Source organism: Stegostoma tigrinum, chromosome 31 (assembly GCF_030684315.1).
Source record: "Stegostoma tigrinum isolate sSteTig4 chromosome 31, sSteTig4.hap1, whole genome shotgun sequence".
In the NCBI taxonomy this organism is placed as follows: domain Eukaryota; kingdom Metazoa; phylum Chordata; class Chondrichthyes; order Orectolobiformes; family Stegostomatidae; genus Stegostoma; species Stegostoma tigrinum.
This window is the reverse complement of record NC_081384.1, coordinates 17,934,551-18,006,639: the sequence shown is the minus strand read 5'-3', so window position 1 is coordinate 18,006,639 and position 72,089 is coordinate 17,934,551. Positions and strand designations below refer to the sequence as shown.

Genomic DNA, 72,089 nt, shown 5'->3' with positions numbered 1-72,089 from the left:
ATTTTGACCTGTAACCAGAGGCCTGTAAAGGTCAAATCCACATTATTGTTCATGCATCGTTTACAATATATTGAAGTCTGTGTTCAATTGTATCAAAATGTTAACAGCTTCAGTTTCAACTCTACCAGAAGGTTTACAACCTTTGCTTAGAGTATGAAAACAAAACGTCAGCAAATATACTTTTAATAAAGTGTTTACCAAAGGCATAGACTGACCCCAACCAGGCAGTTTTAAAATACATCAGAGATAATGGGAACTGCAGATGTTGGAGAATCCGAGATAACAAAGCGTGGATGAACACAGCAGGCCAAGCAGCATCTTAGGAACTCAAAAGCTAATGTTTCGGGCCTAGACCCTGAATACATTTTGTGCCAAGACACAATCCTTTGAATAATTCATTGTTTTTGAGAGTAATTCAGATATGAAACCATTCAAAACTAATTACATTTCATGGTGTGAATTCAATTCCAGACAGTTTTCTGCAAACACTTAACTTCATCACAAGTGCAGTTAATGTCAATGTCATAGAGTGAGAGTTGCACAGCATGGAAACAGACTCTTCAGTCCAATTTATCCATGTTGACCAGATATCCCATATTAATCTAGTAAGGTTACCCCTCAGCCTTCGGCACTCCAGGGAAAACGGCCGCAGTTTATTCAGCCTTTCCAGATAGCTCCATCCCCCCAATCCTGATAAAGTGGGCGAAAAAATGATCATGAGAATTGCAGCAAAGAGTTCATTCTCATTATTTTCATACAAATGACCCCAACCAGGCAGTTATAAAATACATCAGAGATAATGGGAACTGGCATATCCATCCAGATCAAAGGCCACTGCAGAACATGCACAGTGTCTTGGAGACTTTGCAATTTTCATGAATTCCAATTCTCAAATGAGTTGTATTACAATCAACTTAAATACAATTATTGTTCCTACCATTGTCCTATTTTGATTTAGTACTAGATCATAGATCATAGAAACCCTACAGTGTAGAAACAGGTCCCCTAGGTCAACAAGTCCACACTGATTCTCAGACCTTCCCACCCAGACCCATCCCCCTATAACCTACCTAATGAACACTATGGGCAATTTGCCATGGCCAATCCACCTAGCCTGCACATCTTTGGACTGTGGAAGGAAACCGGGGCACCCGGAGGAAACCCATGCAGACACAGGGAGAATGTGCAAACTCCATACAGACGGTTGCCGGAGGGTGGAATCGAACCCGGGTCCCTGGCGCTTGAGGCAGCAGTCCTAACCACTGAGTGTTTAAATAAAAGCCATTAGGCCCATTTACTTGCTATTAATGCAAAGTTCCATCTATTTATATTGACGTTGTTAAAATCATGATGATTTAGATGCAATAATCTAATGGTCTTTAGCCACACACCAGTTTGGTTGGGGCTTATTTTTATTCAAGAATGTCTCATGCTAGTTACAGATTCAAAGGGAGAAAGAATATGCAAATAATTAACAAAGGAGGCTTAAAACTAAATCAATGCATAAAATAGAGTTGCCCCTTAGGTCCCTTATCACTCTTTCTCCTCTCACCTTACACCCATGCCCTCTAGTATTTCACTTCCCCACCCCCTCACAACATCCTTGTAAATCTTTTCTTAACCCTTTCAAGTTTCACAATATCCTTCCTATAGCAGGGTGACCAGAATTGCACACAGAATTCCAAGCATGGCCAGACCAATGCCCTGTACAGCCGCAACATGACCTCCCAACTCCTATGCTGAATGCACTGACCAATGAAAGCAAGCATTATCAAATGCCTTCTTCGCCACCCTGTCTATCTATGACTCCACTTTCAAAGATCTATGAACCTGCACTCCAAGGACTCTTTGTTGAGCAACACTCCCCAGGACCTTACCAGTAAGAGTATAAATCCAGCCCTAATTTGTCTTTCCAAAATGCAACACTTCACATTTATCGAAATTAAATTCCAACTGCCAACCCTCAGCCCATAGGCTCATCTGATCAAGATCCCATCGTACTCTGAGGTAACCTTTTTTGCTGTCCACTACACCTCCAATTTTGGCGTCAACTGCAAAATTACTAACCATACCTCCTATGTTCCCATCCAAATCATTAGTATAAATGACAAAAAGCAGTGGACCCAGCACCGATCCTTGTGGCACACCAATATTGACAGACCTCCTGTCTGAAAAGCAACCCTCCACCACCACCTCTGGCTTCTACCTTCCAGCCAATCAGTCTGCCATGAGGAACCTTGTTGTAAGCCTAACTAAAGTCCATATAAATCACATCCACTGCTCTGCCCTCATCAATCGTCACCATTCCTTCTTCAAAAAAGTCAATTAAGTTAGTGAGACATGACTTTCTATGCAAAAAGCCATGTTGACTATCCTTAATCAGTCCTTGCCTCTCCAAATACATATAAATCCTGTCCCTCAGGATTCCCTCCAACAACTTGCCCTTGACCGATGTCAGGCTCACAGCTCTATAGTTCCCTGGGTTTTCCTTACCACTTTCCTTAAACAGTCGCACCATGTTACCCAACTTCCAGACTTCCGGCACCTCACCCGTGGCTATCAATGTCTCAGCAAGGGGCCTGGCAATCACTTCCCTAGCTTCTTGCATGGCAAATTAATGTAGTTTGTGAAAAAGAAAATGCCATTTTACTCACAAATTGATTACTTCAGCCAGTGAGGAGATGGGATCACACAGTTGTCATTCGGTCTAGTGGCAACAACTCACATGCATATTCACTGTGCTTCTTATTTCTCAGTCTTTTTCAAGATTTTCTTTTAATTTGGAAAAGGAGAGAAAGATTATTACAATATCCTTTTGCTATTTTGCTAATAGCTCCGACATAGTCAGTTGGGAAGTGTTTTGTCAGCCTACACATCATGAACAGATTATGTTCTGCATTGAGTCATTCATGACCCTTACAACATGAATGATGTGACCACTTAGCATGTTACAGCATTCTCATCTCATGGGTTTTTGAACTCGTGATTGCAATTCCTCACATAGTAAGTTACTGTTCAACCAATTGGCAACTCCTCTTTGAATGGTGGGCAAGTTGGAGGCAGGGTATTTCATGGCCACTCTGTGTGGGTAACTATCATGAAATAGTGACAGAGGTAAGCAGCAGGTTAAAATTGAGCAGCTTTCACTACCTTCTCAACTGGGCATGGTACATGCCATAGACAGATCAATAAGTGTATAGAAATTTAAGGTTTTGCTTCAGTATGATACATCATGGCATTAAAGCCCAGTCCATGCTGAAAGTACACAACGGATTTCTCTCTTAAGCGTGCTTTTTAAAAAACAGTTCTCTCCATTCAAGAATAAGTGAGACTGTAAGATTCTATTTGTCAGTAAAATAAACTCAACATTGTCAAAATTACTATTGTTACATCACAAATCAGGGAGTAGTTTCTATCATTAAGATATAAACCATGTCATTTTCGGTCGTAAACAGTCAATTTTTCAAGTTACCATACTGCTTGCATCCTGGCCAACTTTATCCCTTAACCAACATCAATTAAACATGTGAGCTGGTCATTATCTCAATGCAGTTTATGTGCAAAATGGCTATCATATTTCCATACAATGCAGGATTAATATTACTTCAAAGTGCCTAACTCGTGGATAATGCATTGAGTCGTCCTTAAATCATGAAACATGCTTTCTCAATATAAGTTCTTTAGTTTCACATCTTACAACCGAATACAAAATTAAATCCAGTCAGGTCAAATTCTCTGGTTTATTATATCTTTAAGAGACAAGCCATTACCAAAATAAGAAATCCTCTCAATGGTAAATTATTGACTGGAAAAAATATTTTGTGTTGAGCATCACAATGATGCCATGACAACATGTTTCAGCATATAAAATTGTTTTTAGCGACTTTTGTTTATGTTAGTTCTTTTGTTTAAATTAGTTTTTTCATTATTCAAGAACATAATTATACAATGAAATCAAATGAAAAGTGACTGAGGTTGTAAAAGATTGGTTTCAATTAAACTGACATGAGTGACTTAACCAGAAATAATCCATTAAAGTGGGATGACCTGCATTAATTATGCTATTTTACATCAATAGTTTATGCTTCCTTAATCCCACAAATTATTTGGAGGTATCTTTTACAATTATAAACAATGACTAATTTACCAATGAATCTTTTATTCCATTAAAAAAAACAAGTAAAATGTTCTTTTCTTTAATGGAATTGTTTAGGAAGGTTATGGGTGGGGTTCGATGGTAGTTTAATGAAAAGCCTGCTTTTTTGTGCACTGTTCTCTCCCACATGTCTGATGTTAGCACCCTAAATTCTTGATTTTTATCCTTTTTTTGTGGTATGTGCATTGCTAGAAACACCATGTAGACAAAACTAACGAAGGAACCAGAGATAATGGGGCCTGCAGATGCTGGAGAATCTGAGATAACAAAGTGTGAAGCTGGATGAACACAGCAGGCCAAGCAGCATCTCAGGAGCACAAAAGCTGACATTTCGGGCCTAGACCGTTCATCAGAGAGGGGGATGGGGAAAGGGTTCTGGAATAAATAGGGAGAGAGGGGGAGGCGGACCGAAGATGGACAGAGGAGAAGATAGGTGAGAGGAGAGCATAGGTGGAGAGGTAGGGAGGGGATAGGACAGTCCGGGGAGGACGGACAGGTCAAGGGGGCGGGATGAGGTTAGTAGGTGGGAAATGGAGATGCGGCTTGAGTTGGGAGGAGGGGATAGGTGAGATAAGAACAGGTTAGGGAGGTGGGGATGAGCTGGTTTTGGGATGCAGTGGGGGGAGGGAGATTTTGAAGCTGGTGAAATCCACATTGATACCATTGGGCTGCAGTGTTCCCAAGCACCATATGAGGTGCTTTTCCTGCAGCCTACAGGTGGCATCATTATGGCACTGCAGGAGGCCCAGGATGGACATGTCGTCTAAGGAATGGGAGGGGGAGTTGAAATGGTTCGCGACTGGGAGGTGTGGTTGTTTATCGTGAACCGAGAGTAGGTGTTCTGCAAAGCGGCCCCCAAGCCTCCGCTTGGTTTCCCCTATGTAGAGGAAGCCACAACGTAGACAGCAGATGCAGTATACCACATTGGTGGATGTGCAGGTGAACATCTGCTTGATGTGGAAAGTTATCTTGGGGCTTGGGATGGGGGTGAGGGAGGAGGTGTGGGGCAAGTGTAGCACTTCCTGCGGTTGCAGGGGAAAGTGCCAGGTGTGGTGGGGTTGGAGGGCAGTGTGGAGTGGACAAGGGAGTCGCGGAGAGAGTGGTCTTTCTGGAAGGCAGACAAGGGTGGGATGGAAAAATGTCTTTAGTGGTAGGGTCAGATTGTAGCTGGCGGAAGTGTCGGAGGATGATGCATTGGATCCAGAGGTTGGTGGGGTGGTATTTGAGGACTAGGGGGTTCTCTTTTGGCGGTTACTGTGGGGACGGGGTGTGAGGGATGTGTTGCAGGAAATGCGGGAGACACGGTCGAGAGCGATCTCAAACACTGTGGGGATAAGTTGTGGTCCTTGAAGAATGAGGACATCTGGGATGTACGGGAATGGAATGCCTCATCCTGGGAGCAGATGCGGCGGAGGTGGAGGAATTGGGAATAGGGGATGGTATTTTTGCGGGAAGGTGGGTGGGAGGAGGTGTATTCTAGGTAGCTGTGGGAGTTGATGGGCTTGAAATGGACATCGGTTTCTAGGTGGTTGCCTGAAATGGAGACAGAGTGGTCCAGGAAGGTGAGGGATGTGTTGGAGATGACCCAGGTGAACTTGAGGTTGGGGTGGTAGGTGTTGGTGAAGTGGATGAACTGTTTGAGCTCCTCTTGGGAGCATGAGGCGGCGCCGATACAGTCATCAATGTAATGGAGGAAGAGGTGGGGTTTGGGGCCTGTGTAGGTGCGGAAGAGGGGCTGTTCCACGGAACCTACAAAGAGGCAGGCATAGCTTGGGCCCATGCGGGTACCCATGGCCACCCCCTTTGTCTGTAGGAAGTGGGAGGAAGCGAAAGAGAAGTTGTTGAGGATGAGGACGGGTTCGGCCAGGTGGATAGGGTTGTCGGTGGAGGGGGTCTGGTCGGGTCTGCCCGTTGTGGCTTCGTCTACATTGGGGAAACCAAGCGGAGGTTTGGGGACTTCAAACTAGGTTTGAGCTTCCAGTTACAACGCCTCACACACCACCCTCCCCTCAGCTGCTGTCGCCCACCCCGATGCTCCAACTGCCCCGCCCACGGCCTACGCCGACGGAACCCCGCCCTGGGCCTACGCCGACGGAACCTCGCCCACAGCCGACGACCTCATCGCTCCGCCCACAACCTCCACAGCCAGCAACCCCAGAGGAGACAGCCACACTGAGCCCTGCCGCATTTTCACCATCCCCCCAGACCTCCCACTAACTGAGGACGAACGGTCAGTCCTAAGCAAGGGGCTCACCTTTGTCCCCCTACAACCACACATCAATGAATACCAGTCACGATTGGACATAGAGCAGTTTTTCCGCCGTCTTCGCCTCCATGCCTACTTCTTCAACTGGGAGCCTAGCCCTCCCTCCACTGACCCCTTCACCCGCTTCCAACACAAGTCCTCCTCCTGGACACCACCCCCAGGCCTCGTACCCTCCCTCGACCTCTTCATCTCCAACTGCCGTCGAGACATTAACCGCCTCAACCTCTCCACCCCTCTCACCCACTCCAACCTCTCCCCAACAGAATGGGCAGCCCTCCGCTCCCTCCGCTCCAACCCCAACCTCACCATCAAACCCGCAGACAAGGGTGGCGCAGTGGTAGTATGGCGCACTGACCTCTACATCGCCATTCATGACCTCATCACCTCAGGGGACCTCCCACCCACAGCCTCCAACCTCATTGTTCCCCAACCCCACACGGCCCGTTTCTATCTCCTTCCCAAAATCCACAAACCTGCCTGCCCTGTTCAACCCATCGTCTCAGCCTGCTCCTGCCCCACCGAACTCATCTTCACCTATCTGGACTCCATTTTCTCCCCTTTGGTCCAGGAACTCCCCACCTACGTCCGTGACACCACCCACGCCCTCCACCTCCTCCAGGACTTCCAATTCCCTGGCCCCCAACACCTCATCTTCACCATGGACGTCCAGTCCCTATACACCTGCATTCCACATGCAGATGGCCTCAAGGCCCTCCGCTTCTTCCTGTCCCGCAGGCCCGACCAGTCCCCCTCCACCGACACCCTCATCTGCCTAGCCGAACTCGTCCTCACCCTCAACAACTTCTCTTTTGACTCCTCCCACTTCCTACAGACTAAGGGGGTGGCCGTGGGCACTCACATGGGCCCCAGCTATGCCTGCCTCTTTGTAGGTTACGTGGAACAGTCCCTCTTCCGCACCTACACAGGCCCCAAACCCCACCTTTTCCTCCGGTACATTGATGACTGTATCGGCGCTGCCTCTTGCTCCCCAGAGGAGCTCGAACAGTTCATCCACTTCACCAACACCTTCCACCCCAACCTTCAGTTCACCTGGGCCATCTCCAGCACGTCCCTCACCTTCCTGGACCTCTCAGACTCCATCTCAGGCAACCAGCTTGTAACTGATGTCCATTTCAAGCGCACCGACTCCCACAGCTACCTAGAATACACCTCCTCCCACCCACCCTCCTCCAAAAATTCCATCCCCTATTCCCAATTCCTCCGCCTCCGCCGCATCTGCTCCCACGATAAGACATTCCACTACCGCACATCCCAGATTTCCAAGTTCTTCAAGGACCACAACTTTCCCCCCACAGTGATCGAGAACGCCCTTGACCGCGTCTCCCGCATTTCCCGCAACACATCCCTCACACCCCGCCCCCGGCACAACCGCCCAAAGAGGATCCCCCTCGTTCTCACACACCACCCTACCAACCTCCGGATACAACGCATCATCCTCTGACACTTCCACCATCTACAATCCAACCCCACCACCCAAGACATATTTCCATCCCCACCCCTGTCTGTTTCCGGAGAGACCACTCTCTCTGTGACTCGCTTGTTCGCTCCACACTGCCCTCCAACCCCACCACACCCGGCACCTTCCCCTGCAACCGCAGGAAGTGCTACACTTGCCCCCACACCTCCTCCCTCACCCCTATCCCAGGCCCCAAGATGACATTCCACATTAAGCAGAGGTTCACCTGCACATCTGCCAATGTGGTATACTGCATCCACTGTACCCGGTGTGGCTTCCTCTACATTGGGGAAACCAAGCGGAGGCTTGGAGACCGCTTTGCAGAACACCTCCGCTCAGTTCGCAACAAACAACTGCACCTCCCAGTCGCAAACCATTTCCACTCCCCCTCCCATTCTTTAGATGACATGTCCATCATGGGCCTCCTGCAGTGCCACAATGATGCCGCCCGTAGGTTGCAGGAACAGCAACTCATATTCCACTTGGGAACCCTGCAGCCTAATGGTATCAATGTGGACTTCACCAGTTTCAAAATCTCCCCTTCCCCAACTGCATCCCTAAACCAGCCCAGTTCATCCCCTCCCCCCACTGCACCACACAACCAGCCCAGCTCTTCTCCTCCACCCACTGCATCCCAAAACCAGTCCAACCTGTCTCCGCCTCCCTAACCTGTTCTTCCTCTCACCCATCCCTTCCTCCCACCCCAAGCCGCACCCCCATCTACCTACTAACCTCATCCCACCTCCTTGACCTGTCCGTCTTCCCTGGGCTGACCTATCCCCTCCCTACCTCCCCACCTATACTCTCTCCACCTATCTTGTTTACTCTCCATCTTCGGTCCGCCTCCCCCTCTCTCCCTATTTATTCCAGAACCCTCAACCCATCCCCCTCTCTGATGAAGGGTCTAGGCCCGAAATGTCAGCTTTTGTGCTCCTGAGATGCTGCTTGGCCTGCTGTGTTCATCCAGCCTCACATTTTATTATCTTGGAATTCTCCAGCATCTGCAGTTCCCATTATCTCGAATCCCAGGTTAAATTCATGTTTCTGAATCACCCCGAGGCTGCTACAGTTGACTTTATGACACAAGGGTGTAGTCCAACAGGTTTATTTGAAAACTCTAGCTTTCGATTTCTGCTCCTTCCTCAGGTGTAGTATATTGACTATATACCGAGGAGGTATACTGACTTAGAATTCATAAGCAGAAAGGTAACAAATCTAAAAATAGCTCTCCGACTGCATCCTGTTGAATCTTTAATTAGTTAAAAAGGAGACACAAATTTCTATTAATTAAAATGCAAATCTCAGAATTTCTTTCACGTCTTTGCCTTCAGATAATTAAAGGCTTTATCAATGTGTACAAGAGGTGACATCTCAGGTCAGGCAAGGCACTTTAGGTGTCAGGCCTTTTTTAGAATCTTTCTGAGTGGTAACCTGGAGTCAGGCTGTTTTTTTTGAACAAAATAGAACATATCTGCAAATACACAAACATCTTGGATGAAATCATGCACCCCATACATGTATATGTATGTACTTGTGTGTGTGTGTGTGTGTGTGTGTGTGTGTGTGTGTGTGTTGTGTGTGTGTGTGTGTGTGTGTGTGTGTGTGTGTTTGTGTGTGTGTGTGTGCGTGTGTGTGTGTGTGTGTGTGTGTGTGTGAGAAAGAGAATGAAGCGTGAGCAAAGAAGTGTACCGAAAACTGAACAACCAGGTACACTACAGACAACTAAGATAATAAAATGTGAGATAATAAAATGTGAGATAATAAAATGTGAGGCTGGATGAACACAGCAGGCCAAGCAGCATCTCAGGAGCACAAAAGCTGACGTTTCGGGCCTAGACCCTTCATCAGAGAGGGGGATGGGGGGAGGGAACTGGAATAAATAGGGAGAGAGGGGGAGGCGGACCGAAGATGGAGAGTAAAGAAGATAGGTGGAGAAGGTGTGGGTGGGGAGGTAGGGAGGGGATAGGTCAGTCCAGGGAAGACGGACAGGTCAAGGAGGTGGGATGAGGTTAGTAGGTAGCGGGGGGTGTGGCTTGGGGTGGGAGGAAGGGATGGGTGAGAGGAAGAACCGGTTAGGGAGGCAGAGACAGGTTGGACTGGTTTTGGGATGCAGTGGGGGGGGGGGGAAGAGCTGGGCTGGTTGTGTGGTGCAGTGGGGGGAGGGGATGAACTGGGCTGGTTGCCACCCGAAGGTTGCAGGAACAGCAACTCATATTCCGCCTGGGAACCCTGCAGCCATATGGTATCAATGTGGACTTCACCAGTTTCAAAATCTCCCCTTCCCCCACTGCATCCCTAAACCAGCCCAGTTCATCCCCTCCCCCCACTGCACCACACAACCAGCCCAGCTCTTCCCCCACCCCCCCACTGCATCCCAAAACCAGTCCAACCTGTCTCTGCCTCCCTAACCGGTTCTTCCTCTCACCCATCCCTTCCTCCCACCCCAAGCCGCACCCCCCGCTACCTACTAACCTCATCCCACCTCCTTGACCTGTCCGTCTTCCCTGGACTGACCTATCCCCTCCCTACCTCCCCACCCACACCTTCTCCACCTATCTTCTTTACTCTCCATCTTCGGTCCGCCTCCCCCTCTCTCCCTATTTATTCCAGTTCCCTCCCCCCATCCCCCTCTCTGATGAAGGGTCTAGGCCCGAAACGTCAGCTTTTGTGCTCCTGAGATGCTGCTTGGCCTGCTGTGTTCATCCAGCCTCACATTTTATTATCTTGGAATCTCCAGCATCTGCAGTTCCCATTATCTCTAATAAAATGTGAGGCTGGATGAACACAGCAGGCCAAGCAGCATCTCAGGAGCACAAAAGCTGACGTTTCGGGCCTAGACCCTTCATCAGAGAAGGGGATGGGGAGAGGGAACTGGAATAAATAGGGAGAGAGGGGGAGGCGGACCGAAGATGGAGAGTAAAGAAGATAGGTGGAGAGAGTGTAGGTGGGGAGGTAGGGAGGGGATAGGTCAGTCCAGGGAAGACGGACAGGTCAAGGAGGTGGGATGAGGTTAGTAGGTAGATGGGGGTGTGGCTTGTGGTGGGAGGAAGGGATGGGTGAGAGGAAGAACCGGTTAGGGAGGCAGAGACAGGTTGGACTGGTTTTGGGATGCAGTGGGTGGGGGGGAAGAGCTGGGCTGGTTGTGTGGTGCAGTGGGGGGAGGGGACGAACTGGGCTGGTTTAGGGATGCAGTAGGAGAAGGGGAGATTTTGAAACTGGTGAAGTCCACATTGATACCATATGGCTGCAGGGTTCCCAGGCGGAATATGAGTTGCAGTTCCTGCAATCTTCGGGTCACACTGAGCCCTGCCGCATCTTCACCATCCCCCCAGACCTCCCACTGACTGAGGACGAACGGTCAGTCCTTAGCAAGGGGCTCACCTTTGTCCCCCTACAACCACACATCAACGAATACCAGTCACGGTTGGACATAGTATCAGAGATAATGGGAACTGCAGATGCTGGAGATTCCAAGATAATAAAATGTGAGGCTGGACGAACACAGCAGGCCAAGCAGCATCTCAGGAGCACAAAAGCTGACGTTTCGGGCCTAGACCCTTCATCAGAGGGCATAGGGTCTAGGCCCGAAACGTCAGCTTTTGTGCTCCTGAGATGCTGCTTGGCCTGCTGTGTTCGTCCAGCCTCACATTTTATTATCTACGGTTGGACATAGAGCAGTTTTTCCGCCGTCTTCGCCTCCATGCCCACTTCTTTAACCGGGAACCCAACCCTCCTTCCACTGACCCCTTCACCCGCTTCCAACACAAGTCCTCCTCCTGGACACCACCCCCAGGCCTCCTACCCTCCCTCGACCTCTTCATCTCCAACTGCCATCGAGACATTAACCGCCTCAACCTCTCCACCCCTCTCACCCACTCCAACCTCTCCCCCGCAGAACGGGCAGCCCTCCGCTCCCTCCGCTCCAACCCCAACCTCACCATCAAACCCGCAGACAAGGGTGGCGAAGTGGTAGTATGGCGCACTGACCTCTACATCGCCGAGGCCAGACGCCAACTCTCCGACACCACCTCCTACCGCCTCCTCGATCATGACCCCACACCCGAGCACCAAACCATCATCTCCAACACCATTCACGACCTCATCACCACAGGGGACCTCCCACCCACAGCCTCCAACCTCATTGTTCCCCAACCCCGCACGGCCCGTTTCTATCTTCTTCCCAAAATCCACAAACCTGCCTGCCCTGGTCGACCCATCGTCTCAGCCTGCTCCCGCCCCACCGAACTCATCTCCACCTATCTGGACTCCATTTTCTCCCCTTTGGTCCAGGAACTCCCCACCTACGTCCGTGACACCACCCACGCCCTCCACCTCCTCCAGGACTTCCAATTCCCTGGCCCCCAACACCTCATCTTCACCATGGACGTCCAGTCCCTATACACCTGCATTCCGCATGGAGATGGCCTCAAGGCCCTCCGCTTCTTCCTGTCCCGCAGGCCCGACCAGTCCCCCTCCACCGACACTCTCATCCGCCTAGCTGAACTCGTCCTCACACTCAACAAATTCTCTTTTGACTCCTCCCACTTCCTACAGACTAAGTGGGTGGCCATGGGCACCCGCATGGGCCCCAGCTATGCCTGCCTCTTTGTAGGTTACGTGGAACAGTCCCTCTTCCGCACCTACACAGGCCCCAAACCCCACCTCTTCCTCCGGTACATTGATGACTGTATCGGCGCCGCCGCTTGCTCCCCAGAGGAGCTCAAACAGTTCATCCACTTCACCAACACCTTCCACCCCAACCTTCAGTTCACCTGGGCCATCTCCAGCACATCCCTCACCTTCCTGGGCCTCTCAGTCTCCATCTCAGGCAACCAGCTTGTAACTGATGTCCATTTCAAGCCCACCGACTCCCACAGCTACCTGGAATACACCTCCTCCCACCCACCCTCCTGCAAAAATTCCATCCCCTATTCCCAATTCCTCCGCCTCCGCCGCATCTGCTCCCACGATAAGACATTCCACTCCCGCACATCCCAGATGTCCAAGTTCTTCAAGGACCGCAACTTTCCCCCCACAGTGATCGAGAACGCCCTTGACCGCGTCTCCCGTACTTCCCGCAACACATCCCTCACACCCCGCCCCCGCCACAACCGCCCCAAGAGGATTCCCCTCGTTCTCACACACCACCCTACCAACCTCCGGATACAACGCATTATCCTCCGACACTTCCGCCATTTACAATCCGACCCCACCACCCAAGACATTTTTCCATCCCCTCCCCTGTCAGCTTTCCGGAGAGACCACTCTCTCCGTGACTCCCTTGTTCGCTCCACACTGCCCTCCAACCCCACCACACCCGGCACCTTCCCCTGCAACCGCAGGAAATGCTACACTTGTCCCCACACCTCCTCCCTCACCCCCATCCCAGGCCCCAAGGTGACATTCCACATTAAGCAGAGGTTCACCTGCACATCTGCCAATGTGGTATACTGCATCCACTGTACCCGGTGCGGCTTCCTCTACATTGGGGAAACCAAGCGGAGGCTTGGGGACCGCTTTGCAGAACACCTCCGCTCAGTCCGCAACAAACAACTGCACCTCCCAGTCGCAAACCATTTCCACTCCCCCTCCCATTCTCTAGATGACATGTCCATCATGGGCCTCCTGCAGTGCCACAATGATGCCACCCGAAGGTTGCAGGAACAGCAACTCATATTCCGCCTGGGAACCCTGCAGCCATATGGTATCAATGTGGACTTCACCAGTTTCAAAATCTCCCCTTCTCCTACTGCATCCCTAAACCAGCCCAGTTCGTCCCCTCCCCCCACTGCACCACACAACCAGCCCAGCTCTTCCCCCCCACCCACTGCATCCCAAAACCAGTCCAACCTGTCTCTGCCTCCCTAACTGGTTCTTCCTCTCACCCATCCCTTCCTCCCACCCCAAGCCGCACCCCCAGCTACCTACTAACCTCATCCCACCTCCTTGACCTGTCCGTCTTCCCTGGACTGACCTATCCCCTCCCTACCTCCCCACCTACACTCTCTCCACCTATCTTGTTTACTCTCCATCTTCGGTCCGCCTCCCCCTCTCTCCCTATTTATTCCAGTTCCCTCTCCCCATCCCCCTCTCTGATGAAGCGTCTAGGCCTGAAACGTCAGCTTTTGTGCTCCTGAGATGCTGCTTGGCCTGCTGTGTTCATCCAGCCTCACATTTTATTATCTTGGAATTCTCCAGCATCTGCAGTTCCCATTATCTCTGACACTACAGACAACTATCTGCCAGAGAACACACCCATGAACTCAACAGACTGATCAAGATTTTTGATCCAGTCCTTCAGTGTACCCTACGCACTCTCATCCCGTGAACTTCTCACGTAGGGGACTTCCAATGCCTTCCGAACATTCACAAAGCCAACACACCAAAATGTCCCATTGTACCAGGCAATGCGACCCAGCGTGAGAACCTCTCTGGCTATGTCCAGGGCCAAGTCTTCAGAGGTTGCCATGGCAGGATTGTGTGGTGAAACTCATTGTACAGGGAACTCCCAGCTTCTGACGCGACATTACAGAAACTCAGCACCCATGGACCAATCGACCCAGGAACACTCCTCGTCACAATGGATGTTTTGGCACTACACCAGCATGACCCACGATGATGGCTGCAACCGCATCAGTACTCAATACCACCAATTGCCAGCTTCCAGACGCCATCCTACCACTTATCCACTTCACCCTAAACCACAATGTCTTCACCTTCCACAACTGGATCTGCTCAGGTGAGCGGGAATGCAACAGATACCTGAAGGTTTTGAAGCACGCCCTCATAAGAATGGGGTGTGACGCTCAACTCATCGATCACCAGTTACAACGTGCCACAGTGAGAAACCATAATGACCCCTCAGAAGACCGACATGGATACCACTGATAGGCTACCCTAAATCACCTAATACTTCCCCGGAAAGGAGAATCTATGCCATGTTCTTCGCAGCCTTCAAGACATTATCAATGACGATAAATACCTTGCCAAGCTCTGCCCTATGCCTCCACTTCAAACAACTGCCAACTCTTAAACAGACCATTGTTCACAGCAAACGACCCAGCCTTCAGGGCAACATCATCCACTACACCACACAATCCTGCCATGGCAACCTCTGAAGACTTGTCATGCATGGGAACACCACCTACCATGTGCACAGCAGATACTCATGACTCGGCCAACGCTGTCTATCCTATACGCTGTGGGCAAGGATGCTCCAAGGCATGGTATTTTGGCGAAACTATGCAGACGCTATGACAATGGACAAATAGACATGGCACAACAATTGCCAGACAGAGGCATTCCCTCCCAGTCGGGGAATACTTCAACAGTCAAGGGCATTCAGCCTCCGATCTTTGGGTAGGCGTCCTCCAAAGACTTTGAGATTCACAACAATGCAAAATCGCTGAGCAGAGACTGATAGCAAAATTCCATATTCAGTAGGATGACCTCAACTGTGATCTTGGGTTCATGTCATGCTACAGGTGACACCACCACGCTATATACTCTCACATACATGCACACCTGCTCACAAAACCACACATAGAAGCACACACACACACACACAATCTCTTTCTCACGCCCACACTCTCACACACTCAAACACACACACAGTCACACACACACACACAGACACGCGTGCGCGCGTGCACATACATGTAAATCTATGGGGTGCTCAATTTCATCCAAGCTGTTTATGTATTTGCAGATACATTCTATTTTGTACAACAAAAAAATCAGCCTGATTCCAGGTTAAAACACAGACAGATGCTAAATAAGGCCTCACACCTAAAATTTGTCCGACCTGAGATGTCAGTTCTTGTACATACTGATAAATCCTTTAGTTATTTCAGGGCAATGACTTGAAATAGATTCTGGGATTTGTGTTTTAATTACTAGAAACCTATGTCTCCTTTTTAATCATTTTTATTGATTTAACAGGAGGCAGTCAGCGAGCCATTTTTGTTGTTGTTACCTTTCTGCTTATAAATTCTGTGTCAGTATACTTTCTCTTTTACACTTCATCTGAGAAAGTAGCAGAGCTCCAAATCCTTGTGTTTTCAAATGAACCTGTTGGACTACAACCTTGTGTCACTTGATTTTTGACCTTGACCACCCTGGGCCAACACTGGCACCTCCACATCACAGTTGACCTCAACATCCTTGAAATAGGGGGTGGTAAACTAATGACTCTTTCTGTTCCTGGTCTAAAGTCTAAAAGAGAACAAGAATTTGGTTTTGTTGTAATAATAGTACTGGTGATGTGGTTAAAAAAATTACCATCTTGAAACGCTAACTCAGTTTCCCTTTCTACTGATATTGATCAACCGACTGAGTATTTTCAACTCTGTGTTTTTTGTTTCAGCTTATCAACATTCACAGTATTTCATTTTTCCTTGGTTGAACTTGTGAGCCTTCTGTGACAATTAGTAACTGGTCATGCACTGTTAAGATAAAGGCAAAGCCATTGTAATCCTATCAGACCATAGGGCTGTTCTCTCATTAGAGAGAGATGAGAAGTGGTGTTTTAACCTGAGGGTAGCCATGCCTCAGGCAAGGGTTTAGGCTGAGAAAGTGGGGCCTTCATAGTAAACTCAGTCGGTGCAAGAATTGAACCTGTACTGTTGGTGTTACTCTGCAATATCACAGCTATTCAGGCAACTGAAATAACCAACACCCAAGGCCCTATGTAAATACTGAGATACATCAGGCAGCTAATATCAGAGGGACAAGAAGACAACTTTGGACAAGGAAAGGTTGGAGTAAAAATGGTGTAAAGAAATCCAAGTAGTTGAGAACTATGATGCAACTACAGTTCACAGAAACAAATTTGACCTTGAAATCATATTAATGTTTCAATGGCAACCAGGTGGAAGAGACAATATGTGCCTGTGCTGAATCACTGTACACGTAGCATAAACTTTGTTCGGCTAATTTGTTACTTCCAATTCAAATAGAAAAATGAAGAATCAATATATTTTGAAATTTTTACCAAAAAGCCTAACTGCTCAAAGTACATAATTAAGTGACATACACACCTTTTAACCACCAGCGGAGGGCCAGTATCAATAACAAAGTTATTGTAGTTAGGTCTTTTGTAGTCAACAAGTAGCTTAACTGTGAAATTAAGATGGCTGTCTCAAGCTCACTGAACAACTGCTGTACTTGCACTATGTTTTAATTGTTCTGGCTGTAAGATCGATGCTTACAGCGAGTGCCTCATGTTATAGGTCACATGGTTACATGGCTTCTGAGGGAGAGTCATCTAGACTTGAAACATTAGCTTACTTTCTCTCTACTATTGCAGCATGTTGGTATAGCATTGAGCATTGTACTTTTATCTGAAAAGTCCCCTTTTTATGTAAAAGAAAGACCAAACACGACATGCTTTATCATTTAATATGAGAATTATCCAGGTCACCCACTATGTATACAATTGTTCTCATGCATTAAGAGTTTGTTCATCAGTCTCTGCCTGTGCATTAAATATGTAGCCATGAAGTCATACTGGTCTCTTAATGATATGTTATCATTGGCCATTCATCTGGGTGATGTTCTTTCTTCAGGTAGTGTCATTTTCATGTCACTAAGTTGTTGCCATGGTAACCACTGTTGTTCCATTTTTGTTGTTGGGGTCAGTCTGAATCTTCTTGATTGGCTACTCGCAGTGAAAGGCCAGCTTCCCCAATTCTATGTATGTGCCTGCAGTTGTGATGTTGAGAATGCCGTAACACCTAAAGTGCGCTTTTGGGCATTCTACAATCTCACCAGTAGTCATTGAAGTCAGCTGTCTCCCTCCCAATCATCAGAGTAGAAGTTTACAGTGAGAAGATAATCAGAGTAAAGAGGTCTACAGCAAACTTCATCCATGTTTTGTCTGGGATGTTGTGAGTCATCGGTGGCTCTCTCATTTGCTTAACTAAGATTCATTACAAACATGGCTGATGTGGTCCTTGAGTAAGTTATTTACGTTTGACTGGTAAGTATGTCTCTTGGCTTCCTGACTCAACTCAAGTTCTTGTTGACTCATAGTTATGCTTTATCATCTCTTCTTTCAACTCCCCTTGGAAAATGACATTTTTTTGTATAATATGCCACCTTGGGCTGCCAATTCTTCTCTGTATGGCCTAATACACCCTTATAACAGGCATGTTCTTGATAGTTTCAAACTGATCTTTCAGCACTAGCTTCTGCAACAGTTTCGGGGTGGTCGGAGTTGGGGAAGGGTTGCACCTTGTTTGGCAGGTCCCTTGATTTGAGCAAGGAACATGCCTGTTAGACACAATATCTCTGCTGAACATGTTAAGCTGCTGCTTGCATGGAATATGGTCTCAGCACCATGTCAGTGACATATATCCATTCCCCTTACTTGGGTGTCTGGTCCAAATGATATTTCTGTGACCATACTAATGATCTTTGCAGTTGCTTTGCAGCAGATAAAAACAGTAAAAGCATTTAGTGTCTTGTTAGTGGATTTAACTGTCAATTTGTCTGTAGATAGATGTTGATACAAATGTTCACAAGCAAAGACAATGGACAGACACACTTTCTCACTCTAAGCACAGTGTCTCCCCATTTGTGTTAATGCCTCAGATGCAAATATAACCAGTTATCTTTGCTGTATTACAGTTGTTCCAAGTCTATCCTCACTGGCATCAGATGACAGGGTAACTTCTGAAGAAGGGTCACGGGAGTCAGAAAGTTATCTTGGCTTTCTCTCCACCAATGCTGCCAGACCTGCCGAGTTTTTCCAGTAATTTCAGTTTTTGTTTCAGGTCGGCAGTTCTTTGTTTTATCTTGGTTGAATAAATATGGTTATGAATTATTACAGCTCACCATCACTTTTTCAAAGGCAGCTAGTACAAGCAAAAAATGCTGGCCAGACAGCATCACCCATGAGTGGATAAAAAGTATTTACATTGAGATTGTTTACATTAAAATGGTGATAGCAAGTGTACCAAAAATATACCATGCACAGAAGTGAGTGGTGCATTTTCTGAGATGACATTGGGTAAAGCAGGAAACGAGAATCCCCCTGCTCCCCTGTTGTCATAGGGTATGTAACAGTTTTCGGAACAGAAGGGTCCCTGGACCTGAAGTGTTAATTCTCATTTCTCTCCACAGATGCTGAGTTTTTCCAGTAATTTCTGTTTTTGATACTTATTAGAACAGGTCAATTTCACCTCCTATTCAAAGCAGCATTGCCAGCAAATGGGACTCGACAAAAAGGCTCCTTGGTGGACTCATGTTTTAGCATGGAAATAGATAATTACAGTTCTGTAGCCGTGATCTCAGGATGCCCCAAAGCACTACATGACCAATTAAGTACTCAAACTACTGTTCCTGTTAGAACATTCAAAACCCAGCAGCCAATTCATACACAGCAAAATTCCACAGAGTGATAATGTGAGAATGACCAAATAATGTATCTTGTTAAAAAAATTGAGCGATAAATATTGGCCACAACACTCAGGATAGCACCACTTCCCAATCCTTTACATCCAACTCAGAGTGCAGTCAGGGCCTCAAACCTGGAAGCCAGCATCTTTCAATGGAGTTAATAAAATGTGAGGCTGGATGAACACAGCAGGCCAAGCAGCATCTCAGGAGCACAAAAGCTGATGTTTCGGGCCTAGACCCTTCATCAGAGAGGGGGATGGAGAGAGGGAACTGGAATAAATAGGGAGAGAGGGGGAGGCGGATGGAGAGTAAAGAAGATAGGTGGAGAGAGTATAGGTGGGGAGGTAGGGAGGGGATAGGTCAGTCCAGGGAAGACGGACAGGTCAAGGAGGTGGGATGAGGTTAGTAGGTAGCTGGGGGTGCGGCTTGGGGTGGGAGGAAGGGATGGGTGAGAGGAAGAACCGGTTAGGGAGGCAGAGACAGGTTGGACTGGTTTTGGGATGCAGTGGGTGGAGGGGAAGGGCTGGGCTGGTTGTGTGGTGCAGTGGGGGGTGGGGACGAACTGGGCTGGTTCGTTGGTTTATTATCTTGGAATTCTCCAGCATCTGCAGTTCCCATTATCTCTTCCAATGGAGTGTCAGTTTCAATTACTGCGCTCAAGGCTCTGGAGTGGGATTTCAACCTTCTGGCCTAAAGGTGGTACTACCCACTGACTCACAACTGATACCAAACACAAAAATGATGATTTGGCTCAGGGACAACACGACAACATAAACAATCAATGCCAACATCCTACGAAAATTCTCCTACTAAACTAAGACTTCTTTTGGGCACGAAGCTCAGGAAACCACAAGGAATATTCTCTGCCACTAAAAAAAACAAACTGAGTCACTGCAGTGTGGCGCTGGAGGCACACAGCAGGTCGGGCAGCATCAGACGGGCAGGAGAGTTGACATTTCAGGCTTAGACCTCTCATCAAATTGGGCCTGATACATCGACTCTCCTGCTTCTCTGATGCTGTCTGACCTGCTGTGCTCCTCCAACTCCACGGTGTATTGACTGACTCCAGAATCTACAGCTCATGCTATCTCCAAGTTGTTCATTTAGTCCACTGGCAACATTCATAGCTCCACAGCAGCACCAAGTGGCAGGGGCTAGTATTGCGCAGAAAAGGTTCTAACTTCCCGGAAACATGTTAACAAATTTTTCTGTAAGATCATTTGAGGACAACCATATTAATAACTTTAGGAAATTAATCTTGCAGACAGCAATCTGAATCTGAATGTTTTTAAAGTCAGGTGATGGTTATAAATGCTGCAGATTAGGTCAAATAGTTTTGAGTATACTTCACATGGCCCAGGTCAGTCACCACAACACCTTTAACCCGACTGGTCGACAATAGCAGCCCGAGTAGAGGGGTTCGGGGCTGTCTTAAACGGAATATTAGGGAAGGTTCCAGGATTTTAAACAGAATTGCCACAGTTCATTGACCAATGCAATGAATGGATTAATGGATGGCAATGCAGCTCGAGTGCTAAGAAACATTGTCAATACTCAGGAGAAAAATTGTAGTTTCAATTTTTCAAGCAAGGAGATACTGAAAAGCCAACATGTTTCTTTCAGCTGAGGTGGTGAATGATATTATAATGCTTAGTTATGATCTGCCTTATTACCTTTAGATGCTTGTGCTCTAGTACAAATCTTACTAGAGACCAACTGGTCTGTCAGGAGATTTTCCAAAATAGACATGAAGAAGCAGCAAAATTGATGTAGATTTTGCTGGTCTCACATCATAACAGAGACAGTGTTGATGAGACTAATTCTTGCTTTAAAATTATAAAATTCAAGTTATACATAGTTAAACCACTCATTGATTTACAGGGTCTACGTCAACTGTGGCATCAATCTTGGGTACAGGATGCTCTAGTGGATCCTTGAATTTGATAGACAGCAGAGATAAATACTTGAATCCTCTTATGCCATTTGCTTATCTTGTATCTTAAGACAGATTAATCTATAACACAGGAAATGTGCTTCCTGGAGTTACACAGTGCACAAAAATTTGTTTAGTCATAAATCGTACAGATCACCAGACTCTAAATTTTCTGCAGAAGCTATCTTGTTTGTTTGTGGATTAGTGGGTTGTTTCAAGTGTTTGTACCGTCAGTAATAGGATTTATTTCCACAACATACGGCTTTCCAAATAAATATGACCTTGCACCTGGAGTGAGCTAAAGAAGCAGGCATTTTAAGGTCAAGTTGATGCCACTTTTTTACCTTTAATTCATAGCCGCAATGGATTGTAACCTCCATTTTGTGGGTACACACTCAAAATGTCACATAAATAGTTTGGTCTCCTTATTACATGACAATTTGACAGTTGGGCAAATGCTGTTTGGCATAAGGGGAGAAAAAAGACATGCAAAAAGAAATGTGAGAACAATGATAATTTGTAAAAATAGTTGTAAGTAATTTATTAGTAAATCTTTTCCCCCTTAGAACCCTCTAAGTCTGAAAGTTAGCTACAACCGAGTCTTGTGCTCATTCAGGTGCACGTATCCAAGTCCTTTAGGACATTTTAGGGCATTATCAAAGCTCAGAGTTTACCCCTGCCAAAAGCCTAAACCAACTAGGACTTTTACAGATGCAAGCTAAACCAATAAAACAAGCAGTTCTGGAACAATCACTGCGCTAATGTTTGTAAAAACTCTGCAGGGACACACTATAGGCAGATGTTCCTCCCTTCTCTCAACTGTTTTGCCCTAATTGCCTCAACACAAAACCTGATAAATCTACGTAAAATATGCAAAGATAAACCATTGACCAAAGAAAGAATTTATCTCACTTGCTGGTATAACCAACTGCAGCCTTTTGAAGAGGTAAACATTAAAGTTTCACAGTTTACAGACATTGACAAGATTGGTGGGAATGTTCATCAGAAATCATGAGAAGGCCAATTTAATAACTGGGAATGAGGAAATAGCTGAGACATTAAACAGTTATTTCACAGTGGAAGACACAAATAAAACTAATGGCAAGAAGATTATAGCAGGTGAGGACCTAGAAACTATCATTATCACTAGGGAGGCAGTGCTGGGCAAGCTAATGGGGCTAAAGGTAGACAAGTCTCCTGGCCCTGATGAAATGCATCCCAGGGTATTAAAAGAGGCGATGGGGGAAATAGCAAATGCACTAGTCATTTTTTACCAAAATTCACTGGACTCTGGTGTGGTTCCCGGAGATTGGAAAACCGCCAATGTGATGCCAATGTTTAAAAAAGGAAGTAGACAAAAAGCAGGTAACTACAGGCCAGTTAGCTTAACTTCGGTCGTGGGGAAAATGTTTGAATCTATCAGTAAGAAAGAAATAGCAAGACATCTGGATATAAATTGTCCCACTGGGAACATCCAGCATGGGTTCATGAAGGGTAGGTCATATTTAACTAATTTGGTGGAATTCTTTGAGGACATTACTTGCATCGTGGGCAATGGGGAACCTATGGACGTGGTGTATCTGGATTTCCAGAAAGCATCTGACAAGGTGCCACACCAAAGGCTGCTAGGTAACATAGTCGCATGGTACTACAGATAATGTAGCGGCATGGATAGAGGATTGGTTGACCTGTAGAAAGCAAAGAGTAGGGGTAAATGGGTGTTTTTCTGTTGGCGGTCAGTGGCTAATCGTTTGCGTCAGGGATCAGTGTTGGGACTGCAATCGTTTATAATTTACACAGATGATTTGGAGTTGGGAACAAAGTGTGGTGTGTCAAAATTTGCAGATGACACTAAGGTGAGTGGTAGGGTAAAGTTTGCAGAAGACACAAAGTCTGCAGAGGGATATAGGTAGTCTAAGTGAGTGGGCAAAGACAGATGGAGTACAATTTTGATAAGTGTGAGGTCATCCATTTTGGTAGGAATAATAGCAAAATGGACTATGTTTTATATGGTAAAAAGATTGCAGCACACTGCTGTGCAAAGGGACTTGGGTGACGTTGTGCATGAATCGCTAAAGGTAGGATTGCAGGTACAGCAGGTAATTAAAAAGGAAAATGGAATTTTGTCTGCCATTGCTCGAGGGATGGAGTTTAAAAACAGGGAGGCTATGCTGCAGCTGTGTAGGGTCCTGGTGAGGCCACACCTGGAGTAGTGTGTGCAGTTTTGGTCTCCTTACTTGAGAAGAGATATACTAGCACTGCAGGGGGTGCAGAGGAGATTCACTCAGTTGATAGGGTTGGATTATGAGGAGAGACTGAGTAGACTGGGATTATACTCGTTGGAATTCAGAAGAATGAGGGGAGATCTCATAGAAACATAAAAGATTATAAAGGGGATAAAGGTGGAGGCAGGGAGGTTGTTTCAGCTAGCAGGTGAAACTAGGACTAAAGGGCATTGCCTCAAAATAAAGGGAAGCAGATGCAGGACTGAGGTCAGGAGGAACTTCTTCACCCAAAGGGTTGTGAATCTGTGGAATCCCCTGACCAGTGAAGCGGTTGAAGCTACCTCGCTGAATGTTTTTAAGGCAAGGCTAGATAAATTTTTGAACAGTAAAGGAATTAAGGGTTATGGTGAGTGGGCAGGCAAGGGGAGCTAAGTCTCAAAAAGATCAGCCAAGATCTTATTAAATGGTGGGGCAGGCTCGAGGGGCCAGAAGGCCTACTCCTGCTCCTAGTTCTTATATCAGGTTTGTGTTTTATTTATTATGCCAAGTATGTATTAATAATGTTGAGACTGTACAGGATATTGGTGACGCCTCTTCTGGATACTGCGCACATTTCTGGTCACCCTGTTAAAGGAAAGATATTAAACTGGAGAGGTTCCAGAAAATATTTACAGGATATTACAGGGAATGGATTATAAAAATAGGCAAGATAGACCAGGATAACAAGGTGTAGAGCTGGAAGATCACAGCAGGCCAAGCAACAAAGCTGACGTTTTGGGTCTGGACCCTTCTACTGGAGCGTAGGAGGTTAAGGGGTGATCTTATTAAGGTTTTATAAAGATCATGAGAGGCATAGATAAGGTGAAGAGCAAAGGTCTATTTGTCTCCTAAGTTGGGACTTCAAAACCAGGGGGCATATTTTTAAAGGTCAGACAAGATAGATTTAAAAGGATGCGAGGGGCAACGTTTTTTTTAAAAAGAGTGGTTTCTAAGTAGAATGAACTACTAGACAAAATAGTGGATGCAGGTACAGTTACAACATTTAAAAGACATTTGGATAAATATATGAATAAAGATTTGAACAAATATGGACCAATTGCAGGCAGCAAGGACTAGTTTAGTTTGGGAATATGGTTTAGTTGGACCAAAGGGTCTGTTTTCATGCTGCATGGCTATGACTTTATAAATTAATTTAATGCCTTAAATTGCAATTGTGCAATTACTGCTATCTGATCACTGTATTAAATCACATCATCTTGTTGGCTACCACGTAGAAAGCATACAATATATAAAACGTGGAGTCGTGTGACACCTGTTGATAAGATTGCATCTTTTGTTACATTAAACAATGCTGTAATTTTTTTAAGCAGTTGACAATAATCCACTGTTCTAAGAACATTTATTTTCTAAACACAATTTATAAATTTGAGTAAGTTTTCACTGTGTCGATGTATGTTTCATACTTTCCAAATGACATCCAATGACTATCTAGGTAATGGAAAAAGTTATGCAGTTACAAACAGGTGGGTGGACTACCGAGTGCTGTGTAGTAATTACTGCTTAAGGGATATCCATTTCTATTATGCATGTACGCACAGCAATTTTAAAAAAATGGTTCTTTCATTAAGCAGAAATTCAGAATAGAACAAAATCAAGTACTAGGTTGGCAGGAACATTTTATTGATGTCAGAAATGGTGCACCACACACTAGCTTGACCATTAATAAAGTTCACATGAAATATTTCATGATCTATACAAAAGAAAAAAGGTAGAAGTCATAATCCATTACATAATTTGGATCAAGTGTGAAGCAAATAAGGATTACACTGCTCAATTATAACAGAAGGGTTCTTACATAATACAAATATATTTCACATAATGAGTGAAAGTAAACAGTTTCCTTACAAACTTGTAAAAAAATGCACAATTAAACACTTTCTACAAAAACTGCTATTGTGAGGTAAATGTGGTATGTTAATATATAAGGCTAACGGTTTAAATAGAGAGATAACAGATTTTCCTAATTCACAGAATATTGCATTTGTTTTTGGTGCTTTAATAATAGCTGCGAGTGTTGATTAAAGTCTCCACTGCATGACACTGACACTTTCTAATTACAGCATTACTGCAGAATCCTTTTCTGCCCCCTTCACTCATGTTCATTATGCAATCTCAAATTTAAGTTCTACACAGGTTGAGAACTAGTAATGTGCAAAACAAAAAAAAGAAAAAAAACAGTAGACTCCCTTTAACTGTGTTACATAGGAAAGATCATGAATTCTTTTGGAAATTTAAACTACAAACTTAGACATATACTTTGCCTTTTCATAAGCTGGTAATTAGCAGGTTTGATACAAGATATCTAAAAATCCTTGTGTTGGTGTATCAAACGAACTGATGTCAGCCTGTTTACACCTCATGAAATAGCAGGATAAGTAGTCATCAAATTTGATAATTGAGGTTTGTACAGACATGAAAAAATGACCTCTAAACATTCACATATCTGAATTCTGGTGAAAATATTTAAATATTATAAATGTATAATATTTACAAGGCTTACACTGTAATGGCTTTTCATGACAAACATGGAATATCTGCAGCTCTACAACAGAACAGAATAGCTCTCGAAGTTTTCGTATGTTAAGTTGCTTCAAGGTCTACCAAAGTCCTGTTAATGCAGTCGCAGGAGTTGCAAGTCGAGAAAAATGTTCAATTGGAAGGAAGTTCTTTTACATTTGTGAAATAAAATTTGCATAGATCACCACCTGGATTAATTGTCACCACCTGGATTAATTATCTACAATATTCTGTACTGCTGATTTCATATTGCCCAGGGTGAGAAGTACTACTGAATTAGCCTTAGAGTGTCAAGATTGAGATGGGGTCAGGATTGCCAACCCTCCAGGACTGCCCAGGAGTCTCCAGGAGTCTCCTGCTGTGAGAAACCTGGAAGAAAAAAAATCATAGGAGCATTTTTCATTTTATTAGTCATGAAAATACTGAAGATGGGAAAATAGCTTTCAGAATGGGCAGAATGGCTGAATACTAGTGATCACAAGATGGAACCTCCAGGAATATGTCCAACCAGAGTCAGCAACCATATACGATGCCAAATAAGGCTTTTCTGATTTCAGTCTGTAGTTGGTACGAATGTGGACGCGGGACTAAGAGTAACTCCAGGGTTCTTTAATAAGTTGTGTTCTAACACCTTTACTTAGAAATCACTGTTCACATCTCTTTCTTGTGAGTAGTGTGTACATGTGGAAGGGGCAGGGAAAAAAGGAATGCTTCTCTCTTCCAACCCACCAAATGAAATGGTACAACCTTTATACAAATTGCAGTTTGTTTCTTTATTGCAAAATTAAAATCTACTAAACTTTCTAGACATAAATGCAGCTAGATAAGGAAAATATTATGCACTACAGACTACTTCTGAATATTTAATGATGGAATCTCTTGTTAATCTATTCCGTACTACAAACATTACCCATATTTGAAGATTTTCCATGTGACACTGTGATACAAAGTTACACTTTTGGATTTCCTACTAGAATTTAAATCTGAACTACAAGGGCAGTTTTACCTAGAGATAAAAACCTGAAGAAAATTTCTACAGCTAAAGTTCTAAAAAGAGTCACCTGCTCCATATGATGGGTCACAAAATACGAGAAAGATGGTAATCCACATTAAAGTCAGGAGAGAATACAGCCCTTGCTAAATACCCTTTACTTAATTCAGGGCTCAATGATCAGTAACAAATCCTGTATTTCTGGGACTGATGAAAAATTATTTAAAAACATCTTCTGGCAGCCCTTCCAAGAGGTTCATTTGTCTGTAACTTATTTCATGAATTATATTGATCATGCAACACAGGAAGCTAATTTGGATCGGTGCTTCATGCAACACCATCATCTGCTCCTCCAAATTGGTACATATGGATGGACATTTGACAAAAAAGACACCGTTTCCTGACATTGAAAGTACACAGCCTGATTTCACAATGATTCATTCATTAATAACTTGCGGTGTAAGGTCTTAGAAAAGTATCCAGTTCACTTCCCCATATAACTCAATTACACAGAAATCCATTCATGCAGGGTATATTCTATGACCTTGCAGCACACAGAATAATGTTACTTGAAGCTACATTGTGCTACAATTCTTCTAATCAGAAATAACCTTCTTGGGAAGAAATTTTAAAAAAAAGTAAAAATATTTATAAATTAAGAAGTTCACATTGTACTCAGCATATTGAGCGAGGTTAGTTAATTAATTGTGATCACATTGCGGTCGTTTCTAGGCAATCAGGCCAGGATTTTAAAAACAAGCATAAAATAGAATATTATATCAGAACTATAGATTTAAATCTGTCTTTATGGATTCCTCTTTCCAAACTGTGCCTTTCACACTTGGGAGTAGTTTGCGAAAGATAGCATTACTGAATCAGTGTTACTGAGTTACATTTTAAAAACATCTGCTGAACTTGGCTAGATTACAAAATCACAAATTCTATTATTTTCTAAAATGCATTGTTGCAGATATTCACAGTATTATTGAACCAAAATTATTGAGCTATAAAACCTCACAGAAGTAAATATAATTTTTAAAGTTGGTTCTAAGAAACTAAGCCTTGATTACTATTTTCGAATAAGTTCATGCAAGTTGGTCAAATGAGTTCAAGATGAGGTGATAAATCCTTAGCTGGACCTGCTGGAATATATATTTTAATCTAAATCTTATATTCAGAGGCATTTGTTCTTTCCTTTTTATATATTGCTAGGCTGAGTATGTCGGTTGTATCTAGAAATATGCCTACACTGGGCAATTGGCAAATAATTACGTCACAGCATGTAGTTAGAGGAGGGAGATGTGATCTAATAACCCCCTAAAGATATATGTACAATCTGATCTAAGTTATTAGCAGCAAATATCTTTGAACAAGATTCATAAAGTCTTGCCAGATAAAATGCATTAGATCACTGGAAGAGACATAAGGGTAACAGAATTGATATTAAAAAATGACTAAAATTTTTACATCTTTAGCTGCACAAGTCTGATTATTCCAAACACTACTAAATAATTTTACTCTACCCTCTTGTGTGAAAGCAGGAAACAGGAATCCACTACGTCACATTCATTATTGCTGAGGTCATAGGAGGCCTTTGTTTCATGTTGCTAATTAAATAATAGTTCAATTTTCTCTTGATGGCATAATGAATAACCTAAAATAAAACCAATTTATAGCACTTGTGCAACTACAAGTTGAATGTTCTTAAAATCTAAACTCAAATTTTTCCTTTATCAGTTGAACATTTCACAAAATTTTCAATGGGAAATATTACAGCAATAACAATTACTATAATCAATACTGCAGTACACTTACACAGACGCGCAGGGGAATGGTTTAGCAAGTGGCTTCATGGTGCTTAAAAGCTTGATGTAGTGAGGCCTAGTTATGACTTTTAAAAATATAACTTATCAATAATGGTGTTTGTGGAAAGATGTACTTTATACAGAGTATGATTTCTGTCAAGAGTATTATTAAGTTGCCAGCAAATGATCCCATCTAATCTACTGAAACACTTGGTATAATGAATACCTTCGCACATACATGTCACGTGAGTCTGGATTGTATGTTACAGCAAACAATCTGATAAAAAGATGGTTACATATAATACCTGATTTAGTCTATAATGCTTTGACAGAAGTAGTTGGAGTGTATCAGATTAGATTAGTCACCTGTTTAAAAGATTAATTCAAAGGTATTTCATAGCTGGCCATTCACTGTGGTGAATCCTACATATTTGTGAAAACTGGATCAATTAAGGACCACATCACTAACTACACGTAACAAAATTGCAAGTCTAAATTTCCAACTAGTGGGGCACTTCTAAAAGTGGGGCAAAAATGAAAAAGCGGTAGCTTCTGGCCTTTATAATTTCTAGCAGAAAATAGAAATTTGATGTAATTGCTGACTGAAAATGGAAAGAAATGAATTGTGCACTGATAAGGGAAATAGCAGAAGTCAAGGTTAAAACGAATGCTCCACAAAACATGCAACTGCATTAGTACATTATACACAACATACCTTAAACTAGTGTTAACTCCTCTATCCACTTTTAGATACACGTAACCAGAATAGTAAGTAGTAAATGGCTTGTAGGCATATTCCATTTGGTATGAAATTTTAATTGCAAATTTTCATAACTTTTTCGCAATGAAAAGTCTATTAGCTCAATAGCAACAAGAATGGTTATGCCTCTTAGATGCAGAGCCATTCTGATGCATTGTGACTTTAAAAAATGGTCAGAAGCCAAGTACCATCAACTGCTTTCAAGTAAAACTGATGAAATCCATTTTTGGGAATCACTTGGTGGTCTCCTCTTCTGGCAAAAGAAACAATCAGTACAGAATCATCTCACTTCAATATTGCTCCATTATAACAAGGCAAGGATGGATAAATTGTGACTTACAGATTTAGTCTCATTGGGTTGTGGCTAAACATCTGTCATCTAAATGCAATGCTTTACTGCTAAAATGTGGATTTAGACAAAGAAATTTTTCCAGTCTAAAAATGAGTGTACAGACATACACAACTGGGAAAACTACAGCGACACTTGCTCATTATTACGATCATTCACTGAACATCTCCTCCCACCGTGTAGCCTGCTCACTGATGCTAATGTGAAGCAATGGCTTCAGTCTTTTCCCACTTCCCTTTCACCAATCCACTCTTCCCCCAATTGTGCTCAGCAATGACTCCAAACAAGCATGCTAACAAAACAAAAACTCAACCATTGTGGATGGGATTTTGATTTGGCAAGAAATCCAAGTTTACAACTTGATGTGAGGTAAAATCCATCAATAAGGAAGAAAAAAAATTGGGAGAACTGGCAGAATGGGTGGGAAGGGCCAAATGGCCTACTCCAGCTCCTAATTAGTATCCTCATATGAACAAGACGATAAGCTGGGATGATAAGGAAGTTTTCTGGTGAGGAATCAGAGTTAAAAAACTCAAAGCAATAATTTTAGATAATTCAGGGTAGCAAGATACAGGGATTTAGAACACTGAATGCCAAAATTAGGAAAAAGAGAATGGGTTATCAAGAAGAGTGTTTAATCAGAGGGTACTGCATTAATTTATGAAACAGCTTGATGCTGCAATGGGAAGACGACCAATTTTGTATTATGGAGAGAGCACTCAGATTGGGATGAGGTCCTCCTTCATCCAAACCTATCAGGACACTCTAAATTTCAGGTCCTAAAATGTTACAAAAGAATCTCATTTCACTATGCTGGACAAAATTAATTTTGCTCTATGCACGTGTTCCATGGGCGACTGAATTAAATTTCTTGTTCAAACAGGCAACAAAATAAAAAACCAGGCAGTGTATTTCCTAGCAGGGCACATAGCCTCAAGTCAAATACAAGGACATCTAGCATTTAGTTTACAACCGTTTTAAAGGCTTGGTTATTTTAGTGATAAACTGATGTACAGTTAAGCTCAATCAGCAACATGAACACTGCTGGAATCATTTGAAAGCAGGTCCAATTCTAGTCTTGATTATAATCAACATACTCAAGAAAAGGAAGCTGTGCATCTTGATTACTGCTGTTTAGACAATTTCTGATCACTGTACCACTAGACGTATTATGGGTTGAAAAACTCTAGGAGACATCTTTGACTCTAGACTTACAATCCACAGCTAGAGAGTTTACTTACTATTCCACTGGCTTTTCCCAGGTAAGGGAAATTCTCTAACTGTTCCTTGAGATAATTCAAGTCAAATACAACTTTTTCAAACATACAATATAATTGTTAGCAATCTTACAGATATCTCTCTGCAACTACACAAACTATTTATGAATTATAAATAACAAAGCTTATGTACTGTAATCATTTGAGTCCTCAGGCATTCAGGATGGAATACAGAATCAAAGTAAAATTACTTTGAATATATACAACTAGGCCAATAAATCAAGCATGTGTTGGTTTAACTAAATTTGTTACTTTTGACTATTTCTCATTTTCAATTTCTTAAAACTCAAAATAAAGCAGCAAATTACCACACACTTTTAATGGCTATTAAAATAGCAGGTTGTTACCATTAAACTGATGGGCAAATCTGAACTGTAACACTATGCTTTTGCAACACTATGAAACTTTAAAAGACTTTATGTAGCATACTGAACCTTTCAATATACTTTGCACCCATAGTTTTCACTGTACAGTACTGCAATTTCATCCTTTCACCCTGTACTTTGCAGTTTTCTGAAACAAGGATCTTTTCTCCTGTAAACATCACTAAGGTTAGTGGGAATTATTATATTTACACAATGTTGATTCATGCTACTTGTACTACTGATACTTGCATTGGTACCTGCCTATTCACGGCTTTCAAAATGCAGAATGAGGTAAATAAAGTCTTGCCTACCTAATTTTTTTTTAAAGATTTTTAAAAACCTTTTTTTTATTACTACACTGAAATGAAATTGGTCATTAGTTCCTTTTGACTCAATGAGGTTACTGCTCTACAGCTTCAAAGCTGTTTTCAGGGACCAAATGCTTCAATGCACAGATGTGCAAGGCAAAATTCCCAACATCAAAGTTCTGCTCCCCTTTCAAGTCAGTGCTTGTGGAATTTGTTTCAATAGAAATCTCCCCTTACTGCATCAAATGTTTCCTGAGTCATACTACAAACTAGAGCCATAGATCAATATTATTGATGTCTCTATTTTGAAAATTGAACGTTGAGCACTTCCCTGATGCTTTGAGTTACTCTTTTTTCCATTAATAGTACAGTTGAATTTTAAAAAAACACAAATCCCACAAAAAAACATTTAACCCCATCCAAGTCATGCTATTCTGCTGAAACATTTCCCAATCCACTGAGAAAGAAATTCCAGACTTATTTAATTTTCTGCCTATCCACTGTGTTTAAAATTTATTCCTAATACAAACTGTTCTAACATGATTACAGGCTGAATGCACCAAACAAAATGGTAAAATGTTGCATTGGAAGGGCTTCATACATTTTTTCTCAGAACCTGATATATCAACATTTGGACTGGCAATGTGCTTACACATGGTCAAAAACATGGTATCAAGCACTCAAGGCCCTCCAGCCTGGTCATACTTATGACCTTACCTGTAACTTTGGCTGGTTGGAGTCTTGGCTCCTGTACTAATTGGCTCATTAGCATCAGACAACAAATTAGTGTACCCTGAGAATTCAGAAACTGTAGTCCTTATTCTGTGGCCTGCCTCTTCGTTGGTGCCACTGCTGAAGGTCATTGGCACTCTACCACCTGACTTAAACTGAGATCCAAAGGCCTGGGCAAAATTCTCAATCTGATAGACCTGATGGTTCAGGCCAGCCTCCAAGTTCTTTTGTTGTTCCAGCTGCCCTACTAACTCCTGAGATGGCGTCAGCCTTTGATGAGCAGCTTCTGTACCAGGGAAATGAATGCCAGGTTGGGAACTTCCAACCAACAAACCAAAATGTGATTTTGGTGAGGTGGTTGGCAATACTGAGGTAATAGATGGACTGAAACCACACTCGAGTGCAGGTGTAGTATAAGCCTGTTTATCAGGGAATAAATTATGGCTGGGGAGACTGGATGGAAGACTAGAGGAACAAAACTGCATCCCTGGGTTTAGTGAAAACCCATCACTTTGACTTGTTCTCTCTAAAGCTTGCTGCAGATACTTAGAATATTCTTGGAGCATTCCTGTTTTGTCACCACGAGATGCATGTGGCTCTGGGCAAACAGCACTCTCATGCATCTCTGGATTTTCTCCTGAAGAATGGATTGGGATATGTTGGTCAGCAATATCAAAAGGAACATCATGCTGGCCCTCATGCTTGTGGGAATATTGATCTAGAAGGCTTTGAAGGACCTCATCTGGGATTCCAGACTTTTCGTGACAAACTTTCACGTCCACATTCATTGGAGAAGAGTCCAGTAGGGTAAGTGAGGTTTCATTATCCATGACACTTGCAACTGCTGCCTGAATTACGGACTGTTGAGATGCCATCTGCCCTATGCTTACTGCATAGTCATTGTTGCTGGAAGCAGCTTGCAGGTATCTTTTTTTCTTAAAAAACTGCATAGCATCATCATAGTTGCAGTTGCTAGCCTGTTCAGACTTATTGCCTGTATTCTGCAGTAAGACAATATTATCCATGCTGGTGCTATTATTCAATGCCAAAGTCCCTTGTTTATTAGTCATCAGCTTTTGCCTCACCAGTTCAGTGGCAGGTATAACAAGAGGTGTCACATTGTTCAGGCCTGTCCTTTGTGGGCTCTTCCGATTCACTTTTTTGATGACCAGTTTTGGTGCTCTGGTTTGCAAATCCTCTTCATTTCCCAACTTCATATTAGAGGACACCATTGGCATCTCAACAGCATATTCATGCATATTATATACAGACAATTTATCTTTGCAGGTGGTTAAGTTACTTGGAAGTTCAGAAATGTTGGATTTATTCTTTTTGCGAGCTGTCTTCTCCTTAGTCTCCTGAGATGTAGCTTTTGATTTTGTTTTCTTGCGTGCACCTGTACTTCCCTGAGTTGATGTGAAGCAACCATTCCCCATTTGATTTGATGGTCCAGGTTCCATTCCATTTTCACTTTTACCAAGGACTTCACCACATGTTCGTCTGTGCTTTAATAATCTGTCTGTTCTAGAAAAATACTGGGAAGAAGATGAAAAGGAGAATTACAAATCCCTTGTACAATAATTAACACTCACATACATGCACAGACGTAGGGAATCACAGAATGGTTATGATGCACAAACATATATAAACATTAACAATGAATGGGCACTGAAAATAAAACAGGAGCTTCTATTCCCAAAAATAAATATTTCACTATCATATCTAATGAGGTAGCTACCTTGAGAGCAGAGAAGTGGAAAAAACTGATAGCAGATGACACTTCCATGACAATGGACAATATGCTGCAGGCTGTTACAGGCAAACCTTACATAATGTTGGATATTCTTTTACCAATTTTGAAATCTACAAATATTGACTATGGTTATTTTCACAAAGTCCATTTTCCATCCACTACAAACAGAATTGTAAAAATTGTTGCGATTCATTTGATTTATAGTACATGGAAGTTTCAAAATAGGTTAAATTTTATCCTACTCTTTGATTACATATTTTAATTCTCTACAATCTCTTTCCTTAAAGTCTCAGAAACTAAGGATTATTTTACCATATGTTGCCCTGCCCCACACACTTCAGCTGGCCTACACAGGCAGGAAACTGAGTCAGCTTTCGGAACAGAGTATAATTAATAAGTACACTGATTTAGCAATACTAGCCAACAGGTTTTATGCCTTGCTTTAACCTAACCACAGGACTTGACTATATAAATCCAGACTCACTCCACAAATCTGTTTTTATTAATTTAACAATGCAGCTTTACTATTTACATTTCACATCATTCCCATTCACAGGAACTGAGTTCAAAAGCAGTCAGTTCACAGATACCTGTTGACAAGTGTGGCACTGATAAGGCTTTTCTCCACTGTGTGTCCGTTTGTGTCGCTCCATGTGATATTTCTGGATGAACCTCATATTACACTGATCACAACAAAACGGCTTCTCTCCTGGGGATGATATGTGCATATACGTTTTAAATTTTAAAACTTCAAAATATACATAAATATCAATGTCTGTGCACAATTCCACCTGTAAAGAAAGGTGTATGATGTACAATACACATGATTACATTTCGGGATTGCATTTCAAAGTAATGACATTTGGGTGTTGGTTAATCTCGTGAAATTTTTTAAAAAATAAAATCAACTAGGTCAGTCTTTTTCTGCAACAGTGACCCAACCTAATATATGTTAGCGTTAACCCTGGAATGTCAATGGAAATTTATAGTGTGGAGGCCTTTGATAGGTGAGTAAACACTGGAGGCCATTAGCTTGCTTTAAGATCAGAATAATCAAGAATTAGTGTTTGGTTTAGAAAATAATAGACTGCAGATCTTTAGGGCAGTTTTGAGGAGACCTGACTAGCTAGAAGCAAATTTTAGTCTCACCTACAAAAGAGCTTTTCCAATAGTTCAGGAATAAAATTATCTAAGTAGCAAAGTTTTCTTTACGCAATTTCCAGATCAGCAGTGTTTGGTTAGAAGTCTGCAGATTAGTAGAAACTTTAAAGTCCAATCTCCTAGTTTTGAGAGTTTTCACACAAGATGATTTCACAGTTCACAGGGCAGAAACTGGGGAGAATCAGTTTGCCCTGGAGTTGATTCGCTGTAAAGTGATGGTGTTAGAGAATAGGTTCAACCTTTCCTTTGCTGGGGGCTTTAAAGTTTTACTGACAGAGTTCTGTAACTAGGAAACTTGTTAAGTTTATTTGTTTTTGTCTTGCATAGTAAACATCTGTTGTTAAAGAGATTCTGTAGCTTTGTGTGACTATGTTTCAGTGAAAGACCACCATGTTAGCTAAAATAAAAAAAAACACAAGATTGATTGGCCAGATTTAATTCTGGACCTGTCCAGAAGTACCATCAGCTAGAATCATATAACACCACACAGGTAGCAGGTATAGAATTTTTAAAAGTTACAAGAAAAATTCAACACTAAATTAGCTGAAATAGGTGCCAATAAAATTGCTGGGTGCATACCACTGTGGATCTTCTCGTGCCTTTGAAGCAGATACTTCTGAATGAAACACATGTTGCACTGGCTACATTGGAAAGGTCGTTCACCTACACCAAGAACAATTTTATAATTATCCCTCTAACATAGACTGTCACGTCAAACTAAATAGTTTCAAACAAGAATTGAAGCAAGAAATTCATCAGTAAAAAAAGTAAGAAACAGAGAAGCAAAGCCTCAGCAGAAAGCGTTAAGAATTACATGGAAAATACTGGGAAAATTCATAGCTTACTTTCACTGTCATCAACACTTTTCATTTCTTACCAGTATGAATTAGTACATGGCGACGAAGATGGTAAGAACTGCGGAAAGAGGCACAGCAATGCTCACATATATGAACCTTCGGACCGTGTGAAAGGTTGGTACCGTCTCCACCTGTCGAAGACTATGAAGAAAAAACATTCTTCCTTAAAGCACAAGAATTAGTATTTTAAACCAAATTATCTACTTAATATTGTGGTCAGATTTAAAAACCTAATTAGATGTGATGATGGTAATTATCTTACTTTAATCAATTACCTTATCATCAAAGCATAATGGCAATGCTATCAATTCGGAGAACAATTAATGAGCAAAGTTGTAAGAATGTATGCACACAAAATTCATCATATCCAAGCTGCCAAAATTTTCGGTGGTATTCAGCAGCAGACAGTGCAGGTGACATTTGAAAATGTAATACATTTTCTGTTTTGCATTATATTATCTTTATTTCTGTGTCATTTTCAATTCTTCTGTCCATACTTGTAATGGAATTGGGCCATGTAAACTTGCTATGACTTAACATGATGGTCCAAGGAATATAGCATTGAAACACTTAATGGTAAAGAAAGTCACAAACGGAAGAATCAACAGGTGCAAAAGGACATCTAGGAGATGTGAAACATAGCAACTTGCAAAAATTTTTTTTGTACTGAAAAGATGGCATGATTCTTGAACAAGTTGAGCATTGATCAGCTTTTTTCTAAATTTCAGTCATATCACCATCTTTTCAGTGTGACTACACATAGGGCTTTAGCAGACTTTAGGCTTTAGAATATAATACTTTGGTCAAGATTCTACATTGCTTATATGATAGCATTCATGCACTACTCTGCTTAACTTGGTTGGAGATTTACCACAGCTTTTCAAGATCATTTTGGTTGCCCATAAATTATACGCTTTTCTTTTTGAATCTATCAAAAAAGTTTTGATTGTGTCATGTTGTTAATAAAAAAATGATGCTTTCAACCTGTCTTACCACTTAGATTAAACACAGGAAAAAGTGAATTAAATTTAAAAATGTGAAGACTGGAATATCTTATTAGTGAGAGCAATTCTTCCAGAATAAATACCATAAGTTTTAAACAGTGTCAAACACTTGATTTGTGTGTGTTTAGGTCCTGCACTGCCACTATCTCACTTTAATGAAATAACCTCCTAGGTTTCATTTTATAGACAATAGGTGTTGGATTAGGCCATTCGGCCCTTCGAGCCAGCACCGCCATTCATTATGATCATGGCTGATCATCCACAATCAGTATCCTGTTCCTGCCTTATCCCCATAACCCTCGATTCCGCTATCTTTAAGAGCTCTGTCTATCTCTTTCTTGAAAGCATCCAGAGAGTTGGCCTCCACTGCCTTCTGGGGCAGAGCATTCCATATATCCACCACTCTCTGAGTGAAGAAGTTTTTCCTCAACTCTGTTCTAAATGGCCTACCCCTGATTTTTAAACTGTGTCCTCTGGTCCTGGACTCACCCATCAGCGGAAACATGCTTCCTGCCTCCACAGTGTCCAATCCCTTAATAATCTTATACGTCTCAATCAGATCCCCTCCCATCCTTCTAAACTCAAGAGTATACAAGCCCAGTCGCTCCAATCTTTCAACATATGATAGTCCTGCCATTCCGGGAATTGACCTTGTGAACCTACGCTGCACTCCCTCAATAGCAAGAATGTCCTTCCTCAAATTGGGAGACCAAAACTGCACACAATACTCCAGGTGCGGTCTCACCAGGGCCCTGTACAGCTGCAGAAAGACCTCTTTGCTCTTATACTCAATTCCTCTTGTGATGAAGGCCAGCATGCTATTAGCTTTCTTCACTACCTGCAGTACCTGCATGCTTGCTTTCATTGACTGATGTACAGGAACACCTAGATCTCGTTGTGCTTCCCCTTTACCTAACTTGACTCCATTGAGATAGTAATCTGCTGTCCTGTTCTTGCCACCAAAGTGTATAACCATACATTTATCCACATTAAACTGCATCTGCCATGCATCCGTCCACTCACCTAGCCTGTCCAAGTCACCCTATATTCTAATAACATATTCCTCACATTTCACACTGCCACCCAACTTTGTGTCATCAGCAAATTTGCTAATATTACTTCTAATGCCTTCGTCTATATCATTAATATATATCGTAAACAGCTGCGGTCCCAGCACCGAATCTTGTGGTACCCCACTGGTCACTGCCTGCCATTCCGAAAGGGACCTGTTTATCACTACTCTTCGCTTCCTGTCAGCCAGCCAATTTTCAATCCAACTCAGTATTTTGCCCCCAATACCATGTGCCCTAATTTTGTTCACCAATCTCCTATGCGGGACTTTATCAAAGGCTTTCTGAAAGTCCAGGTACACTACATCCACTGGCTCTCCCTTATCCATCTTCATAGATACATCCTCAAAAAATTCCAGAAGATTAGTCAAGCACGATTTCCCCTTCGTAAACCCATGCTGACTCTGACCTATTCTGTTACTGTTATCCAAATGAGTTGTAATTTCATCTTTTATAATTGGCTCCAGCATCTTTCCCACCACTGACGTCAGGCTAACTGGTCTGTAATTTCCTGTTTTCTCTCTCCCTTCTTTCTTGAGAAGTGGGACAACATTTGCCACTCTCCAATCCGCAGGAACTGATCCTGAATCTATAGAACCTTAGAAAATAATTACCAACGCGTCCACAATTTCTAGAGCCACCTCCTTAAGTATCCTGGGATGCAGACCATCAGGTCCTGGGGACTTATCAGCCTTCAGACCTAACAGTCTATCCAACACCATTTCCTGCATAATATAAATACCCTTCAGTTCGTCCATTACCTTCGGTCCTTCAGCCACTACTGCATCTGGGAGATTGGATCTGCCTTCACTAGGGAAGACACAAGCAAAGTACCTATTCAACTCATCTGCCATTTCCTTGTTCCCCATAATAAATTCACCAGTTTCTGACTTCAAGGGCCCAATTTTAGTCGTAACCATTTTTTTTTCTTTTCACATACCTAAAAAAGCTTTTACTATCCTCCTTTATATTTTTGGCCAGTTTTTGTTCATAGCTCATTTTTTCAACATGCAATGTTGAACATATCGTGACCATTAACAGAAAAATTGCGTTGTGTCATAACTTACACTGACCTTTCTAATAAAAAAACAAAACTGTGGTGATTGACAGCAACAGATTGGCAAGGTACCAGGATTCAACTTAAAAGAACATTACCAAACGTGCTTTTATTATTTCAGTTTCATTATGAAGTTAGAGTCAAATCTTCCAAATGGTGCCTTTGAACTTGTCAGAACTCACCACTCAATCAAATTAAAAGTGGTTTACTTTCGAGTTCAGAGTCCGTTATATTCTGGATACTATTGTATATATTGTAGTGCACTGAATTTTGATGCTGCAATTTTAATGACACCTTTTAGTATAACCATCAACAAGCACTCAATTTTTCAAACTTTAATAGCTGCCCAGTTAATTTCAAAAATATTGATGAAAACTGTACTTTCATTAAATAGACAACACTCTAAGCCAACATTCATATAATCAAAGTAGTATAAAACAAAATCCTTACCTTGGATGTTTCACTTCGTTTTCGCTTGGGTTTTGTATCCTGAGATTGCGAGTTCTGCTTTTTAGCCCTCTTAACATTCCCTTGTTTGGGAACAGTGAGGTAATCTTTTTCATATCTGACTTGTGACTGGCAGAAAACAAATTAAGAAAATGTTAACAAAAGCAAAATACTGCGATGCCAGAGATCTGAAATCACAAAATAGTGAAGGAGAAACTCAGCAGGCCTGGTTGCATGTGTGGAGAGAGAAACAGAATTAATTTGAGTCCAATGACTTTCTTTGGAGTTCATGAACGGAGAATGTTAATATCCAAAGGGACCTTTCGCTTTATCCTGGGTTCCAGAACACCATCACCTCGAAGTTTTCAATAATTTGACAACTGTTGTACTGGCAGTTTAGAACAGTTCAATAAACATGCAAGTTAGTTATCAACTGATATCATCACATTGAAAAATAGTAGGTACAAATATTGTTTCAAAGACCCTTTCTTTCCAAGACTGTTTCTTCCATTCCTTCATTTACCTGGCTTTGCTTAGAAAGATGATTGATTATGTAACCCACAAACAGATTGATGGCAAATTAACTCCAGTTAACTGGTGGACGTGAGCATTAAAGTGAGGATCAACCTTACCCGAATGAGTAAAGGTGTCTGACATCCTTTGAATTCCTTCTTCAGTAAACACAATAGATTTTAGTGCTGGGGAAAATCAGACGTAAACCCAGATTCTACCTGTGATTAACTATGGTGGTAAGCTGTATCAACTGCTGCCTAAGTATTATCATCATTGTAGGCGTTTCATAAAACCGATATACTGTAGCTTACTAGGCAGCAAAATAGGATATTCAGGAAACAAATAGTTATATTGATATTTCTGAGAAATATGTTGGCCAAACATTGGATAAAAGATAAAATGCATATTGTTACGTATTTTCACAGGAATGACTGTGCTTAATAACAAGGCACTTAAAATGTTAAGTTGACGGAAATTCTAATTTAAATAAAAACACTACATACTATACATATGCCCTGTAACTTTGATAATGTACAACAGGTCATTCTGGCCCCCAAGTCAAAGCACAGAAAGGCTGCAAAGAACAAGCATATTTAGTAAGTAAATCTTTCAGTGAGCTGAACCATTCCTTTGAATTAGGACGTTTTGTTGTTCCCATCCACAAAATTACAGATTCAAAAAAGTTCAAACACTAATAAATATTCAGTAAGTTTCCAAAGCAGTTTTCAGGGAACAAGCCCAGGAAGTGTAGAAAGATAGGAATATTGTGAATACGAGTGGAAATCTTCACGCATAAGTTGTGATAGTTCTTAATCAGCAAGAATCTGATTCAGAAAATTAAAATAAAGCATAATCTGATCTAGTTTCACTTCCCATTGAAAAAAACCTGCACAGACTTCTGTTCTTATTTGTTATTTAATGAACACTGCAGGAAACTGTATAACTGGCCAGGATCCGGTTTATAAAGCCATATAGCACAGAAAAAGACTCTTCAGTCAAACTAGTCCACGCCAACCATGTTCCCACACTAAACAAGTCCTGCCTGCGTTTGGCCCATATCCCTCTAGACCTTTCCTACTCATGCACTTACCCAAACATTTTTTTAAATGTTGTAACCATACATGCATCCACCACGTTCTCTGGCAGTTCATTCCACACCCAAGCAGTGTAAAAACAGTTGCCTCTCAAGCCCTTCTTAAAACTTTCTCCTCTGACCTTAAAAATATACCCACTAGTTTTGAACTCCCCCACGTAGGGAAGAGACTCTTGTTATTTACCTCATCTATGCCCTTCACGTAATAAGATCATCCCTCAACCTCCTATGCTTTAGTGAAAAAAGTCCCAGTGTATCCAACCTATTTTCATAACTCAAACCCTCTATTCCCACCAACAGCCTGTAATTTTTTTTCTGAATCCACTCCAATTTAATATCCTTCTTAAAGCAGGGCCACCAAAACTGTGCACAGTACTCCAGAAGAGGTCTCACCAGTGTTCTGTACAACCTCATCATCACATCCCAGTCCTACATTCAAAGGCTGAGCAATGAAGGCAAGTGTCTAAATGCCTTCTTAACCTGTCTACTGTGACCCACATTTCAAAGAATTATGTACCTGAACCTGTAGGTGTCTCTGTTTTACAACAGTACCCAGCGCCCTATCATTAATTGTATAAGTCCTGCCTTTCTTTGTTTTACCAAAATGCAATACCTCATATTTAACCAAATTAAACTCCATCTGCCACTGCTTAGCCCACGGTTAAGACCTCCTTGTAATCTTGGGAAACTACCTTCACTATCTACTATGCCACCAATTTTGGTGTCATCTGCAAATTTACTAAGCATGCCTCCTACACACTCATCCAAATCACTTATATAAATGACAAACCAAAGTGGGCCCAATACCAATCCCTGTGGAACACTGGCGAGCACAGGCCTCCAGTCTGAAACACAACCTTTCACCGCCACTCTAAGTGTCCTACTGTCAAGCAAATTTTGTATCAAATTGGCAAGCTCACCCTTAATCCCACGTGATCTAATTTTACTAATTAGTCTAACATGCGGAACCTCGTCAAAGTCTTTACTAAAGTCCATACAAACAACATCTACTGCTCTGCCCTCAATCTTTTTGGTTATTTCCTCAAACAAATCAATCAAGCTTGTGAGACACTATTTCCCTTGTACAAACCTATGCTGACTATCATTAATCAGTTACTGCCTCTCCAAATGCAGTGTGAATCCTATCTTTCAGAATCACCTCCAACAACCTACCTACCACCAACGTCAGACTCACGGAACTATAGGCCCCAGTCTTCCCCTTACACCCTTTCTTAAATAAAGGCACAACACTAGCCACCCTCTAGTACTCTGGCACCTCACCTGTGATTACTGATTGCACAAACATTTCTGAAAGGGGCCCTGCAATTTCTTTCCTAACTTCCCACAATGTCCTGAGATACACTGGCACAGGTCCCAGAGATTTATACACCTTTGTTTTCCAAAATCTGCAGCACTTCCTCTTCGGTAATGTGAATTGTTTTCAAAATATCAATATTTATTTCCCCGAGTTCTCCAGCGTTGATCTTTAAGGGGCCCTATTCTTTCTCTAGTTGATCTTTTGCACTTAATGTACTTGTAGAACCTCTCTAGATTATATCTCATATCCCCTCTCTGCCGTTCTTATTTCCATCTTAAGAATGCCCTATGCTCTTTACGCTCTTCAAGAAATTCAGGTGATCCCAGTTGTCTGTATATGGTATATGATTCTTTCTTATTCTTGACTGGAAGCTCAATATCTGTATTTATTCATTGTTTCCTGTTCCTAGCCTTAACCTTCACTCTAACAGGAATATAATGCCACTGAACTCTCACCGTCACAATTTGGAAGCCTTCCACTTGTCAGACATTCCTTTACCTGCAAACAGTCTACTTCAATTAATTTTTGAAAGTGCTTGTCTCACACCATTAACATTTTCCTTACTTAAATGAAGAACTTTAATGTTTATGGAAGGCTTATCTTTTTCTATAACTATTTTAAAACTAATAGATTTATGATCATTAGCCCCAAAGTATTGCCCTATTAAAACTTCAGTCACTTGCCCTGTCTTATTTCCCAAGAGAAGGAGCAAAACATGATCTTCTCTAGTAGGACACCTACATAATGATAAAGAAATTTTTCTTGAACACGTTTACCAAATTCTTCACCATCCAAGTCTTAAAATACTATGGTAGCCCAAGTCAATGTTTTGAAAATTAAACTCCCCTACCATTACAACCCTATTATTCTTAATATTTGCTCCTCAATTTTCTTCTGACTATTGGGAGGACCTTTGGTACAATCCCAACAAGGTGATCATCCCCTTCTTATTTCTAATTTCTACCGATAAAGTATCACTGGACAACCCCTCAGAAATATTCTAATTACCCGTAGAAAGCTTTCCTTAATCAAAATGCTATTCCCCCTCCTCTCTTGCTTCCCTCCCTATTCTTCCTATAGCATCTAAAACCATGAATATTGTGCAGCGATTCCCTCAGCCAACTTTCTGTAATAGCTATGATGTCCCAGACCCCAATTCCCATTCATGCTGAGTTGTGTGTAAGACCCTTGTACTGAAATAACTGCAATTTAATTCTTCAGAGTTCTCATTCTGATTTATTCTTGACTGCCTTTTCGAATTAAATAGCTCTTCTCTGATTCAGAATCCTCCTCATCTGTTTTTCCGTTTGTACTGCCACTTAGGAAACGCCCACAAATTCAACTACCAAATCTTCATGCCAGGATATTGGTCCTTTTCCAATTCAGTCAAAATCCATCCCTTTTGAACAGGTCTTTTCTGCCCCAGAAGAGATCCTAATGATCCAAAAATCTGATTCCTTACGCACTGAACCATCTCTTCTGCAACTGATTTATATGCCCTATCTTTTCAACCCTGCTCTCATTAGAATGTGTCACTGGCAGTAAACCAGAGATTAACTTTGAGGTTTGACCCAATGTGTCATATTCACTTTGCAAAGCCTTGACCCCTTCACTAACCATGTTGTTGCTACCAATGTGTACAACAACTCCCAGCCTTTCACTCTCCCTTTAACAATATATTTCAACCATTTTGAGACATCCTTAACATCTGCACTAAGGAGGCAACAGACTATTCAAGTTTAGAACAACAAAAATCTCCTGTCCGTGTCCCTGACAGGATAGGCCCCTATCACAATGTTCTTTTAATTACTGACAAACCCCACTTAACATGAAATTCATTCTTAGTGTCCACTTCTATCTTCCTCTGAGATACTATCCCCTTCAATAGTATCCAAAATGGAATATGTTTGAGAGACAAATAGCTACAGAAGACTTCTGAACTAGCTTCTCACCTTTCCTGATAGTCACCAAACTATCTGACGGATCCTGCTATATAACTACCTCTCTAAATCTATTAACCATCATACGCTGTATCTCAGTGATAATAACCTAAAAAGCTCTTAAAAGCACCTTAGACATGTGTGGGTGTATTTATATACTTGTAGAAAATTACCCTTTCATGTACACAGATTTTAAACTTAAGTGTGCAAAAGATTAAAAACATTAAAATCTTAAAAATAAAATCAAGCACTTAGCTGAAACTCTCATCAACCCAAAAAAGAAGCCTCTATCAGTCATCTTTCAAATCTCTGGATAAACAAAAAAAAGTTGCTCTCCAGAGCCGAACAAACACGTGGAAAGACCTCTCCCAGAGGATCCGTATGTAAAACAATCTCTCCTACTTCACACATTTTTGAGAATTCTTTTGTCATGTTTATTTTTGAACTATGAAAGTTTCAAACAGAAAAAAAAACTTGACATACACACAGAGGCCCCTCCCACAAACTCCCTAATGAGAAAGAAATCTTTCCTCCTTCGTGTTTTTGTTGCATTTTTTTTGGATTGTAAAAGTTCCAAAGAAATGATGTAAAATAAAAATGTTCTTCTTTTGCTGTATAACAACCATGAAAAATCCACAAGAAAAGTCTGCAACTCAGGAGCAGCTGCATGACCCACACTGCTCTCGTTCCACAATTTTTTTCGGTTGTGATACCTTTGTATATTTTCTCGGCTCACGCATTAAAAATTCATTTATAGGACGCACTGATGAGTTGCCAGTTGATATTAACAAAGACCTCAGAGGCACAATGGGAAGAGTAAGCAAGTAAAATTTAACAAATAGGACACATCTTCTAGCAATGGTCACCGCAAGAAGATAGGTGAATCGAACTGTGTAACTAGTCTACGGAAGCACCACATCTCCAACAATCAAACAAAACTTAGCAAAAGTTGTTACATTTGGAACAAAAATAAGTTGTACTTTCAAATTAATTTTAGAATTCTCCAAAAAGGTTAGCAACGTAGTAGCTTCAATATTATTTTCCCCATCTCTTAACACCTTGTTTTCATGTTAGCTGAAACTGCTATAGCAAAAAAAAACTCGGTTCTTTGATAATAAGGTGTAGAGCTGGATGAACACAGCCCGCCAAGCAGCATCAGAGGAGCAGGACACCTTGTTATTTCAGATTCTCCAGCATCTTCAGTTCCTACTTTCTCTAGCTTGGTTCTTTCTTCTTTTTTGCTTCAAAGGTCGTCTAACAGAAAAATAAACTTATTAATAGGTTTTCTTTATTCCTCGACAGATGCACACCATCCACTGTTCACAGAACAGAACAGCTGAATAGATTCTGGAAGCATGATGCACTGGGCATGTACATGAAAACTGTTCAGCACCTGCAATGTTGGGTGCATGGTTGATTCAAAGAATGAAGACAACAATACAAGGTTTCTGACTGATTAGGGAAGGTAAAGTAGACTGATTCAAATCATCATGGAAGATTGAAACAAACATCAAACATAAACCAGCTTGACCAACACGACTAACACAGATTATCTGGTACTTTACTCAACTGCACTATGCAGAGATTTTGCTATACACAAGCTACCTGTTTCCTTTCATTACAACAGTGACCACACTCTTAACTGTGGATCATTTTGAGCCATCTGAAGGTCTTGAAGATGCTATGTGCAAAAACATTCTTCTAAGAAATTCTATTGAGGACACAAAAATAAATCACAACTATAGGAGTACAGCTAATGTACCTAATTGGTCTATCATAAAATGTATCCACTTTGAACTGGAGATTATCAGTTAAGGTCCAGCATGAATTAATCAAGGCACCTGCAATTAGCAAGTGTAGACCGGTGATCTAATATTGTGAGCCCTGAATTACCAGGCATATATTTGAAAGCACTTCAGTTCTAGTTGGAACACGTGACATGTAAGAGGTTCCCATGGCACAATGGTAATGTCCCTACTTCTAGGCCAGAAGTTCCAAGCTCAAGTCCTACCTGGCCCAGAGGTGTGTCACAGCATGTCTGTGAAGGTTGATTAAAATAACTATTTAACATTGAAGAACTCTCCTGAGCGCTAACAGTATATTGTTCAAAAGCCACTGTTTAGAAGGACTTTAGAGCATTAGGGCATGCCTTTACAGAAACATGAGAATCAGACATATGGGGAAACACATACGTTTTATGCAATGAGTTACAACGATTGAGAATGCAGAGAATGGCAGAAGCACATGGAATTGTAATTTTCAAAGATTAGCCATATAATTGAAAATGAAATATTTACAGTCTACGTGGATGAAAGGAAAGAAATAGCTTTAACTGAATAGCTATTTTAACCAGTTGCTACAATGAGGTGAATGGTTTATTTCCTCACTGCATGGATCTATGAAACCTGTTCTGATCTCTGTAGAGACTATCAACTTATTCTGAAAAATTACAATTCCCAGTAACTAATTTAAAGGGATTACATGACAGGGTTAAGTTTTCAGATTCTCAGTATGTCAAACAAATTAAAAGCAACATCAAATAAACTCTATTTAACAGGAAACTTAAAGTCTAACCTGGAGTAAAGTTTCCTTGTTACTACTTTAATGCAACTGAAAATGTCCAATCTACTTTACTCTGTTGCTTCACTAGCCACTATATTGTCCCATGGTCAGTCCAAAGGCTTGCTTCCGTTCTCTACGTTATGCAGATGGATAACCTCCCACCTACAAAATGGTTTTTATGGCAAGGAGTACTCTGGAGATTCCTTCTCCTACTCAAACCTAGGTGAATCTTCCTGTCTTATTTACATACTCACAGACTTGATCTTTTCAATTACAGCATAAACACCCACCCATACTCTTGCTGCCTCTATCTTGCAGATCTCTCTCAGACTTCCGGTAGACTCTCAGTTTGAGGTTCAATGGCATTTTTACAAACTCACCCTCTAAGCTAATCCTTCAGTAGCTGCCTATTTTCCCCTTTCGAAGCCCATCTCCATGACAAATGAAATCAGACAGACCTGATACCCAGGGAGAAATTCTAATTAACTATCCTTTTGACTCTCAACTTCAGTCTATTGTGAAACTATAGACAATTTACCCATAAGCATTAATAAAACTTGACAGTCCTAAGACATTCCTGAGACTTCAAAGACTAATATTCCATCCACTGTCTGTACGCTTTGTCCATTGTTTACAGGTGTTAATATCTTTCACCTTCTTCCCAGTAAACTAGCTAGCCTTTCTGTAATCTTTAACACCCAAGTTATGCACACTTTCTTATGGAAAGGACCATAAAACATGCCATTTGTGAGCATACAGACACCAAAGGTCATTGTCTACCAATACATTACATTCTCACAATATAATCTCTACTGGAACATATTGAATAATGATATACAGTTCTATAGTAAACTTTCTTCCTATGCATTTGTATATAGGATGTGGGTGACTGGCAAAATAGCTTCTTAGAGCATTAAGAGTAACTAGTACCCAGCCTGACTAACCCAAGTCCAGCCCACATTACATGGTGAACTTCTAGCCCTCAGGGAAACTAGGGATGGAAAATAATGTATACTCGCCACATTTAAAAGTACACAGAATCATAGAATCACTAGTGTGGAAACAGGCCATTCAGCCCATCAAGTCCACACTGACCCACCCCGTATCCTGCATTTCCTATGGTAAATGAGAAGAAAGAAAGACAGGCCTATAATAGATTCCAACAGAAAGCACAGTTCTAAATTTGAGTTGTTTGCAATTCATGCCCTCCCTCAAAAGCACCAGGATTTCAGAACTAACTACGCTGGGATTTAAATCACCACCTCTTCATTATTAGTTGAATACCATACCCATGAAGTTATTGGACTTAATAAATGTGGACGGTACAAAATTAGTGAGATTGACCACTCAGAACAAAAACTGAAAAGTTCCTCCTGCCTTGAGCGAGACTACTCATCCTTCATTCCACGTGAGAATTATCAATATTCATCCTGATCTGGTAAAGACAGTCCTTCAAAGATTGAGGCTATGCAATATTGTTGAATCAAAGCATCCAACAATATGACTTGGGAATCTGTGATGTTGACATTGAGATATCAAAATGGAAAATAAATTTTCTACCTTTCAGTTTTGACTGTAATAAGCAATTTTGAAGAACTTTTCCCAAAGTGGGCACAACTTTAAGTCAAAGGCAGAAGGTGCAGAAGGGATATGAGGAAAATCTTTTTCACCCAGTCAGATATGCAGTCTGGAATACACTGCCTAGAAGGATAGTTGAGGCAGGTAACCTCGCAACCTTTAAAATGTACTTGGATGAATACCTGAAGTATGCAACATTCAAGGCTAAGGGCCTTGAGCAGCAACGTGGGACTATTAGTGTACCTGTGGTGGTGAAGACTCGACAGGCAGAAGGGCATCTCCAGTTCTATATGATTCTAGGTGGTGTATGTGGAGAAAGAGAACAAAGTGTTAGAATAAATTAATAAATGATGGACCTCCCAGCAATTCATTAATGTAGCATAATATTGAACCAAGGATAGATTTGACTGCATGTCTGTGCTGAGCTCATTGATCTGGTAATCGATGGCTTTACAACTAGTTTCAACGTATACAGAACAGGCAGAAAGTAAATGTGCCAACTTTCATCGACACTGTATGGTTTGCTATGGGAAAGCACAAGATGACAATAGAAGAGTGTAAGATTAGGGTTAGCTAAAAAATCTCCCGCACATGGAAAAAGAGTACAACATTTGTCTGTTAAGGTTAAACATGAAGAATGATCTCTCAAACTCCAAGGTGACTTTGAGAACAGAGTCAAGTGATCTGCTCCAAAGATTTCATTGCAGCAATAAAAATCAAGTTTGCTGCTGGCGTAATCTGGTAAACGACAGAATTTTGTTCATTATGTATAGGGCAAGAAATACATTTACTATTGAGCAGCTTTAGAGACAGAATGTTAATGCAATACTTACTACACTGGTGTGATTCAGACTGTGGGTCAAGATGCTCTGCCCCCTGCCCATTTCCTCCTCTTCGAGAAGTTTATTCTTAAAAAATACAAATCCATCATGTGCCGAGAACTTTTTCTCTTTAACATCAGAGGTGGGTTGCATATAGTCTGAAGAATATTTTTCTGCTGGAGCATCGGGATCCTTTTTAAGGATCAAATCCTGAGGTACAGCTGGTGCGACAGAATGAGCAGCAAGGCTGGAAAAATTTGTGATTGGTGGGAGGTGACTGAACATAATCATACCAGAAGAGAAGCTTGGTTCCATCCCACTGTTCCTGAGGAATTCGTTCGCTAGCTTGTCGTGAACAATGCTCATGATGGAAAATCCAAAATTATTCAAAGCCAGATCGGCAGCACACTCCTAAAATAGAGAAGAGGAAAATATAATGGCAATATACACAAAATTACACATTATATCATGAAAGGAGTAGATAAATAAAATTGAACTATGGTTTACAGGTCACAACATAAATTGTAACACTTATACTGAATCTAATATATATGTGTTTGTACTTCTACTTGATGGGTGTAGGAGGACGTCTGTTTTTGTTGAAGTTAGTAATTGGATACTGGAATCTTTTACCTGTAAAAGAAAATTACAAAGACACAACCTAGGTCAGGAGGTATAGTTGTAGATCAAGTTCCGCTTATAAGCCACTCAAAAACTTTGCTCTCGATACTTATGACATCATAATCACCCAGTTTTGTTGCTGCCTAGTAACAGATTCTTATCCATTGTTTTTCTGAGTTTTACAAAAAAAAAGCTGGTAGGGCTCAACTTTGACAGCTAGTTTTTTGGAACCGTACTCACAACAGACTAATTACTCAGTCACATAACAGAAAAAGTAATCTTTTGCCTGGAAACAACACGTCCACAACAAAGTACTGAATCAAAAATAATTACACATTTACCTAGGTATTATTGAAATGAGGCAAAACAGAATTTTTTTTTGTTTCAAAAACAGAGCAAAATACTTCATTTAATTTCAGCACAGGACAACCTGCCTTTGCCATTCCCCAAGTTACTTGTTTGGTTATGAGAAGCAGGTATGTTCAGAAGATTAACATTCTGCTTAAGAAAGCACTGTTGTCTCCACTTTCAGCTGGATAACACAAATGGATTCGTTCTTTATCAGTGGTTCTCTTCAACGGTGAAGCAGTAGATATAGAACACCGATTACATTAATATGCAAAGGCAAGCACAAAACACTCAGCATGGCCAAATGTGTTAGGAGCTAACATGCAATTCAAACTAGTGATAGCTATTACAAGAACAAACCAAAAAGTGTCAACTACCTACCACATCCAGTTACCACCATTAGGTTTAAGTGATCATGGTCATGTCAATGGTATGAATTTCCACAAAGGAAGCTCGGTTTCTTTATGATATTGGTTATTATTATTTCTTCCCGCCTCAAGTAACCTCCTGGATTAGACTGCAGTAGCCTTACCTGAATGAGGGGTGGGGTTGGCAGTTATAAATACCTTTGAGAACTTTACCAATATTACTCAGTTGGAAGCCAACATTTTTTACCCCCTCACTTCGTCCATGCCCAACATATTATTTCAGTAGAGCTCATACTTTGACAGTAGATACTAGATTCAGACACAGACGTTGTGGCTCATAGCTTATCCAATGTGAAACCAAGTTGTGAAAACCAGGAAGGTTCCAGTTTCAACCACTACAATAGCCAACAATCAGTTGAACAAGTGTCTTTTAAAACCACCAGGATAGGGACGACAAAGATGGTGGGCCCACTGTTCCAGTGCTAAAGCAACGCCTGTAGATGAAAGCAAAATGCTGCAGATGCAGGAATTTTGAAACAAAAGCCTGCAGTTTCATGAAGCCTTTGAGAGAGGAGAAACTGCCAAACAAAATGGACATCTTAATATAATTTAAAGAAAAAAAATACAGAAACCTGGTGGCACTGCTCCCTTAACTCTAAGCCCAAAGCCAATCCATTGTCTGTCTTCTGGTCATACAGATTCTACAGGAAATGAGTGAGCATTTCCAGTCTAGTTCTCAATGGGTTCTATAAAGCTTTCTTCCACTAACAGTTAAGTGTCATTTGGCTCATGAATCTAAACTTGGTAACAATATAGTTTTACTGACTATCGTTAGGCGATTGACTCTAGATGCTAATATTCCCAGCAATATTAAGTACAGCCAGGAATTCATCATTTGAAAATTCCAGCTTATGGTGGATATGCCTTTTAAAACAAAAATCAGCATTCATGCAATATCAAAGATGTGCACTTCAAATCTTCATTTAAGAGGAGCTGATACGACTTAATGAAATTCTCTGGCACAAATTTCAAAATTAAGCAATTTCTTTTCAGTGGTGCATAAAAATGAAAATTGAGCTGGTACTTTGGTAAGACTATCTGAATCTCAGTATGGAGAAAGGTATTATCGATAGTTATTTTAATAATATCTAATGGTCCAGATATTGTAATAAAAATAACAGGGAAACCACCTACTGTTCTCAATTCAGAGTAAAATGGGCAGCAACTTCTCACAACAAGTGCAGTTAAATGTAGAAATCAGGAAGTTGCTATGTGAGATGGCCCCCACCACTGGAGGTTTTTTTCTATAACGGTATCTCTGAGAAACTCAGCATTGGAATGCTTGGAACAGAGCGATATTCATTTACGTACAATGACAGGAAAAGCTCAGGATTATTCATTCAAATAAAGTATATGGCATGATGGCTACTGCCAAACCACCTCTCACATATTTAAAATTACTTTTAAAGGGTGAAAGTTCCATTCTTTCAGAAATTGAGTATTGTAAAAGGTTTTAAAACTATTTTTTGTCATATTTAATTCATCTTCTATTTTGTAATCCTTTTCTTCATTTGACTTTCTACACATGCTTTGAAGTTAAATTTTATACACTACGTTTTTAGACTCCATATAGAATATTGAATATAATTGTGGTGCTTTTATAAAGGAATGCACATACATTGAAATTGGTTCAGAGAAGATTCACTAGACTAATTTCTGAGTTGTGAGCTTTTCAATGTGAGGCAAAGTTGAGCAGGTTGGGCCTACAAACACTGGAAATTAGAAGAATGAGAGGTGTTCCTTTAGAAACACAAGAATCTAGACAGGTGCTTAATAGAATAGATGCTGATAGGATGTTTCTTCTCATGGGGAATCCAGAACAAGACAACACAGTTTAATATCAAAGGGTTTTCTATTAAGAATGAGATAAGTGGATTCTTTTTCCTTATACATCAACACTGTTTGGCATTCTCCCTTCCAATGAATTGTAATGGCTAGATTATTGAAGGTATTCAAAGTCAAGTTGGGCAGATTTTCAACTAACAGGGGAAGAGGAATATTGGAGGGGTAGAGAGAATAGTGAAGTTCAGGCCTCGACTTCATCAATCATGATCTTATTGCATGGTGGATTCGGCTCAAAATGCCAAATGACCTGTTCTATGTTTTACATGACTCAGAAAATTTGAATAAGGAGATACATAGTTGCTTGCCCTGGTGCCACAACTGCAAATCATATCCAGGGGATGTTGCACATTTTTGAATTCTAGATCATGGCAAAATTCCACTGAAGATCTGTAGACAAGCAGAAGTCTAATGAATGGCTTGCATAATTTGTTTGTTCATGACTGCAAGATCCAGGTTTTTTTAATATTCATAACTGATTCACACATGACACCATTCATAATATATATAAACGTATTTGTCTGTGAGTTCATGTAAATTAGAACATTACAACATAGATACAAGTGCATACACACTGATAAGGTTTTTACTTAGATCAAACTTCTCTAATCTGATTCGTGAACTATTAAATACAACTGTGATTCATCTAAATATTCCTTCCTTTAAAAAGGGGGATTCTTAACTTTAGGACAGAGATGAGGAAAATCTCTTTCTCCCAAAGGATGTGAGACTTTGAAAAGCACTACCTCAAGTAATGAAGGAGGTGGGGGTCACTGAATATTTTTAAGGTAGAGGAAGACAGATTTCTGTTAGGCAAGGGAATCAAAGGTTGTTCAGAGTGCATGGAAACATGGAATTCCAAACTCAAATGGATCATAGAACATAGAACAATACAGCACAGAACAGGCCCTTCAGCCCACAATGTTGTGCCGACCATTGATCCTCATGTATGCACCCTCAAATTTCTCAGCCACGAACTTATTGAATAGTGAAGCACGCTTGAAGGGCCAAATGCTGACTCTTTTTCTATTTACCTGTCATGACTCACTGAGTCAGTCTGTTAGAAATCAAGCTGCTCTATTCCTGGAGTTGACACAAATGTGAAAAGATTTATTCAAACTATCCAAAATCCCTGTTTTACCTGACTGATATACTGAGGTTAAAACACTCACCAGGTTTCTTTACTATAACAAGAAAATAACTTTCTTTGGAACTAATGGCCTTTAACTAACAGTAAAAAGGAAATAAGAATTGCTAACTTATAACTCTACTACTTAAACTCTATCCCTTAAATTCCCCCATCACAAACAGACGACATACTGGTTGCATATATTAAGAGAGGAAGAGAGAGAAGGAAAATGTCAGGGCTACTCAGTTCAATAGCCCTTGTCAGGACCACAGGATTCAGTGAATTATTTTCCTTTCTCTTCTTTGCAATTCTTTGCCAATAAGATGAGATTGTTTGTACACTGATGCTCTTTCATTCTCTAGTTGAGAGTTTGACTTTTGCTGTCAATAAAGGCACTTAGTTCCTGTTTCAACAGGGGACTTGCAGACAAAAAAGGGTGAGTGAAGGACAGTCAGTTGTTGCTGGAGTCTTTCCAGTACCTGCACATAAGAGAGAGAGAGAGAGAGATTTTTTGGTGCTTTCTCTTCGCAGGCTAGGTGGTTCTTTGGCTGCACTGCACCCACACAAACCAGTCACCTGGTCAGGAGTCAATCAAAACATTGTTGTCAAGTAGTTTTCCCTTAGCTCAGAAGCCATCCACTCTGGTGTCTGCTTTCACTGCCTCAGGAAAATGCAACAATGTATACAACTCACAATGCGTTCTGTAAACATGATTTTTTTGAAACATTGCCATCATTTTGCACCACCTCATTGCTTCAAAGCAGTACCCTTTCTTCTACGTTCACACATAAAGGGGACAGAAGTTGTGGTCTTTACATCCCGCGTGCAACCCCCGGATCACAAAACATTAGCTTCAGTTGGGGAGAGGGTTGGGTAAGCAATCAAAAATCTATCACCTTTAACAATATCACTTGGTTGGATGCCAATCTTTTTCTTACCTCCTCACTTTATTGACACCTAACGTATCATTTTAGTAAAGCCCATATTTGGGCACCAAGGTGAGGATTCAGTTGCAAATCTAGGGTCTTTAACTATTGAGAGTGTTTGTCATAGAATGGCTGTGGGCTTGCATGTTGTCATGATTCCTTGTGGTCTTAGGAGTCTTGTTGTCAGTTCTGATATGTTCTTGATGTAGGGCAGTGTGGCCTGTGTGTTAGTGCATACTGTGACCTCGTCTGTTTAGTAGGTCCACAATCACTCTATGACAAACACTCACGGCTTAAAGACTCCATTCACACAACATGCAGAACCAACATGGTTTATAAAATACCATGCAACGACTGCCACAAACATTACATTCGACAGATGGGAAGGAAATTAGCCATCAGAATACGTGAACATCAGCTAGCAGCAAAATGACACGACGAACTTTCCTTAATATCAGTACACTTGGACAATGAAGACCATCATTTTAACTGGGACAAGATAACTATAGTAGCCAAAGACAAACATAGACACGCACAGGAATTCCTAGAGGCACCGTTCTCAACACGTAATGTAATCAACAAACACAGAGAATTGGACCCCAAATACAAATCCATACATATGAAAACCAGAAATGACACCGCTCACCATAACGGACCAGACAGTATAAATTCCAGGCAGAGTAGAACAATGTCGCTTCATCAGAGGCCTCACTGATGATGTTATCTGGCATGGTGATGAAACATCTGAATGAAAACAGGCCAGCTCGGCGAGCAAGTCAACAACCTCACTTGGATCAATTACAGGGAGTCCCTGGATAGGCACTGTCATATACACCATTTGGCACTTTAAATGACTCAATGGCCAGTCTGCAGCAGTCCAAAACTTGAAAACCACACTACTGCACGAGATTACAAAATCCCAACTTCGGTTTTCAGGAATTTGGCAGACCTCCAACTTACTGAATGTACACATGCTGTTGTGTTGTGACAATTTAGTATCACAAGCATAACCATGCAGGTTCATTTTAGAAAAAGGACTCTCGGAACATTTAGCATTCCACATATCAGACATCTACTTCAAAACTGGTCTGACACAACACTATGCTGTTTTTAACTAAACACAACTGATATACAAATTTCAAAAAGGTACAAAGGCGGGAAATACAATAACCCAGTTTACGTAGTTAAGATCTAAACTCTGCAGATTCAGAACTATACTGTTTACTTTGGAAAGAAAACAAAAATCCACATCAAAAATTGGCTTAAAGGAAAGACCAGGATACAGTGCTTTGTAAATTGAGAAACAGCACCCTTCGTCAATCCATTTTAAGGGTAAAAATGCTAATCTCAAGAGAAACGTATGCCAGCTTAAAATTAGTTGTTGAACAGCATAGACTGGCACACGCTTTTATTAAGAGAATTTCAATGACATGGTCAACAGGGAGCATGCCTGTGAGCGCAAATAATTTTATGGTAAATGCAAGGTATAACTTCAATTGAGCAACAGTTCAAAACCACTGTACTACTGGCACTCAGTCTGATTCACGTTGTTTCCTATGGGGCTGCTGGGGAAAAGTGCTGAGATTGTCAACATTGGGGCTAGTGAGTTTCAACATCCACATGGGAGCCAAAAATCAATGTTCCCGATGTTAATAATTCTTACGTAAAAAAGAAAATATTTCTAAATAAAACGAACCTCCCATTCCCATAAAATACCTGCTGGCTAACAAATGAAGTATACTCGTGCATCACTCCAGTTTAGCCACCAGGCCGGCCTAGAGACTGGGAAAACTGCTTATTTCCAAGTATTCGTAACCTGGGTGAAGATTTTAATTTTAAACACCCTAGATTGGATGACTCCCGTGGAATTACATATTTTGCTGCAGGCATCAGTTAGAAAATAGTGCCTGAAAATCGTGAAACAAGCGCACACACACAATCAGAGTGCCACAGCACCCACCCAACCCGCCTTCCAACGGGCCAGAACTTCTAAGATATTCGCCTCACTTAAGTTAAGCCAATTGGAGTGAAGGAGGGAGGGCGTCCTTGGCTTTGTCTCCAAAGCCGGCAGACTGTGGGGTGCGCTGCGCTGCATTGCTTTGATTAATTCTATCTGACCAAGTTCTTTTGAAAGCCCACTGCCCGGGACTGGCTTGAGGAAAGGATAAGGAACCGGGGGCAGTTCTGGAGGGGAGGCAGGGAAAGAGGCTCGGTGTCCGGCTTTGCGCCGCTTTTGTCCCGCTCTCGCTGCGAGACGCCTCTCGGGCTCCATGCCCTCGGCCGCAGCCGCTCGCTAATGCTGCACACAGAGACACTTGGCTCAGGGCTCCCCCGACTTTTACCCGCTCCGCCCCGATTCTCCCCAGCCGCCCTTTCCGCCACTTACCTCGCATCGCCGGGCTCCGCTAATCCAAGGCCCGATCCCGTCTCTAGTTTGTCAACATCGTTCGGCCGCTCAGCCCCGCCATCTTAGTTCCCCGCTGCACGCTGGGTAATACGGGCTCTCGCACGGGGACAATTCCGACGCGACTGAGCCCTGCGCGCATGCGCAGTGCCGCGCTTCTTCTGGCAGGCGGATAGCCTACCTATTGGCCTGCGCACCATCCTTGGCTGAATGTTCCCAGTTCTGTTTTCCATGCAGCCCACCTTCAAGCAGTTTTTGGCCAAAACCAAATAGCCATCACCAAAATTACAAGACAGATGATAGTTTAGTGATTGAATTCATGTTCACTAGGTTACCAGGAAATGATTCAGCTCTGTTCACCTAAAGAATGTGAACTGTGCCCCAGTGCAAAGTACAAGTGCCACTCTTTGAAGATGCTGCTACTTCTCTAAAATGTTGCTTGGTCTGTAAGATGCTCCTGGCTCTTTATGACACTTTTACCTCTTTATAATGCTTCTGCCTTTTTAATGTACTCCTTGTAGGATGTCTTTATCTCTTCATGCCACAGTCTTTATAATGCCTTGTGGGGTGCCTTAAAATATTTTACTCCATTAAACTTGTAACCTAAATGCAAACTATCCTTGATTCTTCATCAACTTTACTGATCCTTTCATATTAAAGGTGTGCAGCTGATGCATGCAGATCACTGTTGACTGGGTAATATGTAAGTCATGACATTTATGTTAAGTCTCACTAAAAACAATTGGATAATTTATCAGTTAATGTTTTAATTGTTGAGGGAAAGATGTTGGCTAGGCCAGGAAAATGAAATATTCTTGCATTTCTTTGAAGCTATGAGCAAGGAATTTAATATCAATCTGCAAAAGTGGAATATCTCTCTGACAATACAGCACTTCCTCAGTTCTACATAAAAACGATAGTCTAGATTATAAGTAAGTTAACAGCTAAGAACACAACTATAGTATTCACACTGAAATTGTTTAGAAATATGTTTAACATTTTGGTGGTCATGTGTTAAAATTGGTATACTGTTGGGATTAGCTAAACTGAAATTGGAAAGGAGCAAAGGGATAAATTTCTGTGACACTTGAGACGTCTGGCATTACATTTTTGTGCAGTCAGAATGTTAAATACTGTTGATACAATGAAAAATCTATTTGCATAAATTCTAAAACATATCTGCATCAATAAATTTGATTTCAGACTCCCCAAAAGTCTGTAAAATTGATGAAAAGTGGTATCACAATAGAGATAGCTACTCATATTTATAAAGCAACAGTTACTTAAAACACCATAAGGTAATTCAGAGATTGCAGTGGGGTGGCTAATGTGGTTGGTGAGACTTAAGTTAAAATTGATGAAGATTCATGGGAGATGGCTGAAAATGTGGCTAAAGAGAAAGGTTTTGCAGCCATTTCAAAGATTGGGCGAAAACGTAGCAAAATACGTTGGCTTAGATAAAAAAATTTCTATAAAGAAAGACACAAGATGGCAGAGGAAAGAATGATAAGGATGCACGATAGACTAAAATTGAAGGAATGGCAGGTCACAGGCTGGAAGAATAATGGATTTTTAGGATGTGGGACATACCACAGAGGAGATCCAATCAATGTAAGTCGTATTACTGGAGTGGCAAAATAGCTAATGGTTTAGAACACATGAAGGTGGTACATGCTTAGGAGAGTGACAAAGAAAACATTGGAAATATCTGGCCTATAAGTGGCAAAGGGCCTCAGTAGCATGAAAGTGAGAAATTATAGGAGAATGATGATACTTTGAAGTGAGAATAATGTTGGCATTGGAATGAAAGTAGAATTTGAAACCCAGCTCAGGATTGAGCAGTGCATTAAAGCTGTGCATCATAATGTACAAGTTAGGAGCAAGAATGGCTCATGTGGCCTTTTGAGCCTGTGCTATTATTCAAAAAGATCAGTGCAGACATGATTTTAACCTCAGCTCTACATTCCTGCCCACACCTGATAACGAGTCACCCTTTAGCTTATAAAATATCTAACTATGACTGCCTTAAAAATATTCAAAGATTCTGAGATTTTTTCAGCAGGTGAAAAATCCTCCCACATCCACTCTGTCCAGTCTTCTCAGAATCTTTTGTATTTCAATAAAACTTCAACAGATACAAGCCTATAGTGTGTCCAGCCTCTCTTCATAAGACAAACTGACAATTCTAGGTATTAGTCTACCTGAACATTTCGGGGGCTGGGGGGAGAGATCAGAAATTAAGGCAAAGTTTCAATCAGGGCTCACCAGGATGACTTTGATCATACCAATGCAGAACTGCAAAATATTCTGGGTCATTCGCTACCTGATAGCAAGCAGAAAACACTGACTGTAGCATGAGAAGTAAATCTGGATATTATTGGCCTACATATGTATACTAACACTACTTAAGGGAAATATTGTCAAAAGGCAATATAGAGATGAGAAATAGGAAGTGTCTCATGATAAATTCTTGGGACACACTGGAGGAGATGTCATGAGTACAGGAGAAGAAGGCTTTCCAGGAATGAGCAGCTATCTTAAGTCAGCAGGAGTATAGTTATATTATGACAGAGCCAGAGTGGTGGACAATGAAATGGGACAGTGGAGGAGTATGGTATGGTTTAATGAAGACTTCTTAGATGCACTGTGTCAGTTGTACAACATTTTGTTGGTAACTTTCATTAGGGTTCTGTTAGTTCTGTGAAATGTATGGCAAGCGATAAGTAACGTGTACCACTTAAGTGCTGGACAATGACCAGCTCCAACAAGGCAGAATCTAACTATTTTCCCCTTGACATTTAAAAGCATTATCAACATCATAGGGGTTACCATTGACCAAAATCTGATCTGCATAGCTACAAGAACAGGTCAGAAGCAAGGAGTTGTCAGTAACACACCTCCTGACTCTCCAGAGCCTGTCCATTGCACGGCACAAATCATGAGTGTGATGCATACTATTCACCTGCCTGGAGGAGTTCAGCTTTAACATTATTTAAGAAGCTTGACACCATTCAGGACAAAGCAGCCCACTTGATTGGCACCACATTCACAAATGTTCACTCCTTTCAGTACCAAGAAAGCAGCAGTGTACTCCATCTATAAGTTGTACTGAGGAAATTAATCAATGCTACTTTGACAACAATTTCCAAACCCATAACCACTAACATCTAGAAAGACGTAGGACAGCAGGTACATGGGATTCCTTTGCAAGTTCCTCACCAAGCCCACTCACTATCCTCACTTGAAAACATCAAAGTTTCTTCACTGTTGCTGTGTCAAAATCCTGGAACACCCTCCTTATCAATGCTGTGGGTGCAAATAGCATGCAACATGTCAAAGCAGTTTACCCTCTCATAGGCAATTAAAGATGAGCAATAAATGCTGACCCGGCCAGCCAAGACCACATTATCATGAACAAATAAAACAAAAACTGATGGAAAGGGGGACAACTGTTCAAATAATTAATATTTGCAACCATTAGCAGGGAAGAGAACATTCAAAATTACCAACAGAGTATCAAGGCCCAAGGGAGATGGTGCAGTTGACAACCAGTGACTGATCAGGAACTAAGTTGTGAGATGGGAAACAAGTCTGCTGAGGACTGATGTTTAGTGAAGGAGAAACTGTAACATTCATTTGTATGTAGAGTGAGTTAGGAAAACCATATGAATTTAAGTAGAGTGAGGCAGACTAGTGAATAGTCTTAATTTTGGAAACAAAAAATGTGATGAGGTATTGCAATTTGATCAGGCATTAAAGCAACATCAGGAAGGAGAGTTCAAAAAGACATTATTAATTTCAATTGTTAAATTCTATTGCCAAAATTTGCACTGCATAACAGAGCAGTATACTTTCCATTACTTATTAAATTTAATGCAGATTTTATGCATCAAGTCTGGGCAGTTTATAAGGTTGTTCATACATAGGTATCTTCTGAGCAAATCAATCATCTTAAGTTGAACACATATATTGCAAGAATAATTTGTAGTATGTATCCAAGCTATTTGTTTGTACAATAGAAAAAACATTTACATTAAACAGCCTCATGCTGTGAAACCCAAGATAAGCAACCTGCAGCCAAGGACAAAGTACATTAACAAGAAGATCATGTACCCTTGTGACTGGATGTATGAGGTAATGCACATTAGTGCTACTGGCCAACAGCCCTACTTTATTTAAAATGCATTAAGCTGCAGTACTTCCCATTCAAAGCACTTTAATCTTCAGTCAAATTAATTTAACCCTATTTAGAAGAATGAAAACTAAAGAAGATCATGAATATTTGTACAAAGAAAACCAGGTTAAATTTGTTATGATACAATGCTCTGTGAATGTTTAAGAGGAGTGTACGAGGAGGTGGGGGCAGCAATATCATATATGTATACTGGATTGCTGTCAGTTGATGTGTTAAGAGATTGATTGTAAGAGTTAAGACAACAGATATTGGAATCTGAAACAATTCTGTTTTAAAACTTAAATGTATTGAACTGCAATATTATGGTTACACAGAATGTTAAATTATTACAAAATAGCCTTGAAAAGTAGAAGCTAAATTTGTGATTAATCAGAAAACAATGTTTGAAATTATTCAGATCTAGTAGGAACTGTCGATGCTGGAGAATCTGAGATAACAAGGTGTAGAGCTGGATGAACACAGCAGGCCAAGTATTTTTTTGAAGAAGGGTCTAGGCACGAAACATCAGCCTTCCTGCTCCTCTGATGCTGCTTGGCCTGCTGTGTTCATCCAGCTCTACACTTTGTTATCTTTGAAATTATTCAGTTGCTTGTGAGGTCATGGGAGTGTGTGAAGTTTTGAAAGACAGTTACAGAATTTATGCAGACAATCCATGTGAATAATAGAGCAATATTGGTTACTAGTTTATGTAGCTTTGCAACTAATATAAAAATTACTGCTCAGTGGGACTCCCGGTGTGTTTGTGTACAGACAGTTACTGCATTGGATAAACAGCTGCCTGTACATTAAGACCTCCCCGCAACACTTTCACTCGTCAATGATATTTTGAGGATATTCAATCTTGCCAAAGTATCTGCTTGCTACTTTCTCTGTTGAACACGACAGTGAATAATATATAACATGTATGTAGTTTAAATGTTGCCTTGTCATTATTGCCTTGAGGAACATTGGGCTGGATATTAACTTGTAAGGGAATGGGTCTGAGGTTGTCAAATTCATGTGAATGGGCTTCACTGCTGAATTTAATGTTACATCCCGGTTAGCAACTTTTACCTCTGTTTCCCAGCCGCAGTCTGACAGTTTGAGAGGCTGTTTGGCTAAATCTTCATCACCAAGGTAATATCCATGGATCAAAGGGGAAGGAGAGAGAGAAATCAGAGTGTTTTGAATGTTGGGGGATGATTTGGGTCAAAGATTTGAGACCAGAGGGAGGATCGCGTTCAAAGCAGGGTAGAGATTCAAAGATGTTTCAGAGGCCTCAGTCACTTGGAGAAGATTGGAAACATTATGGAGGAGACTGGAAAGGAGGAGAACTGATGGGTTGTGGAGCAGATGGATAAGATTGGGAGGTATGGGTCCCATTAGAGGAGTGGGGTTTGGGAGGTTGCTACAAAAACAGACAATTGGAAGCATTTGACAAGATTTATAGGAGCTGCTAGTCAAGATTTTACAAATTTATTTGTGGGATTGGGTGTCACTGGCTGGAAGCATTAATTGCCCATCCTTAATTGCTAAGAAGGGGTTTGGAGTCATACAGGGGCTAGAACAGGTAAGGATGGTAGATTTCCTTCCCTAAAGGAATTGGCAACAGTTTCATGGTCATTATTAAAGTCTTATTTCCATTTCCTGTGGCAGGATTCAAACCAGGGTTTCCAGAACATTACCAGGGTCTCTAGATTAATAGTCTAGTGATAATACGACTAGGCCATCACCTACCCGTTAGGTGGCTACAGTGTTAGTCACAAGGTACTGGCATGGGTCAAGAATTGGCTGACTGGCAGAAGGCAGAGAGCAGGGAACAAGGGGTCTTTTTCAGGATGGCAGCTAAAGGTTAGAAGAGGGTCCATATGGGACCACAACTGTTCATATTATACATTAATGATCTGGACAGAGGAATTCAGGGCATTTTTGAACATTGAAGACATTTAAGAAGCACCTAGATGGGTACATGAATAGGGAGGTAATAGAGGGATATGGATTGAAAAATGGCAGGTTTATTTTTAGATTAATTAGGGCGTGATGATCAGCACAGGCTTGGAGGGCCAAAGGGCCTGTTCCTATGCTGAACTCTTCATTTGTTCATATGTTCATGATTGAATGGTAGAGCAGACTCAATAAGCAGAATAGCCTAATTCTGCTCATGTGTCTTATGTTCTGATTTTTCTCTTTTATTTTTTGGACCTTACCTCTCACCACCTTCCAGATATCCTGAGACTGGAGTTAAATTTAATATGCTGATTAAACATGAGGCATGCAACCTCAATATAATCCTTAGATTATAATCCTACGTGTGAGGTCATTGTCCACATCCATGTCTGCCCAGTTTAAAACTGAAAGCTGGCTTCTTGGAGGTGGATTGGTGTTGATGTTGTTGTTTTTACCCCCTAAACCAAGCTTGGCCATTTTGGAGGGTTACAGATTCCCCCACTCAGTTTATTAGATTTTAACCAACTTGTGACAATTTGTGTACCCACTTTTGCTGTGATATGGAAATACATGGTAACATCTAACATTATGTTTTCGCTGCAATTGTTTTAGATCTGAAACTTTATGTTTACTAATTAAATTATTCTAAATTAATATTTCTGCTTTCACTTTTAATACCTATTCCTGAATCAGAATATAATCTCTAATTGCAGTTGAAGGCTATTATTTTGGAACTGTTGGGGTATTTAATATTTGAAGATTTTACTTTCATGTGCTGTACCTGAAGGCAGGTGAAGGACTCATTGTCTGCTGATGGTTCATCCTTAGCTTATTTTCAGTTATAGATTGTTATTGTCTTCCACCCTCAGGAGTTTCTGTTAGGCAGCCCCTCGAGGTTGAGAGCGAATTGCTTCCAGAGTAAAAATGAGTTCTCGTGTGACATCCCACACATGATCTACAGGTTCTGCCATAGCTGGAACAGATGTGGGAATGGAAGGGTGGGATTCCTGGGTTCCCTAATCAATATATAACGTAAGGCTCATGCTCTTGAATACCTTAATGAAGGTGTTGATGTCAATTTAGAGCTTGGACTTCTGCTCTTAGGAGCAGAGGTGAAGAGGCAGGTCCTGAGTTTACCTGGATTAGAATTGCAACAAGATCCACACCATTGTTGTTATTCTGAGCCACATGTTAGCTGCCTAACCAACTGAGCTAACTGGCCCCTTATTTTGTTGTACATCTCTTGCTAAGTTAAACTTTATGCTTTTGACACGTTGGCTTTTTTGAACTAAAATTCATAGCTACTTAAATTTGTTTTAATGCCTTTTATATGGTATTGCACATCTAGAGATATTCTTTGAACCAAATCAAAGGCCCAATTTTTACTGCCAAAAATATGTGGGCAGTTGAAATCAAGGCCCCAGTTTCTGGCCCTGTTGTCTTTCACCAGAATGTGATTTAATCAGCTGTTTGAAGAAGGTATAGTGTACACCTGCTATGAAATTGCAGATTGGCTTCTCCGTACGGCCATGGGAATTAGGAGTAGAGGTAGGCTACTCAGTCCTTGGCGTCTGTTCTGCCATTCACTAAGATCATGGATGATCTGATTTCTCCATATTCCTAGCTACTCTGACAAACTTTCACCCTCACGATTATCAAGAATTCATCTGCCTCTACTTCTGCCTTTTCAGGAAGACAGTTCCAAAGGTTCATGGCCTTCTGTGAGAAAAAAATGCCTCTTTATGTCTGTCTTAGTTGGGTGACCCTTATATTTAAGCAGTGACTCCTAGTTCTAGATTCTCCCAGAAGAAAAACTATCCTTTCCACATTCACTCGGTTAAGACCCCTCAGGATCTTTCATGTTTGAATCAAAATATTTATACTCTTCTAAACTGCAGCAGATATAAGCCTTGCTTGTCCTCTTTGGTCAATACACTCACTTGATCTGTTACTTGTGTAAACCATCATTGAACTGCTTTCAATGCATTAACTCCTTTCTTAAATAAGGGGGCTAATACTGTACACTGTACTCTGGATATGATTCTAGAAATGCCCTGTATAAATGAAGCATAACATCCAAACTTTTATATTCAATTCCCCTTGGGGTTAACGATGACAGTCTATTACCTTCCTCTAGGGGATCCTTAAAGATTTTTCTTAACCACAACTACATTTTGGAGATTTCCAATTTAAGGACCCTTACTTACTTCAGCTTGGCTTTGTATTGCATTGGTATATATTAAGTTGTCTTGCATCTCAGAGGGGAAGACTAACAAACTGATGTATGGTTACTTGCTTTCGATTGATTTATGCATCCTCCCTATTCCACACCAGCTGATTAGTGGTCACTGGAAGGATTTTGCATCTAGCTTCTGATCTCTGACATTAGAGCTGTTTGGAAATCCTGAGTCTGCACTTGCCAGCAGCCAGACCAGGAAAATTATATCCCTGGATTCAGCATCCTCATTAGCTGCATCCATGCTTGACAAGTGGGCAGACTCTGATGCTGCTGGTCCAATCACAGGGCTGACAATCCCAGCATCTCAGCAGAACCTCAGGAACGGATGTGACACTGCTGAGGCAGGCAGGAGAATACATTCTCAGTGGGGTAAAATAAATTACATTTTTTAGATGTAGAAAAAATGACAAGCTCTGCAGAATGGTGGGGAAGCCCACTGAGGAGTATAATTGGGATCTCAGGGTTAGCCTTACCCCTGCATCTCAATCAAGCTTCCTGCCCAACCGGTTTCCTCTCTTCAATAGGTTCCAGCTTCCCTCAAGAGGGTCACATACAATGAGGCATAACCTTCCCACACAATGGGTATGGTGGGACAGCACTCTGTTGCAGGCAAAATGCTGCTAAGCCTCCTGAATAGCCCCTAATCTAGTTCAGCCTTAGTTAATTGCCGAGCTCTGTACATCAGGCAGCTCAGATCACCATTGTGAAACTTCTCCAGCTCTCCATTATTTTCCTGCACCTCCCAAACTCCTTCTCATCCCTTTCCCCACCCGGCTCCAACCTGGAAAAATTCCAAAACCATCAGGGCTGGCCGAATCTGCTCTATTGTGCAAAAAAGAACACAAAGAACTGCTTAAGCTGGAAATCGAAAACAAACACAAATTGCTGGAAAAGCTCAGCAGGTCTGGCAGCGTTGTTGGAGAGAAAGCAGAGTTAATGTTTTATTAATTAGACCAGTACTAATTCCTTTGTCTGTTCATCGAGTCTCTCTCTGGTCCTGATCACCCTCAAATGTTTACTTTCTTCACTCCCTGCGCTCACTTCAATTTTAGCACATATACCAATCTTTTTTCTAACTGCAATCAAAGTCAGAATTCATACAGCCCAACAGATTTATTTGAAATCACAAGCCTTTGAGGTGCTGCTTCTTTGTCACCTGACACCAGCTGAAACCTGGTGTTGTGTGACTTCTGCCTTTGTCCACCCTAGTCCGACACTGGCACCTCCACGTCATAACTGCAATCAGTTCTGAAGAAAGATAACTGGATCTGAAGCGTTAACTCTGCTTTCTGTCCACAGATGCTGCCAGACCTGCTGAGTTTTTCAGCAACTTCTGTTTTTTGTTTCTGCTTTATTATCATGGTGAAAACTTTGTGAAGTGAAGGTCCTATCTTCCAGTCTTGGTTGAAAATGAGTATTAGCTGTGTTGAAACTCTGGATTGTTAACATGTTGAAATCATTGCATTCTCTATTTACAAATATCAATTCATTGAAACTGATCATTTTGAAAACTAAGAGTACAGCAACTGTAGTTCTTAAATGTGTCTCAAACAGTAGGTGGCATTGTTGCACCTTTGTACAGAAGAATGAATTGAATCTTGCTGAACATTATTTATTGAAAAAAGTCCATGTATTTTGACATGAAGCAGGCAGTTTGATCCCACTTTATTGTTTTAGGACATCTTATTGTGTGATTAAAAGAAATCATGCAGAAAATTGTGAAGGGACTTTGCCACATTTTTGTTTCCCTTATAAAGGTTGACTTTCCCCTGTCAATTTTCCGCTGGAATACACAAGGGGCCGATGAGTAAATGCTGCAAAGAAATACATATACTCTTGCTGTAAGTTTACATGGGAAGCACTTTTAAAACTCAGGCCGTCCCTATGCCAAAGCTGTGTTTTAATTCTAAATACTTTAGTTTAACACAAAGTAAGTACACTCATGGAAAAATTTAAGCAGACTATTTTCTGACAAATAACGATTCAACTAAAGAAATTTCCAGGTCTCATGCAATTTTGCTTAATTAACGAAGCCCAGACCACAGCAACACCTGTAATTCAACTTCTGTTTGATTGGGCTTTTGCTTCAGTTAAGCTTTGATCTTCAGTTTTGATTGTATCATTGTGACTGTACTGCAATGGCATCACTGAGCTTTGTTTTTTTTATTGCTGAGGAAGAAAGTGCAGGAAACTCACTTTGGCTTCGCATGATTAAAATGAAGATCTTGAAGTAAATGATTAGAAGATGTAAGATTAATTTTTGATTAATAGGAGGTATTTTTACTCAACCTGGTTGGGCACATTATGACACCTCTGTGGGGCAGGTAGAACTTGAATCAAGGCCTGCTGGCCCAGAGACAAAGGACACTACCACTGTGCCCCAGGAGTGCTAAGTTTTGGTTAATATTTTCTAATAAACCAGGTCAGAGACTGACTGGGGTGAGTGGGACTTGAACCCAGGCCTCCTGGTTCAGAGGTAGGGACACCACTATAGTGCCAAGAACCCTAATACTTGATTAATGTAGCCTGCTGGATGATAAAGTTCACCTGGATACAATCCATTGGGCTGAAAACAACCAGGGGGTGAGGGAATCTTACTTGTTGTAAGTCCTCTTTATGAGGGCTTCAACAGGCAGTGGGCTGCCATGAAGCTACTCGCCCTCATCAAGAAGCACAATAGCAAGTTGAATTATGTTGGGCAATTCTTGTGATGTGAATATCTTGCCTCTTTGAATGAACAGAGAGGTGTGAGTAAAATGTGAAATGCATCAACTGAGACAGAGATTCAACAACCACATCTTTACTTATATTGTGCTGTTAAAGTGATAAAAATATTTCAAGGTATTTCAATTACGACACCAAGCTACACAAGTAGATATAAACTCAGACGATCAGAGGGTTAGTCAAAGAGGGAGGTTTTAGGAAGTGTATTAAAGTAGAAAGGATGGGAAGGATTTTCCAAAACTTAGGTTCTAAGCTTTTGGAGAAATGACTGTCAATGTTGGAACAATTAGAATTGAAAATGCATAATAGGCTAAAGTTAGAAGAGTGCAGGTATCACAGGGGCCTGTGAGACTGAAAAAGTTTACAAAAAGAGTGAAGATGCAATGATTTGGAAGCAACATTATTAATATTAGAGAAAGTAGGAACTGCAGATGCTGGAGAATCTGAGATAACAAGGTATAGAGCTGGATGAACACAGCAGGCCAAGCAGCATCAGAGGAGCAGAAAGGCTGATGTTTTGGGCCTAGACCCTTCAACAGAAATTATTGAACCAGAAAATTCTTGAAATATTCAGCAGCATCAGGCAGAATCTGTGAAAGAAAAATAACTTTACAGGGCATGTTGGGGAACCTTTTAATTTGCTCATGGGCCTAGCTATGGAGGGACCCTCCAGTATGGAGCTCGCACTGGGTAACCAGGCTGGTCACTTGCCTCAGTCATCCTGTTAAATGTTGGAGACAATAAAATCAGTTGAGGATGTCCCATTTTAGACTTTGAGACTTGGCCATTTGGTTGCAAGATATGGAATATATTTGCTGCACATCCTGCTGGCTCAGTGTGTCAGTGTGGCTGACATAGCTCAGTGACACACAACAACATGTCCACACCTTCGACTGGCAACTGCTAACAGCTGCCTGGCTTTCTGCCTGCACTAAGGAGAGATGCCAGATAGAAGAACTGTAAGCCTTCAAGTTCAGGCTGAAGGGAAAAGTACAAAAAGGCAATGCAAGGCAGAGAGACAAGCATCCAAAGTGAGTAAGCACTAAGGAAGCCAGTGAAGTGGTCCAGTCCATGAGGTGGGGGCTTGTCCCTACGCACAAAGCATCCTTGCGGCAGCATTACAATGAAAGGTGTTGGCATACTCCAAAGTGCAGCACTGAAGTGCAGAACCCTGTTGTAAGTAGGTCAGAGATATATCATGAGGGCGCTGTGAGGCTGATAGCCATCCGATGTCAACCTACAGGGTGCACGTGATCGCTGCCCATGAATCGAGCCCTCGAATGTTGATGTGTGTTATTTAAGATGGAGGGCCAGACGAGGAAACAGCAATCTGCAATCACGAGATACCCATTTTGATTCTCACATGGTGAATTTTCGCTGCCTAGTTTCTATCTGAGGGGTGGGAGAATCAGAAATTATCAGAGATACTTGATACCGACAAGAAAGTCCAATTGCCCAACTAAGCTTGGAATGTCAAGATGAGATTCTTGCTATCGATTGGTCACAGGCCTACTTTTATTCATTTGCAAGCATTAACATGCAATTATTACCTAATCTCACCTCACTGATATGTAATTTCCAATCCTCCAATATTGGGAAGACTGAAGTCTCCAGTGCAATTTCTAATCCCTAACTACTGACTGTATCCCTCTTGCTAGCAACTGTTTGAGACTACACCAGTCTGTTTGCTGGTTTGTTACTGTACATGATCTTGAAGTGAATTTTCAACCACACATTTGCAGCTACATTAATAATATTAAATGTGTGGTTGAAAATAAAATAAGAAAAAGTTAAGGGGACACGGAGGCAACTATGACTGATGATGATGAATATTTCAAGAAATTTCTGTTTCAGTCTGTGATTTTTTATTGTGTCTTTTTATAAACCAATATGAGCTTTGCATTTGATAGTTGTCTGTTGATTTCCAATTAGTTTCGTAAAATTGTATAATTAAAATTTGTTTTACAATCAAATTCTAAAGAAAAAAAATCTTGCATCTACAGTGATTCAATATCACAATTTTTGATAAAACTTTCAATTTTGCGCTGAGTGGAATCTGTTTATTTTAAACTTGAGAGTAGTTTTTCCAATAGTTAACACATGTCTGTAATGCCATGATTGACGTAATGATTATTTCATAACTCCTACAGGGCTGGAGTTCAGTTTATACAAAAATCCATACCTAACAGCTTGCTTTTCTTAGAGATAGTAAGAACCGCCAATTCTGGAGTTAGAGGTAACACAGCATGGAGCTGGAGGAACACAGCAGGCCAGGCAGCATCAGAGGAGTGGGAAGGCTGGCATTTCAGGCCGGGACCCTTCTTCAGAGAAGAAGAGTCCCAGCCCGAAACATCACCTTCGCCTGCTTTTCTTGTTTCTTGAAATTTTGCTGGTCTGCATTTGGAGAACAGTCGTACAGTCTCTTTAGTAACCATCTCATCATCCCACACCATTGAAAAGTTGTATTTCAAAGTTCAGTTATGTGTTTTTATTTAACATGCCACATCTGAGATAAGAATAGAAAATGCTAGAAGACCACAAGTTAGATAATGTCCTTGCTGAGAGAAATAAGGGATTGGATTTAGTGCTCTCTCACCTGTGGGTTTGAGGGTACTATTAAATCAAGAAGTCAGCTGCCAGGCACCTGCTCACCGGCTCCAGGTGCCAGCGGAGGCATTGAGTGTCCCACCTGCTATGTGCCAACTGAAGCCACCTAAAGGCCTCATCTTACTGCTGCTCGACCTTAACTGGCAGTGGGAGCCATCTACGTGGCCGCCTCATGTCTTTGTAGGTACCTTTACATGGCAGAGGAAAGGCATGAGGGAGGAATTGGTCTTAATTTTCTGGAAAGGGAATCTGTCGGGGAAGATGGTGGAGCAGCAATGGCAGGAATTTCTGGGAATAACTTGGGAAGTGCAGGAGAATTTCATCCCAAAGAGGAAGAAAAAATTAAGGGGACAATAGGCGACCGTGGCTGACGAGGGATGTTAGGCACATGAAAGCAAAAGAAAAAGCATTCAATGTGATGAAGATTAATGTGACACCAGAGGATTAGGAACACTTTAAAAACCAGCAGATGATAACTAAAGAAAGCAATAAAGGGAGAGAAGTTGAAATATGAGAGTGAGCTAGCTAGTATTACAGAAGAAGCTTGGAAGCGTTTTTATTTAGATATCTAATAGGTAAGAGTGAGGCTAGAATGCACATTGCAAAATGAGGCTGCAGAAGTAGTAATGGAGAACAAAGAAATGGCAGACGAACTTAATAGGTACTTTGCATCAGTTTTCATGGTGGAAGACACCAGCAACATACCAGAACTTCAAGAGAATCGGGGACAGAAGCCAGTGCACTGGCATCATTTCAGAGAAGGTGCTGGGGAAGCTGAAAGGCCAGAAGTTGGAGAAATAACCTGGACAAGATGGACTAAACCCCAGCGTTCTGAAGGGGATAGCTGAGGAGATTGTAGAGGCATTGGTGGTGATCTTTCAGGAATCACTAGAGTCAGGGAAGTC

At 41.4% G+C, this 72,089-nt stretch overlaps 1 protein-coding gene across 1 annotated transcript; it reads right to left on the bottom strand.

Annotated features, from left to right (window-relative positions):
- Positions 1 to 25,116: 25,116 nt before the first annotated feature.
- On the bottom strand, positions 25,117 to 57,582 carry znf281b (zinc finger protein 281b). Its single transcript, XM_048560447.2, has 7 exons — positions 57,476 to 57,582; positions 49,808 to 50,206; positions 39,974 to 40,099; positions 36,413 to 36,533; positions 36,115 to 36,198; positions 34,965 to 35,083; positions 25,117 to 34,156 (listed from the first exon to the last, which is right to left on the bottom strand). Exons 2-7 carry the CDS (start codon positions 50,159 to 50,161, stop codon positions 32,603 to 32,605), a joined length of 2,358 nt encoding a protein of 785 aa, XP_048416404.1. The 5' UTR covers positions 50,162 to 50,206; positions 57,476 to 57,582; the 3' UTR covers positions 25,117 to 32,602.
- Positions 57,583 to 72,089: the final 14,507 nt, after the last annotated feature.

Coding starts and splice junctions, on each gene's coding strand:
- znf281b (XM_048560447.2), bottom strand. CDS start 50,161: ATGAGCATTGTTCACGACAAGCTAGCGAACGAATTCCTCAGGAACAGT. Junction 40,100..49,807: donor GTCTGAATCACACCAGTGTA/GTAAGTATTGCA, acceptor GTTTTCTGCCAG/TCACAAGTCAGATATGAAAA. Junction 34,157..34,964: donor AGTGCCACACTTGTCAACAG/GTATCTGTGAAC, acceptor TCTTCTTCCCAG/TATTTTTCTAGAACAGACAG.